Raw genomic sequence first — 72,089 nt, forward strand, 5'->3', positions numbered from 1 at the left:
ATCAAGTTCACATGATTACTTGCAACAAGATTTCTCCCGTGACCTCAAGAACGAAAGTAACTACTCACAAATGATAATCATGCTCAAGATCAGAAGGGTATTAAATAGCATAATGGATCTGAACATATAATCTTCCACCAAATAAACCATATAGTAATCAACTACAAGATGTAATCAACACTACTAGTCACCCACAAGCACCAATCTAAGGTTCCGACACAAAGATTGAACATAAGAGATGAACTAGGGTTTGAGAGGAGATGGTGTTGTTGAAGATGTTGATGGAGAATGCCCTCCCCAAGATGGGAGAGTTGTTGGTGATGATGATGACAATGATTTCCCCTCCGGGAGGGAAGTTCCCCTGGCGGAATCGCTCCGCCGGAGGGCAAAAGTGCTCCTGCCCAAGTTCCGCCTCGAGGCGTCGGCGCTTCGTCCCGAAAGTCCTCCCCTTATTTTTTTAGTTCAAAATGACTTATATACCAGAAGAGGGGTACCGGAGGTGGGCCGAGGAAGGCACAACCCACCAGGGTGCGCCTAGGGGCCCTGGCGCACCCAGGTGGGTTGTGCCCACCTGGTGGGCCCCCTCTGGTAGTTATTTGCTCCAATAATTCTTAAATATTCCATAAAAAATCTCCGCAAAGTTTTAGCTCATTTGGAGATGTGTAGAACAGGTAACTCCGGCGTAGCTTTTTTAGGTCCAGAATTCCAGCTGCCGGTATTCTCCCTCCTTGTGTGAACCTTGCATATTATGAGAGAAAAGGCATTAGAATTACTCCATAAAGCATTATTATGCATAAAAACATCATAAATAACAGTAAGAAAACAAGATGCAAAATGGACGTATCAACTCCCCCAAGCTTAGACCTCGCTTGTCCTCAAGCGAAAAATGAAATCGAAAAACATGCCCACATCCTTAGAGAGAGAGGTGTCGATAAAAACGAAATACGGACATAGAAGCATCATGTATATTATTATAACAGCAACAAACTTATTATAAAACTTTTATCACACAACTTTTATCATAAACTTCTCATGATGAAGTAACAATTCATCACAACATCAAAGTATAAAGCATAAACTCTATTGAAAACCAACAAACTATGCTCTCAGTCAACTTTGCAACTTCACTTTATCATCTTTTCAGGAAGGGTCTCGTATCGAAGCATTTTGGCAAGTCCACATACTCAACCATCATATAGTCTTCTATGATTGCTAACACTCACCGCATACCCATGAGCAAAAAGTTTCAACCAGTTAGGGGCTTATAGTTTCACCTCCAGTTATATTCACCTCAAGGGTGATGTCAACAATAATAACTCATGCCCACCCATATCCAACTGGATATATGTACCTAGATCTTTCCTCACCACATGGTGCTTGCCAAAAGAGAAAATAAAAAGGAATAGAGAGAGATACTTTGACTCTTGCATAAAAGTAAAAGATAGGCCCGTCGCAGAGGGAAGCAGAGGTTGCCATGTGCTTTTTGGTTGTATGCTCAATCTCTTAGTGCAAAAGAACGTCACGTTATATTGCCCCTTATGATAGCAACCTTTATTATGCAGTATGTCGCCTTTATTATTTTGCCATCACAAGTTCGTATACCGCTCAATTTTCTCTTCCACTAAATGATCTAACACATTTAGAAGCAATTTTTATTGCCTTATTGCACCGATGACAACTTACTTGAAGGATCTTACTCAATCCATAGGTAGGTATGGTGGACTCTCAAAACAATATTTGGGTGAAGGGTTTTGGATACCTCTACTTAGTGTGGAATTTTTGGCTGCAAAGATGGGGGGCAAGCACCACATGTTAAAGGATCAATGACAATATAACTTTTATGTGAATATGAACAAACATAAATCATTACGTTGTCTTCCTTGTCCAACGTCAACAATTTTTGCATATAATATTTTTATGGGGGCTCACAATCATAAAATATGTCCAAGATAGTGTATTTGCATGTGAATCTTCTCTTCCCTTATTAATTCTTTCATGAATTGCATCATTGACCAATGATATGTTTGTCAATCTCCAATAAATTCTACTACTTATACTCTTCCTTATGTGATGTCATTACTTACCATAAGATTAGCATATGATCTTTTCCATTTATTTCCTTTCTTTTTATTGGAACATGAAAGTAAAGAAAACAAACTCAAACTAAACTTTATTATATATCTCGCACATGGTTACATGGATAGATCACTTAGCGAGCACTTGAAAAAGAAAGGATTGAACTAAACTTTTATTCAACTAAATCAAAAGATAACTAAGGGTCGAACTAAAATAGATAAATGCAAAAGATAGTGGTGGTGATACGATACCGGGGCACCTCCCCCAAGCTAGGCACAAGCCAAGGGGAGTGCCCATACCCGATATTCAAGTCTCCTTTGGTGATGAAGGTGGTGGTGGTGGTGATGATGTAGTGGGTTTGTCCTTCTCTTTCTCCAGCTTACATCGGAGGGTAAAATTATCCATCCTTAACTCATCATTCTCCGTCTCAAGCTTTATTATCCTCTTGCATAATGCCTCCATGCTTTCTTGCTTGAAACAAGGAGGGACTGGTTCATCTTCATCTTCCTCATCGGGGAACCATATATAGGGATAGGTGTCCTTGAAGATATTTTTATCTAAAGGCCGATAAGAAACTGGGCTATCCTCCTCAGAATCTTGAGATGACATATTTTCAGATTTGTCAGGAAAATAATAAGAAAGAAGAACACAAGATTTCTCCGTGATACGGTGGTCAATGGGTTCGGGGGGTATATAAAGATTTTTTATCTTGGGGAACAAGCAAACGGGAGAAAAATGGAGTCCGGAAGGTACCCGAGATGGGTACAACCCACCTGGGCACGCCTGCCTTCCTGGTTGTTTCTTATTTTCCTAATTTTTAATATATTCCAAAACTAACAGAAAATATTTTTGCAGATTTTTTGGAGTCCGTTTACTTACCGTATCACGTACCTCCTCTTTTTCGGTTATTCTGGAGTGTTCCGGAAGGTTTCTTTTATGTGTTCTTCCGGTGTCATAGTTTGGATAATATTGCTTTCAACGTTAATGGCCGTACCTGAGATATAATATTTTATTCTTTGCCCATTGACAACCTTCGGGTTAGTACCTTCAGCATTATTTATTTTGATATCTCCAGATCGATAAACCTCCTCGATAACGTAAGGTCCTTCCCATTTAGAGAGAAGCTTTCCTGCAAAGAATCTGAAACGAGAGTTGTACAAAAGAACATATTCTCCAGCTTTGGATTCCCACTTTTGGGTTCTTTTGTCATGCCATCTCTTAACTTTTTCTTTAAATAATTTGGCATTTTCATAAGATTGGGTTTTCCATTCATCTAGTGAGCTAATATCACATAACCTCTTTTCACCGGCAAGTTTAAAATCATAGTTGAGTTCTTTAATTGCCCAATATGCTTTATGTTCTAACTCAAGAGGCAAATGACAAGCTTTTCCATAAACCATTTTATAAGGAGACATACCCATAGGATTTTTATATGCTGTCCGGTAAGCCCAAAGTGCATCATCTAATTTCTTAGACCAATTCTTTCGGGACCTATTGACAGTTTTTTGTAAAATTAATTTCATTTCTCTATTGCTAAGTCCAACTTGACCACTAGACCGAGGATGATAGGGTGATGCAATTCTATGGTTAACATCATACTTAGCAAGCATTTTACGGGAAGCACCATGAATAAAGTGTGAACCATGATCAGTCATTAAATATCTAGGGACTCCAAATCTTAAGAAAATAACTTCCTTAAGCATTTTAATAGAGGTGTTGTGATCAGCACTACTAGTTGGAATAGCTTCTACCCACTTAGTAACATAATCAACAGCAACCAAAATATGTGTATACCCATTAGAGGAAGGAAAAGGTCCCATGTAATCAAAACCCCAAACATCAAATGGTTCAACAGCAAGAGAATAATTCATAGGCATTTCCTGACGCTTACCAATATTACCAATTCTTTGACATTCATCACAAGATAAAACAAACTTATGGGCATCCTTGAAGAGAGTAGGCCAATAAAAACCAGATTGCAATACCTTGTGAGCAGTTCTGTCTCCCGCATGATGCCCTCCATAAGCTTCGGAGTGACATTTCCGTAGGATTTGTCCCTGTTCATGCTCAGGTACACAAAGTCTAATAATACCATCTACTCCTTCTTTATAAAGATGTGGGTCATCCCAAAAGTAATGTCTTAAATCATAGAAGAAATTTTTTCCTTTGTTGGTATGTGAAGCTAGGTGGTATATATTTAGCAACAATATAATTAGCATAGTCAGCATACCAAGGAGTGTTATGAGAAACATTTATTGCAGCTAATTGCTCATCGGGAAAACTATCATCAATAGGTAGTGGGTCATCAAGAATATTTTCTAACCTAGACAAGTTATCAGCCACGGGGTTCTCAGCTCCTTTTCTATCAGTGATATGTAAATCAAATTCTTGTAACAGGAGAACCCACCTAATGAGTCTAGGTTTAGCATCTTTATTTTCCATAAGATATTTAATAGCAGCATGATCGGTGTGAACAATAACTTTAGAATCAACAATGTAAGATCTGAATTTATCACAAGCGAACACGGCTGCTAAAAATTATTTTTCAGTAGTAGCATAATTTCTTTGGGCACCGTCTAGGGTTTTACTAGCATAATGAATAACATTTAATTTATTATGAACTCTTTGTCCTAGAACAGCACCAACAGCATAATCACTAGCATCACACATAATTTCAAAAGGCAAGTTCCAATTAGGTGGTTGAACAATAGGTGCAAAATTTAAGGATTTCTTAAGTGTTTCAAAGGCTTCTACACAATCATCTTAAAAAACAAACGGAACATCCTTTTGTAAAAGATTTGTAAGAGGCCTAGAAATTTTAGAGAAGGCTTTAATAAACCTCTTATAGAAACCAGCATGACTGGGGAAACTACGAATACCTTTAATATCTTTTGGACAAGGCATTTTCTCAATTGCATCAACTTTAGCTTTATCCACCTCAATACCTCGTTTAGAGATTTTATGCCCCAAGACAATACCTTCATTAACCATAAAGTGGCACATTTCCCTATTCAAGACAAGAATAGTTTGCTCGCATCTCTGTAAAACTCGATCAAGGTTGCTTAAGCAATCATCAAAAGAAGTTACGAAAATGGAAAAGCCATCCATGAAAACCTCAACAATCATTTCACAAAAATCAGAGAATATAATAGGCATACATCTTTGAAAGGTAGCGGGTGCATTGCATAAACCAAAAGGCATACGTCTATAAGCATAAGTTCCAGAAGGACAAGTAAAGGTGGTTTTCTCTTGATCAGGTTGTGGAACAGATATTTGAGAAAAACCAGAGTATCCATAGAGAAAATAAATGTGTGTGTGTGCTTACATAGTCTTTCTAACATTTGATCAATAAAAGGCAAAGGGTAATGATCTTTTCTAGTTGCTTTATTTAATTTTCTAAAATCAATTACCATTCTATAGCCAGTAACAATTCTTTGTGGAATGAGTTCATTTTTATCATTAGGAACAGCAGTAATACCTCCCTTCTTAGGGACACAATGAACGGGACTTACCCATCTACTATCAGCTATGGGATAGATTATACCTGCTTCCAGAAGCTTTAGTATTTCAGTTCTTACCACTTCCTTCATTTTAGGATTTAAACATTGTTGGTGATCAACAACGGGTTCAGCATCAGGTTCCATATTAATCTTGTGCTAGCATAGAGTGGGAGTAATGCCCTTAAGATCATCAAGAGTATATCCAATAGCAACTTGGTGCTTCTTCAGAATTTTCAGTAATCTTTCTTCTTCATATTCCGAAAGGTTAGCGCTAATGATAATAGGATATATCTTTTTCTCATCAAGAGAAGCATATTTCAAAGTGTCTGGCAATTGTTTTAATTCAAACACAGGATCACCCTTAGGTGGAGGAGGACCTCCTAGAGTTTCAATAGGCAAATTGTGTTTAAGCAGAGGTCGTTGTTCAAAGAAAATTTTATCTATATAATTTCTTTCATGCATATGCATATCATTTTCATGGTCTAGCAAATATTGTTCTAGTGGATCAGTAGGAGGCACGACAATAGAAGCAAGAGCAATTATTTCATCCTTACTAGGTAATTATTTCTTATGATGTTTTCTACTAAACTTAGAAAAATCAAACTCATGAGACTCATCACCAAAACTAACACCGATGATTTGTTTCTCACAACCTATTTTAGCATTAACGGTGTTCAAGAAAGGTCTACCAAAGATAATGGGAAAAAAGTCATGTTGTGGGAACCAAGAACTAGAAAATCAGTAGGATATTTTATTTTCCCACACAAGACTTCAACATCTCTAACAATCCCAAGTGTTGTGATGGTGTCTCTATTAGCAAGTTTAATAGTAACATCTATGTCTTCTATTTGAGCAGGTGTTATATCATTCATAATTTCTTGATATAAGGTAAAAGGAATAGCACTCACGCTAGCACCTAAGTCACATAAACCATGATAACAATGATCTCCTATTTTGACCGAGACAACATGCATGCCAACAACAGGTCTATGTTTATCTTTTTCGTCTGGTTTAGCAATTCTAGCAGCTTCATCACAGAAGTAAATAGCATGCCCATCAATATTTTCTACCAGGAGATCTTTAACCATAGCAATACTAGGTTCTACTTTGATTTGTTTAGTATGTCTAGGTGCTCTAATACTACTTTTATTAACCACAGTTAAAACCTTGGCATGTTCCTTTATCCTTACAAGAAAATGTGGTTTTTCAATGTAAGCAGTAGGTACAACTGGATCAATATTATAAATAATAGTTTCATCTTTTCCTATTACCGGTTCTTTAATTTCTTCTTTGATAGGTGGGTGATATTTAAACCACTTCTCCTTAAGTAGATCAACATGAGTAGCAAATGATTCACAAAAAGAGGCTACTATCTCAGAGTCAAGTCCATATTTAGTGCTAAACTTTTGAAAAGCATCGGTATTCATAACAGATTTAACACAATCAAACTCAATCTTAATACCTGACTCTTTACCTTCATCGAGTTCCCAATCTTCAGAGTTGCGTTTAATTCTCTCTAAAAGATCCCACCTGAATTCAATAGTCTTCTTCATAAAAGAACCAGTGCATGAAGTATCGAGCATAGATTGATCATCACGAGAAAGCCGAGCATAAATTTTTTGAATAAGAATTTCTCTTGAGATCTCATGATTGGGGCATGAACATAATATTGACTTAAGCCTACCCCAAGCTAGAATGATACTTTCTCCTTCACGAGGCCAAAAATTATATATAATTCCGATCACGATGAACTAGATGCATAGGATAAAAATTGGTGAAATTCCAATTTCAATCGATTCCAATTCCAAGATCCAATATCATCGCATAGCCTATACCATGCCAATGCTTTTACCTTCAAAGATAAAGGGAAAACCTTCTTCTTAGCTTCATCTCCGGGTAAGCCTTGCCAGATGAGCACTTTTTGTAAGATGAACACTTTGATGAAGACTTTGAAGAAGACTTTGAGGATTTCTTCTTCTTCTTGCCGTCGGAGTCATATTCCTTGCTCTTCTTCTTTTTCTTTGCTTCCTTATCCCATTGAGGACGTTCAGATATGTAGTGGCCTGGAATCTTGCATTTGTGACATGTTCTCTTCTTGTAGTCACGAGTGGAAGCCTCATCATTCTTGGAGCTGGATCTTGAAGACTTTCCGAAGCGATTATTCTTGGAGAACTTTTGGAACTTTCTCACAAGCATTGCTAGATCTTTGCCAATGTCTTCAGGATCATCATAACTACAGTCACATTCTTTAGATGAGGATGCAACCTTCGCCTTCAAAGCACGAGATCGGCCGTAGTTGGGTCCATAGATATCTCTCTTCTCAGATAGCTGGAATTCATGTGTGTTGAGCCTCTCAAGTATGTCAGATGGATCGAGATCTTTGAAATCAGGGTGCTCTTGGATCATCAAGGCCAGGGTGTGATGACCCACAAGTATAGGGGACCAATCGTAGTCCTTTCGATAAGTAAGAGTATCAAACCCAACGAGGAGCAGAAGGAAATGACAAGTGGTTTTCATCAAGGTATTCTCCGCAAGCACTGAAATTATAAGTAACGAGTAGTTTGATAGCAAGATAATTTGTAATGAGCAAGTAACAGTAACGACAAATAATATGCAGCAAGGTAGCCCAATCCTTTTGTGGCAAAGGACATGCCAAAACGGTCTCTTATGATAAGCAAAGTGTTCTTGAGGGTACACGGGAATTTCATCTAGTCACTTTCATCATGTTGGTTTGGTTCGTGTTCGCTACTTTGGTAATTTGATATGTGGGTGGACCGGTGCTTAGGTGTTGTTCTTACTTGAACAAACCTCCTACTTATGATTAACCCCCTCGCAAGCATCCGCAACTACGAGAAAAGTATTAAGATAAAATCTAACCATAGCATTAAACTTTTGTATCCAAATCAGTCCCTTACGAAATAGCGCATAAACTAGGGTTTAAGCTTCTCTCACTCTCGCAACACATCATCTAATAACTACTCCATAATGCATTCCCCTAGGCCCTAATAAGGTGAAGTTCCATGTAGTCGACGTTCACATGACACCACTAAGGGAATCACAACATACATATCATCAAAATATCGAACACATATCAAGTTCACATGATTACTTGCAACAAGATTTCTCCCGTGACCACAAGAACGAAAGCAACTACTCACAAAAGATAATCATGCTCAAGATCAAAGGGGTATTAAATAGCATAATGGATCTGAACATATAATCTTTCACCAAATAAACCATATAGTAATCAACTACAAGATGTAATCAACACTACTAGTCACCCACAAGCACCAATCTAAGGTTCCGGTACAAAGATTGAACACAAGAGATGAACTAGGATTTGAGAGGAGATGGTGTTGTTGAAGATGTTGATGGAGAATGCCTCCCCAAGATGGGAGAGTTGTTGGTGATGATGATGACGATGATTTCCCCTCCGGGAGGGAAGTTCCCCTGGCGGAATCGCTCCGCCGGAGGGCAAAAGTGCTCCTACCCAAGTTCCGCCTCGAGGCACCGGCGCTTCGTCCCGAAAGTCCTCCCCTTATTTTTTCTAGATCAAAATGACTTATATACCAGAAGAGGGGCACCGGAGGTGGGCCGAAGGGCACAACCCACCATGGTGTGCCTAGGGGACCTGGCGCGCCCAGGTGGGTTGTGCACACCTGGTGGGCCCCCTCTGTTAGTTATTTGCTCCAATGATTCTTAAATATTCCATAAAAAATCTCTGTGAAGTTTCAGCTCATTTGGAGATGTGTAGAACAGGTAACTTTGACGTAGCTTTTTTAGGTCCAGAATTCCAGCTGCCGGTATTCTCCCTCCTTGTGTGAACCTTGCATATTATGAGAGAAAAGGCATTAGAATTACTCCATAAAGCATTATTATGCATAAAAACATCATAAATAACAGTAGGAAAACATGATGCAAAATGGGATTATCATTGTGTCAAAGGAGCTGTCAAGTGATCTCAGTAGCTTCTGAACTATCTCATGCTTGGTGATCTTAGTGGCGCCAAGTGCGCGAAGCTCATTTGTGATATCAGTGAGGCGGTCGAAAGTGAGCTGGACATTCTCATTATCATTCCTCTTGAATCGGTTGAAGAGAGCGAAGCACATCAATTCTTGAGTCTCTTTGAGTTGAGACGCCTTCGTTGACCTTGGACAGCCAGTCCCAGACTAGCTTCGCAGATTCCAGAGCGCTCACACGGCCATACCGCCCTTTGGTCAGATGACCACAAATGATGTTCTTGGCGGTTGAGTCTAGTTGCGCGAACCTCTTGACATCAGCAACGGTGACACCTTCACCGACCTTGGGAACGCCAGCCCTGACGACATACCAGAGGTCGTTGTCAATGGCTTCAAGATGCATGCGCATCTTATTCTTCCAGTAGGGGTAATCAATGCGGTCGAAGACGGGGCACGCAGCGGAGACTTTGATTATCCTTGCAGTTGACATAGCTAAAACTCCAGGTGGTTAAATCAAATCACACAGAACAATGGAGCACCTTGCTCTGATACCAATTGAAAGTGCTAGTTATCGACTAGAGGGGGGTGAATGCGATTTTTATGAAAGTCTTCAAGACAGGCAATGTCTTCGAAGACAGGCAACTAAATACAACCTGTACTATATGCAGCGGAAGACAAACTATCCTAGCCAAGCGACAGTCTAGTATATAGTATGAAGTAAGCACAAAGACAAATAGCAGCTAGGTAGAGTGGATCAGAATAGGAAGACAGTATGAAGCCAATTATGTAAACAGAGAGAATGTCTTCACACAGTGAAGTCGAACAGGGCAAACAAGCAATGACTTCACGAAGATAAACAGTAAGTGAGGGTGAAGTGATAGAACCAGTCGCTTGGCGAAGACAAGGATTTGGTAGACCAGACCAGTTCCAGTTGTTGTGACAACTGTACGTCTGGTTAGGGAGGCTGAGATTGAACTCAGAAGACCGCGTCTTCACCTTATTCCCCTTGAGCTAAGGACACTTAGTCCTCGCCCAATCACTCTGGTAAGTCTTCAAGGTAGACTTCCAAACCTTCATAGACTTCGTTCACCGGAGATCCACAATGGCTCTTGGATCCTCAGAACGCGATGCCTAACCGACTGGAAGATACACAGTCTTCAAGTGTAATAAGTATTCAGATCACGCAGACAGAAAGACTTTAGTGATGCCTAACACTCTTTGGCTCTGGGTGTTTTGGGCTTTGTCCTCGCAAGGTTTCTCTCTCAAAGGCGTCGGAGGTGGGTTGCTCTCAAACGACAAAAGCCGTGCACTAACTCTGAGCAGGCACCAATTTATGGTGTAGGGGGCGGGCTATTTATAGCTAGGAGGCAACCCGACATAATATGTCTGAAATGACCCTGGGTCACTGAGGAACCAACACGTGTCTAGCGGTCAGATTTCAAACACACGCGGCAGCTTGACTTGGGCTACAAGCAAAGCTGACTCATCCAACTCTGGATAAGACTTTCTCTCATTGTCTTCACTCAAAGACATAGGATTTTGGTTGAGCATCATGTCAGTCTTCTGACTTTGTTCACCTGGACCCCACTTAACAGTTTGGTGGTACCTATGACTCAAGAAAGAAGGAAATGAAACTACGAAAGAAACTATGTCTTCGCACTCCATTGTCTTCACGTGAACGTCTTCACACGTCATCATGTTCAACGTGAATGTCTTCACGGACCATCATTGTCTTCAATGTCTTCATACATTTTTAGGGGTAATCTCTGGTAGGTAAATCGAGTCAATGAGGGACTTCTACCTGTGTTATCCTGCAATTCTCACAAACACATTAGTCCCTCAACCACGTTTATCGTCAATACTCCAAAACCAACTAGGGGTGGCACTAGATGCACGACTGGGCAAGCAGACCGCCCTAGAGAGGGATGGGCCTGACCCTTGCTGTAAGTCGAGACGGGGCAACATGATCACTGATCGTCTCCACGCACTCCCAAGACACTAACATGGTTGGATATGTGATCTAAGTAGGCCTCTGGCCTTTTCGCACTAACCATCATGCAGGAATAAGTATGGGCACTCAGCGGCATACGATTCTCTGAAAGCTCTTTGGGCGTCAGCGATTGAGCGGTGCGCACGCGGTTGGATGGTAACTGTCGAATTACGGGTTCCGACAAAACCCTTGAGGTTCGAACTCTGGGGTGTGCACGAAGATCTCTCTCCCCTAGCTCACACTCTCACCACGATCCCAAAGCCTAGCTCGCCGAACCCGAAGAACAAGGGACACAAGAGTTTATACTAGTTCGGGTCACCGATGTGGTGTAATACCCTACTCCAGTGTGGTGTGGTGGATTGCGTAGTAGGCTAGGGATGAACAAGTACAAGGGAAGAACTACCTCCTGAGGAGAGGTGTTCTTGAACTCGGTGAGCTTGTGTGTGTGTGTGGATGGAATGGATCTGATCCCGGATCCGTTGGGGCCAAATCAGTTGCCTCCTATGGTGGTGGCTAGTCCTATTTATAGAGGCCCGGGTCCTCTTCCCAAGTATTAGGCGGGAAGGGATCCCACAACGGCCAATTTGAAGGGGGACAACTAGTACAAGCTATCCTGACAAAAGGTGGTCTTCGCCTGCCAAAGGCTCTGGTGGTGACGCCGTCGTGGGCTCCGCGATGACCTCCATCCTGCCGTCCTGCTGGTCTTGGTCTCATTGCACCGATATGGAAACCTTTGCCTGAGGCCTCGGGACTCCTCGCCTGCGCCTGCTACTTTAGCACCGAAGAGGAAACCAGTACTATGCGCCCGCTGGCGCCCGCCTGGCCTTGGTCGTCATGGCTCACGCCACGGGAACCTCACGAGGTGCCCCTCGCCTTCATCTCTCTGCCCCTCGCGAGCCAACCTAGTGAGGCTGCCCCTGAGGAGGTCTTGTGTCGCCCGCCTCGCGAGGCTTTGATAGGTCTCCAACGTATCTATAATTTTTTATTGTTCCGTGCTATTATATTATCTGTTTTGGATGTTTAATGGGCTTTATTATGCACTTCTATATTATTTTTGGGACTAACCTATTAACCGAAGGCCCAATGCAAATTGCTGTTTTTTTGCCTATTTTAGTGTTTCGCAGAAAAGGAATATCAAACGGAATCCATACGGAATGAAACCTTCGGGAGAGTTATTTTTGGAACAAACGCAATCCAGGAGACTTGGAGTGGACGTCAAGGAAACAACGAGGAAGCCACGAGACAGGAGGGCACGCCCCCCACCCTCGTGGGCCCCTCGTGGCTCCACCGACCTACTTCTTTCGCCTATATATACTCATATACCCTGAAAACATCCAAGGGCACCACGAAACCCTATTTCCACCGCCGCAACCTTCTGTACACGTGAGATCCCATCTTGGGGCCTTTTCCGGCGCTCCGCCAGAGGGGGAATCGATCACAGAGGGCTTCTACATCAACACCATAGCCTCTTTGATGATGTGTGACTAGTTTACCACAGACCTTCGGGTCCATAGTTATTAGCTAGATGGCTTCTTCTCTCTCTTTGGATCTCAATACAAAGTTCTCCTCAATCTTCTTGGAGATCTATTCGATGTAATTCTTTTTGCGGTGTGTTTGTCGAGATCCGATGAATTGTGGGTTTATGATCAAGATTATGTATGAACAATATTTGATTCTTCTCTGAATTCTTATATGCATGATTTAAATATCTTTGCAAGTCTCTTCGAATTATCAGTTTGGTTTGGCCTACTAGATTGATCTTTCTTGCAATGGGAGAAGTGCTTAGCTTTGGGTTCAATCTTGCGGTGTCCTTTCCCAGTGACAGCAGGGGCAGCAAGGCACGTATTGTATTGTTGCCATCGAGGATAAAAGGATGGGGTTTATGTCATATTGCTTGAGTTTATCCCTCTACATCATGTCATCTTGCCTAATGCGTTACTCTGTTCTTATGAACTTAATACTCTAGATGCATGCTGGATAGCGGTCGATGTGTGGAGTAATAGCAGCAGATGCAGAATCGTTTCGGTCTACTTGTCACGGACGTGATGCCTATATACATGATCATGCCTAGATATTCTCATAACTATGCGCTTTTCTATCAATTGCTCGACAGTAATATGTTCACCCACCGTAAATTATGCTATCTTGAGAGAAGCCACTAGTGAAACCTATGGCCCCCGGGTCTATCTTCCATCATATTAATCTCCCGCCAACGTGCTATTTCTGTCGCCGTTTATTTTGCAATCTTTACTTTTCAATCTATACAACAAAAATACCAAAAATATTTATCTTATTATCTTTATCAGATCTCACTTTTGCAAGTGGCCGTGAAGGGATTGACAACCCCTTTATCGTGTTGGTTGCAAGGTTCTTGATTGTTTGTGCAGGTACTAGGGACTTGCGTGTAGTCTCCTACTGGATTGATACCTTGGTTCTCAAAACTGAGGGAAATACTTACGCTACTTTGCTGCATCACCCTTTCCTCTTCAAGGGAAAACCAACGCATGCTCAAGAGGTAGCAAGAATCTTGTGAAATTAATGCTGCTTTGTTGAATCTTGTCATGAAAGATCAATTTTCTGGCCTTCCTAGTGAAGATGCCGCTACCCATCTAAACAACTTTGTTGATTTGTGCGATATGCAAAAGAAGAAAGATGTGGATAATGATATTGTTAAATTGAAGCTATTTCCGTTTTCGCTTAGAGATCGTGCTAAAACTTGGTTTTCTTCTTTGCCTAAAAATAGTATTGATTCGTGGAATAAGTGCAAAGATGCTTTTATCTCTAAGTATTTTGCTCCCGCTAAGATCATCTCTCTTAGAAACAATATTATGAATTTTAAGCAACTTGATCATGAGCATGTTGCACAATCTTGGGAGAGGATGATATTAATGATACGTAATTGCCCTACACATGGTTTGAATTTATGGATGATTATACAAATTTTTTATGCTGGATTGAATTTTGCTTCTAGAAATCTTTTAGATTCGGCCGCGGGAGGCACTTTTATGGAAATCACTTTAGGAGAAGCTACTAAACTCCTAGGTAATATTATGGTTAATTATTCTCAATGGCACACCGAAAGATCTACTAGTAAAAAGGTTCATGCAATATAAGAGATTAATGTTTTAAGTGGAAAGATGGATGAACTTATGAAATTGTTTGCTAATAAGAGTGTTTCTTCTGATCCTAATGATATGCCTTTGTCTACTTTGATTGAGAATAATAATGAATCTATGGATGTGAATTTTGTTGGTAGGAATAATTTTGGTAACAACGCGTATAGAGGAAACTTTAATCCTAGGCCGTTTCCTAGTAATTCCTCTAATAATTATGGTAATTCCTACAACAACTCTTATGGAAATTTTAATAAGATGCCCTCTGATTTTGAGACTAGTGTTAAAGAGTTTATGATTTCACAAAAGAATTTCAATGCTTTGCTTGAAGAAAAATTGCCTAAGATTGATGAGTTGGCTAGGAACGTGGATAGAATTTCTCTTGATGTTGATTCTTTGAAACTTAGATCTATTCCTCCTAAGCATGATATCAATGAGTCTCTCAAATCTATGAGAATTTCCATTGATGAGTGCAAAGAAAGAACCGCTAGGATGCGTGCAAAAAAGGATTGCTTTGTGAAAGCGTGTTCTTCTAGTTTTCATGACAATAATGATGAAGATCTAAAAGTGATTGATGTGTCTCCTATTAAATCCTTGTTTTGCAATATTAATCTTGATAGCAATGGGACTGGAGATGAGTCAAATTTAGTTAAAAGGCGTCCCAATGATTCGGAGTTTGTAGATCTTGATGCAAAAATTGGAAAAAGTGGGATTGAAGAGGTCAAAACTTTACATAGCAATGAACCCACTATTTTGGATTTCAAGGAATTTAATTATGATAATTGTTCTTTAATAGATTGTATTTCCTTGTTGCAATCCGTGTTAAATTCTCCTCATGCTTATAGTCAAAATAAAGCTTTTACCAAACATATCGTTGATGCTTTAATGCAATCCTATGAAGAAAAGCTTGAATTGGAAGTTTCTATCCCTAGAAACTTTATGATGAGTGGGAACCTATTATTAAAATTAAGATTAAATATCATGAATGCTATGCTTTGTGTGATTTGGGTGCTAGTGTTTCCACAATTCCAAAAACTTTGTGTGATGTGTTAGGTTTCCGTGAATTTGATGATTGTTCTTTAAATTTGCACCTTGCAGATTCCACCATTAAGAAACCTATGGGAAGGATTAATGATGTTCTTATTGTTGCAAATAGGAATTATGTGCCCGTAGATTTCATTGTTCTTGATATAGATTGCAATCCCACATATCCTATTATTCTTGGTAGACCTTTCCTTAGAACGATTGGTGCAATTATTGATATGAAAGAAGGAATATTAGATTCCAATTTCCGTTAAGGAAAGGCATGGAACACTTTCATAGAAAGAAAATTAAATTACCTTATGAATCTATTATGAGAGCCACTTATGGATTGCATACCAAAGATGATAATACCTAGATCTATTCTTGCTTTTATGCCTAGCTAGGGGCGTTAAACGATAGCGCTTGTTGGGAGGCAACCCAATTTTATTTTTGTTTCTTGCTTTTTGTTTCTGTTTAGTAATAAATAATTCATCTAGCATCTGTTTAGATGTGGTTTTATGTTTTAATAAGAGTTTGTGCCAAGTAGAACCAATAGGATCTTCTTGGGTGATAGTTGTTTGATCTTGCTGAAAAAGACAGAAACTTTGCGCTCACGAAAATAATTGTTAAAAATCACTAGAACGTGATAAATTGCCAATTCTTTTTGTAGTAGATCAATATACACATTTTCCAGGTTGTCCTAGTTTTTCAGAATGTTTGGAGTTCCATAAGTATTCGAACAAATCTGATTTCTACAGACTGTTCTGTTTTTGACAGATTCTGTTTTTCGTGTGTTGTTTGCTTATTTTGATGAATCCATGGCTAGTATCGGGGGGTATGAACCATGGAGAAGTTGAAATACAATAGGTTTAGCACCAATATAAATAAATAATGAGTTCATTACAGTACCTTAAAGTGGTGATTTTTTTTCTTATACTAACGGAGCTCATGAGATTTTCTGTTGAGTTTTGTGTTGTGAAGTTTTCAAGTTTTGGGTAAAGATTTGATGGATTATGGAATAAGGAGTGGCAAGAGCCTAAGCTTGGGGATTCCCAAGGCACCCCAAGGTAAAATTCAAGGACAACCAAAAGCCTAAGCTTGGGGATGCCCCGGAAGGCATCCCCTCTTTCATCTTCGTCTATCAGTAACTTTACTTGAGGCTATATTTTTATTCACCACATGATATGTGTTTTGCTTGGAGCGTCTTGTATGATTTGGGTCTTTGCTTTCTAGTTTACCACAATCATCCTTGCTGTACACACCTTTTGGAGAGACACACATGAATCGGAATTTATTAGAATACTCTATGTGCTTCACTTGTATCTTTTAAGCTAGATAATTTTGATCTAGTGCTTCACTTATATCTTTTAGAGCACGGTGGTGGTTTTATTTTATAGAAATTATTGATCTCTCATGCTTCACTTATATTATTTTGAGAGTCCTTTAGAACAACATGGTAATTTGCTTTGGCTATAAAATTAGTCCTAATATGATAGGCATCCAAGATGGGTATAATAAAAACTTTCATAAAAAGTGCATTGAATACTATGAGAAGTTTGATACTTGATGATTGTTTTGAGATATGAAGATGGTAATATTAGAGTCGTGCTAGTTGAGTATTTGTGAATTTGAGAAATACTTGTGTTGAAGTTTGCAAGTCCCGTAGCATGCACGTATGTTAACCGTTGTGTGACAAATTTGAAACATGAGGTGTTCTTTGATTGTCATCCTTATGAGTGGCGGCCGGGACGAGCGATGGTCTTTTCCTACCAATCTATCCCCTAGGAGCATGCGCATAGTGCTTGGTTTTTGATGACTTGTAGATTTTTGCAATAAGTATGTGAGTTCTTTATGACTAATGTTGAGTCCATGGATTATACGCACTCTCACCTTTCCATCATTGCTAGCCTCTTCGGTACCATGCATTGCCCTTTCTCACCTTGAGAGTTGGTGCAAACTTCGCCGGTGCATCCAAACCCCGTGATACGATATGCTCTATCACACATAAACCTCCTTATATCTTCCTCAAAACAGCCACCATACCTAACTATTATGGCATTTCCATAGCCATTCCGAGATATATTGCCATGTAACTTTCCATCGTTTCATTTATTATGACACGCTTCATCATTGTCATATTGCCTTGCATGATCATGTAGTTGACATCGTATTTGTGGCAAAGCCACCATGCATAATCTATCATACATGTCACTCTTGATTCATTGCCCATCCCGGTACACCGCCGGAGGCACTCATATAGAGTCATATTTTGTTCTAGTATCGAGTTGTAAAAAAATAGAAGTGTGATGATCAACATTAATAGATCATTGTCCCAAAAAAAGAGAAAGGCCCAAAAAAGGAGAAAAGAAATAAAAGGGACAATGCTACTATCCTTTTTTCCATACTTGTGCTTCAAAGTAGCACCATGATCTTTATGATAGAGAGTCTCTTATTTTGTCACTTTCATATACTAGTGGGAATTTTTCATTATAGAACTTGGCTTGTATATTCCAACAATGGGCTTCCTCAAATGCCCTAGGTCTTCATGAGCAAGCAAGTTGGATGCACACCCACTTAGTTTCTTTTGTTGAGCTTTCATACATTTGTAGCTCTAGTGCATCTGTTGCATGGCAATCCCTACTCCTTGCATTGACATCAATTGATGGGCATCTCCCTAGCCCGTTGATTAGCCGCGTCGATGTGAGACTTTCTCCTTTTTTGTCTTCTCCACACAACCCCCATCATTATACTCTATTCTACCCATAGTGCTATGTCCATGGCTCACGCTCATGTATTGCGTGAAAGTTGAAAAAAGTTTGAGATTACTAAAGTATGAAACAATTGCTTGTCTTGTCATCGGGGTTGTGCATGATGAGAGCATTCTTGTGTGACGAAAATGAAGCATAGCCAAACTATATGATTTTGTAGGGATAAGCTTTCTTTGGCCATGTTATTTTGAGAAGACATGATTGCTTAGTTAGTATGCTTAAAGTATTATTATTTTTATGTCAATATTAAACTTTTGTCTTGAATCTTTCGGATCTGAACATTCATGCCACAATAAAAAGAATTACTTAGAAAATTATGTTAGGTAGCATTTCACATCAAAAATTCTGATTTTATCATATACCTACTCGAGGACGAGCAAGAATTAAGCTTGGGGATGCTTGATACATCTCCAACGTATCTATAATTTTTGATTGTTCCATGCTATTATATTATCTGTTTTGGACGTTTAATGGGCTTTATTATGCACTTTTATATTATTTTTGGGACTAACCTATTAACCGAAGGCCCAGTGCAAATTGCTGTTTTTTTGCCTATTTCAGTGTTTCGCAGAAAAGGAATATCAAACGGAATCCAAATGGAATGAAACCTCCGGGAGAGTTATTTTTGGAACAAACGCAATCCAGGAGACTTGAAGTGGACGTCAAGGAAACAACGAGGAAGCCACGAGGCAGGAGGGCGCGCCCAGGGGGTAGGCGCGCCCCCACCCTCGTGGGCCCCTCGTGGCTCCACCGACCTACTTCTTTCGCCTATATATACTCATATACCCTGAAAACATCCAAGAGCACCACGAAACCCTATTTCCACCGCCACAACCTTCTGTACCCGTGAGATCCCATCTTGGGGCCTTTTCCGGCGCTCCGCCGGAGGGGGAATCGATCACGGAGGGCTTCTACATCAACACCATAGCCTCTCTGATGATGTGTGAGTAGTTTACCACAGACCTTCGGGTCCATAGTTATTAGCTAGATGGCTTATTCTCTCTCTTTGGATCTCAATACAAAGTTCTCCTCGATCTTCTTGAAGATCTATTCGATGTAATTCTTTTTGCGGTGTGTTTGTCGAGATCCGATGAATTGTGGGTTTATGATCAAGATTATCTATGAACAATATTTGATTCTTCTCTGAATTCTTATATGCATGATTTAAATATCTTTGCAAGTCTCTTCGAATTATCAGTTTGGTTTGGCCTACTAGATTGATCTTTCTTGCAATGGGAGAAGTGCTTAGCTTTGGGTTCAATCTTGCGGTGTCCTTTCCCAGTGACAGTAGGGGCAGCAAGACACGTATTGTATTGTTGCCATCGAGGATAACAAGATGGGTTTTTTTTATCATATTGCATGAATTTATCCCTCTACATCATGTCATCTTGCTTAAGGCGTTACTCGGTTCTTATGAACTTAATACTCTAGATGCATGCTGGATAGCGGTCGATGTGTGGAGTAATAGTAGTAGATGCAGGCAGGAGTCGGTCTACTTGTCTCGGACGTGATGCCTATATACATGATCATACCTAGATATTCTCATAACTATGCTCAATTCTGTCAATTGCTCAACAGTAATTTGTTCACCCACCGTAAAATACTTATGCTCTTGAGAGAAGCCACTAGTGAAGCCTATGGCCCCCGGGTCTATTTTCCATCATATTAATCTCCCGCCAACGTGCTATTTCTGTCGCCGTTTATTTTGCAATCTTTACTCTTCAATCTATACAACAAAAATACCAAAAATATTTATCTTATTATCTTTATGAGATCTCACTTTTGCAAGTGGCCTGAAGGGACTAACAACCCCTTTATCGCGTTGGTTGCAAGGTTCTTGATTGTTTGTGCAGGTACTAGGGACTTGCGTGTAGTCTCCTACTGGATTGATACCTTGGTTCTCAAAACTGAGGGAAATACTTACGCTACTTTGCTGCATCACCCTTTCCTCTTCAAGGGAAAACCAACGCATGCTCAAGAGGTAGCAGGCTTGGCCCCTGGCGAGGGTCTTGAGTGTCTGCTGGTGAAGATGGGCCGTGCTAGGCCGCTAGTGGAGCCACGCCGTGGGCCGCAGACAGGCAAGTCTTGGGACCCCCATTCCCAGAACGCCGACAGTAACCACCTACACTTGTATAAGGAGGTGGGTCTGCTCCAGGCCGCGTACGCAACGCGCAGGAGTGCAAAGGGCGATGTGCCCAAGACCTCTGAGCGCTTAGGATGTAGACCGGCGTGTTGGCCTCTCTGTTCAGTCTAGGTAGGACTGCGGTGTGTCGATCAACCGAGGTCGGGCATGACCCGGAAAAGTGTGTCTGGCCAAAGTTAATCAAGCGTGTTGGGTAATTTGGTGCACCCCTGCAGGGAAGTATATCTATTCGAATAGTCGTGTCCATGATAACGGACGCTCGGAGTTGTATATGATACCAGAGACACTAAATGGATATGATGGCTCTTGGGTTGCTTTCTCGTAGGGAGTCGAGGAAGGATCTGTGGGCGATACTAAACTATACTTGTTACTTATAATATGCTAATATGCACTCTTCTAGTGCTGCAAGACGCTGCAAGATGCAAGTCTTCGATAGGCTAGGCCTTCCCTTCTATTCTAGCATTTGCGCAGTCTAGTCCAAACATATAGCCCCATTCCTTTGATACCGATGCATACTTAGTATAGATCTGATGTAATTCTTGCCAGTACTTTGGATGAGTACTCACGGTTGCTTTGCTACCTCTTTCCCCATCTACCCGATTGCTGCGATCAGGTCCAGGAGCCAGCTGATCCCGCCGCCGACTACTGCTACCCCGACGGAGCCTACTACTACACGGAGACAGCCGACGACCAGGAGTAGTTAGGAGGCTCCCAGGCAGGAGGCCTACGCCTTTTCGATCTCGTTATCGTTGTTTTGCTAGCCTTCTTAAGGCAGACTTGTTATGTCTGTACTCAGATGTTGTTTCTTCTGCTAACTTAGATACTCATGCCTTCATGGCCCTGGCTTGTAATATAAAGTTGTATGACTTTAATTTTGTGTCTAGAGTTGTGTTGTGATATCTTCCCGTGAGTCTTTGATCTTGATCGTGTGCATTTGCGTGTATGATTAGTGCACGATTAAGTCGGGGCATCACATAGAGGTACATGGGCCTCGGCCCAAGTCATGCACGCAGGCAGGGTCCGGATGATCCGGGCGTTAGAGGTCCGGATGATCCGGGTGTCAAGATCGTCCGGCTGTGTCGTAGCATTCGTCGCAGGTCTGGTTGTCCGGATCGACGTCCGGATGATCCAGGTGTTGGTATGGATGATCCAGCTTCACTCAATTGAGTGTTGTGGCTTCGGGCACGTTACTCGGATCGTCCGGGCCGGGGTTCTGATCGTCTGGATTTGGTCCGGATCATCCGGGTGACGGTCCGAATCATTTGGTCAAGCTCTGGCTTGCTCCTTTTCTTCTCCGTCTTTGCGTTCTTCTCCCTCCATCGTCCGGCCTTGCTCTTCAGCTTCTCCATGGCTGGTCCTTGGTACCTGACCATACAAAGTGTCTCCGTTTGAGGTAGTAGCCATGTCTCATGTGATTCGAAAGGGAGTCGCGAGAGGAGAGATGTCACCTCGGTCTCGAGAGCTCTTGCACATGCTTGTGTCATCAGTCCACTTGACACTTGGGGAGACAAAGGTAGGCCCATGGGAATGACCGTGGGATGTTCCGCATCACCTTCTTCCTTCACCGGCTTAATACCGAACTTGACCCTAACCTTCATGCATATGTTTGAGTAATTGTACTAGTTCTTGAGGATATGGTTGAACCCTATATGATTCTTTGTATGATCCAATATTACATGTTCTTGATTCAAGTTAGTATTCTCACGAGTGTTAAGAGGAGGCCTCGCTCGCACTATTGTCATGATTGACCGTAGAGGAGCTACTGTCGTTGTGAAGGATTGGGGCATTGAGGTAATTCAAGGTGACAGTAAAAGCCTTTGATTCCCCATCATCACAATTGATAGGGGAGTACAGAGAACCCTTAGAGAGGCCGCGTTCATGGGGTAACCCTTAATTATCATGAGTTGAAAGCCTATGGGGAAGACTATGATGGTGGCGTGCGTGGCACGAAGTCTACTTCAAGTAGAACGTGTTCTGTACCCGGCTCCGCTCACTTATGCATTTGACCAGTTACTAGAGGATACAATAGTTCATATCTGGTAGTGATTCTAGGCCCCCCAGAACGTTTATTACTCAAGCACCTTCACCACTAACTTTGCATCTTTTTATTTCCTGTTTTTACTCTCTTGTTAGTAGTTTAGTTAATTACCCTTTCTATTCCAGTTTCACTAGCAACTTATAGAGTAGACTTTTTCCAAACTCCGGTTTGAGTGCGTACGTGGCTACGTGAAAGTGACAACGTAGTTGCGGGGTTTGTGGTGCCTTCCTATAAGCTCCCTATGAGTTCAACACTCTACTTATCATAACGAAAGTACAACAGCCCTGTGCACTTACAGGACATGACCAACCCCTCTCCAAGTGCCATGGGGCGGCTTATATAGAGTGCGCCACCCCTTGAGCTAGCCCATTACAAGGACGGGTTGATGAATATGTTTATTGCATGCGTTACTACTAATAACTGAAGGTTTAATTGCTAGTAAAGCCATGTGTCGTGCTCCTTGGTCGCTTCAGATCCCGCGCGGTCCTTCGCCTCCCTTGTCCAAGTGTGGGTGGGTAGCCGAGTGATTGCGGAGCGGCCGAGTGGCCAGACAACATCCGATTGGATGGATGACATCCGAGTGGAATAATTATTGATGAACACCTGAGTGCGCTTGTGGCCCGGGGGCCTCGCTGCTGTTGATGTGGGTCCTAGATGAGTCCAAGATGTCTCCTTCTTGACCCTACCCGTAGTAGGTAGTAGGTGACCCATCACTACCCCTTGCATCATTCTCAGAACCGCATTAGTGACCTCATCTTTATAAATATATTAGTGTCTCTCATAAAAATGCGCTAGAAATCTGTTCAGTAAAGGGGGCTTGTTTCTTTAGGGATCCGGGGGCCTTTGGACCAACACGGCACGACCATTTTATAAAAGGGGTTACATGGGCCGCCGGTGCTAGGCTTTAAGGGCATGAACTAAGGTGGCATAGGGATAGGATGCCCTATGAGAAAAAGTAGTTTGAGACATTTACATTATTTTTTTCTCCCCAATGCAAGCTACCACTAGTGGGCATCATTAAGCAATACACATACATGTCATGCATTTTTACTCTTCACTCTAACTTTTTCACCTTTTTACACCGAAACATAATTTCTCTTTCTAAGCACCCGCATTTTATAGAGGATCTTACATCCGATCCGAACATATTTTCCTTACATCCGATGTTACATGGCATGCCAGAGGCCAGGCCGTGCCGCACCAGTTCCTCACCCTTGTAAAAAAAAAAACAGTTCCTCACCCATCCCGCGGCCCCACCACTGCTCCCATTTCCGCACGCATCTATCAACGCGACACCGCCGGCGATGAGCGCGAAGCAGCTCTGCGACGCCTTGGCCGCCGCGGGGTTCGACAGCGGAGATCCGCTCGACCCGGAGAGCCTCGATTGGGCGTTCCTCCAAGGAGACGACTCCAGCCGCGTGCTCGCGTGGATCGCCGCCCGCCTACGCCGCGCCAACGTCCTCTCCGCCTCCGACCTCGAACTGTACATACCGATCTGTCCCGCGAACCCTCTAGAAATTTCTCTAATCGTAGCGTGTCCAGGCGCTAGGTAGCGCAGGTGCAAGGATTGTAAAGGTCGTCTGCTCGGTGGGGTTGTTTCGAACGCGATGGGAGGGGCATGTGTCTGCACTGTGAGATGTGCAATGTGCATTTGCAATGCAAGGCGCTGTTCGGGCTTGCGGGTGGGGTTCTGGTTCGAGTTGGCCTGAAAAGTATGGGGTTTGGATTCAATATAGTAATGTGATGTGGAGTACAAAGTTGTCTGTGAATCTCGGGGAAGTGGAGGGCTTTGGAGAGAAAAGCGCACAACTGCAATATTCGTCGCCACATGCTTTTATTTTCTGAACAGACGCCACATGCTTTAGGAATGTGATTCATCATACCATAGCACTGTCTATTCTTTAATTAAGGATAACAAAAGTTTTGCTGCATGAAGAATAGCTGCAGATTGTGATTTTAAATCCCGTATTACATCATGATTTCCCCTACATGTACTGATTCTCTTTCATCTGAGGCTTAAACTGGTCTTATTGTTTCGTGGACTATGCAGCTATGATCAGCTTGAACTAGAAGGGAAGCTTTTGGAGGTATAGAGATTTTTAACTCCATTTGTTTAGTAAACTTAGTTGGACTATTAAGTTATTACAATTCCTCATATAATGTTAGTCGATTGTTGGAATATAGCTGTCTCGGGCTAGGGATATGATCCTAATATGAGTACCATTTTTAGGGGAAAGACTTGGATTCCGCTTTCGACAGTATTTCGGCGTTCTCAGAAACTGGAGAGAACCATGAATACACATTCCTGTCGGAAGAAAGTCTGGGAGACATCCGGTATGCCATGTTGCTCTAGTGTTATCCAACAAGTGATTCAATTGGTATTGTGTGACCCTCGTCTTTTGAACAGTATGTTTTAATCTCTCCATTGACCAAGGATTTTCTTTTGATTTTTTCTAGCGACTCAAAACTAGCACTTAGAGCTGAAGTTTCTGATTTGGAAAAAAAGCTCGCTTCTCTGGAATGGCAGCTTGATTTGCTTACAGCACAAGCTACCACCATCACGCAGGGAAAGAAATCCCGCACATCTGCTAAAACTAGCGCAACTGGAAAACTCGCGAGATTTGATGAGGAACTTGCCAAGAGAAGTTTAGAGGTAAAATGTTGGTTTCTCTTGTCAACCTGGAAACAGTATACCATATACCACTGTCCTTGTGTCATTCCCTGCTGTATCGTGTTAAGTAACTGTAGTCTGCACTGCTCATTGTCTAGTTTATAATCAGCGGGAGCATGGCAGTACTCTGGAATTAACCAAGTAACTAGCTATCATTTGTGGCCGATGACTGTGGTCGTGTTCACTAAAAAAGACACATGTTGGCAGCAAAAAGAGTTTACTGGACTTCAAGTTTACACAAATCTATACATATGTTTAAGTTCTTTTATATTATCTTCCTGTCTGACATTTGATAGGTGTGAAATACCAATTGTGGTTCTTTCTAATTGGCTTTATTATTTCTTATAGGAATTCGTTGCAGTACTATAATAGAAGAATTTGTTATGTGACGGTTTGTTTTTCCATTTCCCCTCCTTTGCTTCAGATGAATGCAGTACTTGGAAAACTTGTTGCTACGATCCAGGAGTTGTCTTACTATCATTCAGAAGCTGGTATTAGTGTTGCCCTTCACGTGTAAAATTGCACATCTTACCATTTGTTACTTAGATTGACATGCGTTGATAACTGGATACCTCCATTTTGATTCACGTGCATTTCATTTCATTTTATTCATTATAGATATTGGCGTCTACCTGTCATACTGTGATTTCCAATCATATGTAATCAGTAACCTGGCTTGTACCAAAGAACTTAACACATGGTTCACTAAGAAGTTTGAGAAGGTGTGTTAATCTATCATGATCTCGCTGTTCCTATATTAACTGATTTATGTTCAACAAAACATGCAAATATCAGCTCAAAATCATACATGGTCATACACATAGTGTACAGCGAATTGATGCATGGGGATTCTAATATTTTGCCAAGTCGCTAAGATCTAAGATATTCACGCGCTGGTGCCTTTTGTAAAAACCAAACCTGTCTTTGTTCATTTTCTTATTTGCACTAATTATCAAGTTTACGTTCTCAATAATATCTTGTTTGAATATTAATCTTAAACACTATACGAAAGGAGAAATTAGCTTAGTGCAATAATTTACTACACCATCATATATGTAGATAAGAAATAACGAAGAAACAATATGATAGATTAACACAAAATTTAAATAATGGGTCTACCCTTTTATGTAGAAAAAGGTAAATATTTTTATCGAGTTGCAAGAACCAGTTCATTCAAAAGTTCAAATTTATGGGGGGAAGTGTGGGCAATGTAATTATACTAAAATACTCTCCCTCACATCAATCTCATCACCAAAGCGGCGGACAAGAACAACGTGAACATCAATAGGCGCCTGATTGGGAATTTTCGTGGTGTTTTAAACCAACTGGAGTTGGAAGAATTACACCTTGTTGAAAGAAAATGCACACCTGGTCCAATGCCCAGGCAAACCCTGTGTTGACAAAGTTCGACCACTTCTAACACTCTGACGACTAGGACTTGCTATTCCCCAATGACCACCTCCAAGCCGTCACCACGGCTTGCTCAGAACATGCCCACCACGGCTTGCTTAGAACATGCCCCTCTGTTCCTACAGGGTGAAGCGGAGGAAAGAAGAAAGCGTTCTTTCAAGTTTGAGGAGTTCTGGCTTCGGCTCCCAGGTTCCATGAGACTATGGCCTCGGCATGGAATAAGCCTATCCTTGATCGGACACCATTCGTCGCATTCACATCAAGCTATGGCGCACGGCGAAGGCACTCAAGGCATGGCAGCGCCAGAGCGTGAGAGTTCTCAAGACTCAGATTGTGATTGTGAAGGAGGTGATTTGGCGCCTGGATCAGGTGGAGGAGAATAGACCCTTGTCTGCGGCAGAGCGTGATTTGAGGCGTAACTTGAAGACTATGTACTTGGAGCTTTCTTCCGTTAAGTCACCGGGCCTGGATGGCTTCATTGGAGCTTTCTTCTAGTCTTGCTGGATGATCATAAAGAATGGCGTGTTTGCGGCAGTCCGTTGCTTGGCTGCCCTTCGGGGGGGGGGGGGGACTGCGCTTCCCTCATCAACTCCGCCAACATCATCATGCTTCCGAAGAAGCTTGACGCGCTCGGAGTTGGGGACTACCGTCCGATCAGTCTGATCCATGGCCTCTCGAAGATCTTCTCCAAGCTCTTGGCTAACAGGCTTGCCCCCTCCTACCGACGATCGTCTCCAAGTGCCAAAGCGCCTTTGTTTAGAAACGGTGTATACTCGACCACTTCATGCATGTTTAGAACCTGATTAAAGATCTTCACAGAAGAAACATTCCGGGCCTTTTCCTCAAGCTTGGCATCTCAAAAGCCTTTGACTCCGTGAACTGGGCATACTTGCTTCAGGTGTTGCAGCGTCTAGGTTTCGGGCAGCGTTGGTGGAACTGGATCTGCCTATCCTTGGCCTCCTCCTTCTCTAGGTTCCTGCTCAATGGCAACCCCGTCGCATCTTTCAGTCACGTCCATGGTTTGCACCAGGGGGTCCACTTTCCCCTATGCTCTTCATCCTGGCCATTGATCCGCTGTAGAAGATCCTTCAGTTGGCACACAGAGGGGTATTCTCAAGCCCATCCGTGCATGCATGGTGCGTTACAGGATCCCCCTCTTCGCGAAAGATGCCAGTATTTTTGCAAACCCGGACAAGGACGAATTGCATTCTCTGTGACAAGAGAGTGCCACAAAAGCTAAAAGGCAAGTTCTACAGGACGACGGTTCGACCCGCAATGTTGTATGGCACTGAGTGTTGGCCGACTAAAAGGCGACATGTTCAACAGTTAGGTGTGGCGGAGATGCGTATGCTGAGATGGATGTGTGGCCACACGAGGAAGGATCGAGTCCGGAATGATGATATACGAGATAGAGTTGGGGTAGCACCAATTGAAGAGAAGCTTGTCCAACATCGTCTGAGATGGTTTGGGCATATTCAGCGCAGGCCTCCAGAAGCTCCAGTGCATAGTGGACGGCTAAAGCGTGCGGAGAATGTCAAGAGAGGGCGGGGTAGACCGAATTTGACATGGGAGGAGTCCGTTAAGAGAGACCTGAAGGATTGGAGTATCACCAAAGAGCTAGCTATGGACAGGGGTGCGTGGAAGCTTGCTATCCATGTGCCAGAGCCATGAGTTGGTTGCGAGATCTTATGGGTTTCACCTCTAGCCTACCCCAACTTGTTTGGGACTAAAGGCTTTGTTGTTGTTGTTGTTGGACAAGGACGAATTGCGCGTGATCTCTGCCATCCTCGCGGCATTTAGTGAGGCTAGGGGCCTTGTCACCAATCTGGCAAAATCTGAGGTCTTCCCCATCCGCTGCAACGACATTGACCTTGTGGACATCCTGTTGACCTTCCCGGCCAGGGTCGCGGCTTTCGCAGGACGCTATCTGGGGTTTCCTCTCTTCCTCTTCACTTCCGTTGACTTCGCAAGGCCGACCTTCAGCCACTCATTGACAAAATCTCTGGAAGACTTCCGGGATGGAAGGGGAAAAACCTTAAGAAGCCCGGAAGGGTGGCCCTGGCTCTGGCAAAATCGGTCCTCGCCGCCATTGCCACCTTCCACCTCACCGCTCTTCCCTTCCCGAAATGGCCGTGGAACAAGATCAACAAGATTACCAGGGGATTCATTTGGGCTAAAGATGACCAAGAGCAGGCATCTGGGGGCACTCGCTGGTTAACTGGAAACCGTGTGCCACTCAAAGGAGTTGGGAGGCCTGGGCATTGCTGATATTGACCGTTTTACCGAAAAAGGCTTTCGCCCCGCTTTATAAAGAAAGCAAACCACCACAACCACAAAGTACCACAGAGGTCCACACACACACACACAGTCGCACAACATAGAGTACAAGAGGGTTCTGTTGAGGGCACAGCTCAACAAGCCCTGAAGAAAGGAAAACAAAGGCGGTGACACCGCAACTAAGAAGCTAATCCGTCTCGGGTGGTGGAGGAGGAAGCGGCGGCGCCAAGTGAAGAGCCATCGCGCGAAGGTCAGCAATGATGATGTTGATGGCGTCCTGGTCCTGGTGACGGCTAAGCGGCCGCCAGAGCTGCAAATAACCACACATTTTGAATACTGCGTTAGTGGCACGTCGAAGAGGCACACGCTGGATGACAAGCTTATTGCGCACGGTCCAGAGCGTTCAAGCAAGGACCCCAATGAGCAGCCACCTAATGTGGCGGCCCGACGGGGTTGATGCCTGGATCTCGGTGAAGAGGTCCGGGAAGTTGGTGTTGCACCAACTAGCCCTGACCTATGTTACATGGTACGGGGATACGGATACGGCGATACGGGAAAACGGCATTCTCTGGAAATAGGCATACGGGGATACGGCGAGTATATGTATGAATGCATAAAAAAAAGCAACAAAACACAAATTTTTAGAGGATGCGAAAATTGATGTTTATGAAGTAACCTGATCTTTTTCATTCAGGGTGATCTGAATAACTCCCTGGGAAATTGTCATCACAAACCTACACGTCATTCCCTAACATTGGAAAAATAGATAAATAGATGTACTTCGTTCTCCCCTAAATCCTAATCCATACCATGCTTAAGAACAGAAAACTTGAAGCAATGGATTGAAGCTTAGTAGCTTACTTGCGTACAGACTAAGGATGGGGAAGACTTGCCGACTTGGAGTTGGAGGACGGAGGCAGGCAGCGAGCTGCGAGGTGCCGCCGGCGCCGGCGCCGGAAGGGAGTCTGGAGATGCGGCTCGAACCCTCACGATTTGGCAACTGCAGGTGACGGCAGGATGGACTCCAGCGATTAGGTTTATTTACCCATCGCAAGTAGGCCTTTTGATGGGCTGGAGATCGAGTGGTAACAGGCCTAACGTATCCGTGGTGTATCCCCGCGTGTCTCAGTCGTATCCCTATTTTTCTCTCTTTATTTTAATTCGCAAAAACGTGATACGTAGGGATATGGGTATCCCACGCGTATCCGGACGTATCCCCGTCCTAGTGCAGTATCCTGCACCGATACGGCACTTATGTGACGTATCCCTGCAACACAGCCCCTGACTACCTCATGGAGGCAGCTCCAGAGGAACTGGGCGGAGACGCATGAGAAGAAAATGAGATTCGAGTTTTCCTCAGTCCCACAAAGGGGACAAATCCCGTCGCCCGGGCCATTCCGTTTTAACACCTCCATGCCGGAGGGCAGCCGGCCACGGATCCATTGCCACATGAAGATCCTGATCTTGAGTGTCACACAGATAGCCCAGATCATCTCGAGGGCCGCCGGGCCTGGGTTGGGGGCGATGGCCTGGTACAAGGACTTCGTGGAGAATTTGCCCGAGGGCTCTAGGTGCCACGATAAGCGATCATGCGTCTGCGTCAGATCAGGCTCGTGAAGCGCGACGGCCTCCAGGAGCTCATGCCAGGCGGCGATATCCAGGGGCCCAAATGGCCGCCAGAACGCGAGACGCCCTAATTCAATAAGGGCCGTCTCAATGGAGATCCTAGGCTCCACCGCGATGGAGAAAAGATTCGGGAACCGCGCAACGGAAGGGGAGTCCCCAGCCCAACGGTCGAACCAAAACAGGGTGGCTGTCCCAGAGCCAACCGTGATGGAGGTCCCGATGCGGAGAACCGAGAGCAGCTGGATGGCGGACTGCTAGAACTGGGAGCCCCCTGTCCGAAGGCAGAAGGCAAGAGGTTGGCCGCGTAAGTATTTGTTCCGGATGATTTGCAGCCACAGACCTCCCTCGCCATTCGCAATGCGCCAAAGCCACCTCGTCAGGAGGGCCAGGTTCATGTGTTTGGAGGACATGATGCCGAGGCCACCTTGGTCCGTAGGTTTGCAGATGTCGGTCCAACGAACCATATGGTATTTCTGTTTATCTCCATCACCGGCCGAGTTGACGAGGATCGTCCGAGCCACCTTAGACAGCCATCTCCTGTCAAGGCTCGATACGGTGCTGAAGCTTGAGCACCGGGGGCCGTAGGTCTGCTACGGAAAGCCGAGTTGCTAATGGGGATCCCCAGGTAGGTAGGTGGTGGGGAAAGAACCAAGCCGACAGTTGAGTCGGTTAGCTATACTCTGACTCTCAGAGGGAGAGTAGCCTAATACCATCACCTCGCTCTTATCGAAGTTTATTTTGAGACTTGACAACTGTTGGAAGCACAACAGCAGAAATTTCAGGTTCGTGATATCGGCTGTCGAGCCTTCCACCATGATAATGGTGTCGTCGGCATATTGGAGGAGGGAAACACCACCTCCCTCCGCTAGGTGCGGGACTATGCCGTGGATGTGGCCCGCGGTCTTCGCCTTATCAAGGATAGTCGCTAGGGCATCAACCACCATGTTGAACAGAAATGGAGAGAAGGGGTCACCCTGCCTAACCCCACATAGGGTGGGGAAATAGGGACCGATCTCTCAATTAATGTTAACCGCGGTGTGCCCAGAGGTAACCATCTGCATAACCAGGGCGACCCAGCGATCGTCGAACCCTTTCCTGAGCAACACTTCCGAAGGAAGGTCCAGCTAACCGTGTCATAGGCTTTGTGGAAGTCAATTTTCAGGAAGACTGCTTTGAGGTTTTTGGACCGGACCTCGTGTAGAACTTCATGGAAGACAAGAACCCCATCTAGAATATACGGCCTTGGATGAAGGCGGACTGGTCAGGGTGGGTGATGCGGTCGGCCAAAGGGGCCACCCTATTGGCGTACCCCTTTGCCAGAATGCGAAAGATCACATTGATCACGGTGATCGGCCTGAACTGACGAATGTCTGAGGCTCCAGGCACCTTGGGGATCAATGTGATGATCCCGTAGTCAAGACGGTGGAGGTCAATGGTGCCCACATAGAAATCCTCAAAGAGGGCCATGACCTCCGGTTTGATGACAGTCCAGAAGGCCTGGAAGAACTTCACTGGTAGGCCGTCGGGGCCAGGGGCGGACGATGGATTCATGCTTCTAATCGCCGCCCAGACTTGCTCCTCACCGAACGGAGCCGCGAGGGTGGCATTTTCTGCGGTGGAGATGCACTGGGGCCAACCCAAAAGTCCGCAGCTAGGGCCAAGCTTCCCCTGGGGGGGGGGGGTGTGTGTGGAAAAGAGGGCTTTATAGAAGCCATCGACATGAGCGCGGATATCGGCCGGGCGCTGCAGTAGGGTCTCTCCGTCCCAAAGCAAGGGGATGGTATTCCGCCTCCTACGACCATTGTCGATGGCCTGGAAATAGGCCGTATTGGCGTCACCCTTGAAGACCCACTTTTGGGTCCCCCGAAGTCGCCAATATGCCTCCTCGTCGGTGTAGATGACCGTGAGCTGATCCTTAAGGTCGTAGCAAAGCAACCACGCATCGGGGGCTAGTCCCACCGAGTTAGCCTGGAGGTCAAGAGCTTGGATGGAGGTGAGGAGGGCATTCTTGCGATCCCGCAGGTCTCGGCCGAGGTTGGCGCCCCAACCCTTCATAAACTGTCGAGAGCGCTTGGCGCAGAAGTGCCAATCATCGACCGCCGAGAAGGACCGGTGCGGAGCAAGCCGGGCCTCCAGCCAGCGGTCACGAACGGCCTCGGCGAAACCTAGGCGTAGGGGGCGGGCAGTCGTCCTGAGAAGACATGAGCAGAGGGACATGGTCCGAGCCAATCCGGGTGATGGCTTGGAGGGAGGCGAGGGGGCAGCGAAGCTCCCACTCCGGCAAGACCAAGACGCGATCCAGAACGGAGCGGGTCGGGTCCGCCTGGCGGTTGGTCCAGGTGAATCTGGCACCAACCCTATCTAATTCCCGGAGACCGAGCTCAGCGATGCAATCATTGAACATTTGCATCCGAGGGTAGTTTACTAGATCGTTGCTCTTATCCTCCGCAAATCGGAGGAGGTTGAAGTCGCCACCCACTACTACGGGCAGACGCGCGGCCGACACCTTCGTCTTAAGTTCATCAAGGAAGGACTCAGATCGGCGGTGGTCAGCGGGGCCATAGGAAGGAGGAGGTTGAAGTCGCCACCCACTACTACGGGCAGACGCGCGGCCGACACCTTCGTCTTAAGTTCATCAAGGAAGGACTCAGATCGGCGGTGGTCAGCGGGGCCATAGACGATAATGATCTCCCACTTGAAGTTGAGAGCACGTTCGAACAGCTCCATACTGACGTAGAACTCACCCCTATCCATACCACCCACCTCAAAGGTGGCATCCTTAACACCTAGCAGGATGCCACCCGAGTGCCGGGCGATCCCACTTGAAGGGAGCCAATGCCAAGCAAATAGGTGGGTGCTCAATCGCTCAAGCTCAGACAAGGAGAACTCTGTGCGCATGGTTTCTTGGATTGCCACGATGTCTATCCGCTCATCTCGCATGTACTCGATGAGTTGGCGGCGACGGCCATCTTGGCCGAAGCCGCGGATGTTGCAGAAGAGGGTCTGCATTAAGCCGCCATCGGGGGGCTGCTTGACCCCAGGACACGGGAGGCGCTTTGGGCGCGAAGGGCGGCGGTGCGGGAGCGGGTGCAGCCACGGATCTCCAAGGCCGCTTGCGGGGCCTGGCTATCCGACTGCGTGGACGTGGGAGGTCCACTGGCTGCGGGGGCAGGGGGCGCAACCATGCGTGCGCGGGCCTCAGCCAACCTCCCATCAAGGATTTCCCGGGCACGGATTGCCTCGATCTGAACTAGGGGGAGCTACCTCCCCCCTGAAAACTATAGCGGAGTCGGCCGCGACCTTAGCTAGATGCCCTAGCGGTGCCGACTCCAGAGCAGAAAACGGGCATGTAGATGAACTAGCTGGGATGACTGGGGTACCTGGCTTGAGGTTGCTGGCCGCTGCTCGAAGCTCTGCCCGCTCCGGGATGGGCAGAGCAGGGCTACCAGCCGGCCGGGCAACATCGATCCGGCACTGCGACGGGAGGACGTCACCGGAGTCGAGGTCGAGCGCCCACGCCTGGAGTAGGCAGCGGTCCGTGGCGGGTGGGGAGGCACAACCACAGGTGTAGACAGGACGGAGGCCACCCCACTGCTAGTAGCTGATAGGGGGGAAGTTGGGGTGGCGGTCAGGCGAGGAGAGGCTGGAGGAGACGCGAGGATCGGAGCCAGAGACCGGAGCAGGCCCGAGTCGACCCTCTCCCCAGCCGGCAGAGCACACATCTACAGGTCTAGCCGAGGTAGTGAGGTGGCCGCGGCCAGAACAGCGAGGGAGCCCTCCGGGCCGGGAGCACCGATGGGACCAGCCGGGCTGGACGCTAGGTGCCTAGGGCCGTTGGCGGGGAGCAGGGGGAGGCCGCAGGGCCGTCGTCAAGGAGCAGTGGGGAGGCATTGGCATTTTGGGTTGACGCGTTTTGGGCGTGCTCTCCGACTGCGCTGGCATTGGCATCAGTGGAATGACCTGGACAGGCCATGGGTTGGCTCCCAGCTGCCGTGCGACCAAGCAAACACGGCATTTTTCCTAGCTTCCACCACCATCACCATCGACAATGGACGCACGACGCTTTTCTGGCATGACAATTGGAGCGGTAGGGGCCCCCTCAAGGAGCTTGCACCGAAGCTCTACAAGATTGCTACCCGCAAGCACAGGACAGTTCATACCAAGCTCAGTGGGGAGAGCTGGATCAAGGCGGTGTCCAGACAGCACTCGGTGGCCCAGCTAGGGGAATTTGTTGGTCTCTCGGAATGGATCAGTCAAACCCAACCCTTGCCAAACCAGGAGGACTCCATCTCCTGGAACTTGACGGCCAATGGGGTCTACTCTTCCGCGTCGGCGTATGCGGCTCAATTCCTTGGATCCCACCCTAGGTTTGACTCCCAAGATTTGGACCGCGCATTCGGAGCTCAAATGCAAATTCTTCGCATTGCTCATTCTCCATGGCAGAATTCTTACGGCTGATAGGCTGACAACTCGCGGATGGCCCCATGACTCCATGTGTCAAGTGCCTCCAGGCTCCGGAGACAGCCACTCACCTGTGCAAAGGCTACCCTTTTTCCGTTGCTGTTTGGAGCCATGTGAGCACCTGAGGTGAAAACCTACTTGTGTCCTCTTACCTGCCTGAACCTGGCGGAGTTTCCGAATGGTGGTATGACATCACCGCCTTGACGTCAAAGGAATGACACACCTTGAGGTGGCCATGTTGGCTCTGGAGGACATTAAGCAGCGCCATATGGCGTTTGGCGGCGCCATGCCCACCGTGGGGGTCGGCTGAGATGTTTTTCCGTTTGCCGGTTCCTCGAAAAAAAACTCTCCCTCGCATATTGCCTCCCGCAGGCCTAACCATTGACCTAGTGGGTATTTTTAAGTTTTGCCAGCCAGGTCTTGAACTCGATAACTGTTGTTGAGGCTAAATTTACTGTTAGAACATTGGATCATACTTTTACCATTATGTGCTGAGCAAGTTTCCTATTTGGGGTTTTGCAGGGAGCTCTCCGGTTTGTTGCCAAAGAAGACATGCCAAGGGGTGAGGATTCATTTACTTGCTCCTTGCCATAATTACGATTTTCTTATGTCTACTATCTCCATACTTTTAATATGTTCTTATTTTTCAGAGCCAATAAATGCAGATACTTTTTTTTATATTCTCTTTTGCTCTGAAGCACCGATACGGCCAGAAGTGCCATGTCCACGTGCAGGATGGCGCCGATACGGCGATACACACGATACAGCCGCAATACGCGTATTCCAGGAGTATCGTGATTTTTGATTAAAACAAAAGAAAGAAAAAGCAAAAGAAAAAAAAACGATACGGTGGAGGACACGGTGTTGACCCGGCAGGATACGGTGATGCCGATAGCACACCCCGAGCCAAATAAAAGCCCACGTGACTAACCCTAACATTGCTCTCTCACTTTCTGTTCGACCGCACGAGGACACACAGGTGGAATATCATTTTATTCTTACCTCTTAAAGCCCTGACTGAATCTGTCGTTCCCTCTATTTGATGTTATTTTTATGCATTCCACTGCTGAAGTTGGATACAGGTGATGGAAAGGCTATAAATCCTTTTTCATGTGTCAGCATAATGTGTTATTTTATTGCTGCGATGAGAAATGTTGAATGTTCCACTTTTATGTACCCAGCCAACATAGGACTGCACTATTGTAAGCTGACCATGCTATTCTATTTGACACCTCAAGTTTTCTGGTAAAATGTTATGCTTAGCTACCCGTACTTGTTTTGAGTTTTCCCACAATGAGTGCATCTTTAGGTCTGATTATGCTTAATTGACTTAAATCGAGTTTCAATTCTGAATGGAGCTATTTAATATCTGTCTCCCTGAGTTCATGTCGGGTTAGAGAATGGAGTCAACAGCTTGTCCAAAATCAAGAAGATAAGAGTGGCACCTTTTCAACCAAGTCTTCGGTATCTGCCATTTACTGGTCCCAGATGGGCTTGGCTGTTGTGTTCTCTATTATTGATATCTTAATGTATACTTTAATTTCACCAAGAAGTCGCACTCAGTAATTCCCATGCAGGTTTTCAACATCTAGGTTATGAACTTCCAGAGCGAATTACAATAAACAAAGTTTCTTCCTTTTCTTTGCAGGAGATTCCGAAAAGCCTCGTCATTTTGTGGTCGAACTAAAGCGAATTAATTCAGTGTAAGTATTTATCGATCTGTCAATTACGCTGATTTATTTATTTTTGGTTTACTACTCCAAATTGCTGCATCTTCAGTATGTTAAAATCCCCTTTATTTGTTACCATATGAAAACTTGGAACTATGGCATCCATCACCTGTCATGTCTCCACCTAAGGATAGATATGACGATTCTTGTTGCAAGACATTGTTGATATAATTAGGTTCTGTAAGTTAGTGCTTCATCTTCTATTGAGAAGCTGGCGTCGAGCTTGCTGGAAGGCATGGAAGGCAAGGACCTCTCGAGTAGAACTCTCGGTCGATTTCGGCGCTAGGGCTGGAATTCAAGCCGAGCCGACTCGTTAGAGCTCGTCAAGATAACAAGTTAGCTCGGCTTGATTCGTTAACATATTGAGCTCAGTTTGAAACTCGGCTTGACTCATGTAACTCGCGTGCTAGCTCGTTAAACTTGTTATAGATGTGGATAATAAAGTATATGTTTTACATACGCAATTAATCTACAGAAATATACTTGTAGGCCCATATATTTCTTCACAAATCACAACAATCAACAATTTACACTAAATGGAACTTAGTGCATTCCACACATGACAATAATCAACAACAATATTTTATCTTATTTCATTTCTGATGTGGAAGAACCTGGTGCTGGCATCCTCGTCCTGAATCCTGATCTGTCGAATCCTGATGTGAAATTCCGCCTTCTCCTAGAGCTTGCCTTAATGTGGAAGAACCTGGTGCTGGTATCCCTGTCCCAAATCCTGATCTGTCGCGAACGCTGACACATTCTCGTGCTTTCCACCGCCGCGATGCCCAGCAACCTGTGTTTGAGGGCTTTGCGGAAACCCAGCTCCTCCTGAGTCAGAACCCTCTCCTCTTGGGCTTGATCAAGCCTTGGAATTATTTCCGAGGCCACCGCAAATTGGAGCCTGAGATTCCCAACCGTCTCCGAGCTCCATCGTTGGATCGCGCTAGCTGTTCTGGATAACTTGATGTGGAGGGACCTAAGCGCAAATTGGCATACAAGTTCTTTGGACCGTTCGTCGTCACCGAGCGCATCAGCACCCTGGCGTACCGTCTCCAGCTTCCTCCGGACAGCCGCATCCATCCGGTATTCCACGTCTCACAATTGAAGCCCTTCGTCCCCGACTATACACCGGTCTTCTCCGAGCTCCCCAAGGTACCGGACCTCACTGCCAGCGAAGCACAACCAGCTGCCATCCTGGACCGACGCATGATGAAGAGGGGCAACGCTCCAGTCGTGCAGCTCCAAATCCAGTGGGACAACATGCCTTCCTCTGCAGCCACCTGGGAAGATTACGACGTACTACGGCAGCGGTTCCCTACCGCCAGCATATGGGAGGAAGACACATCTCAAGGAGGGGACAATGTCGCGCCTGCAGATGGCAGCAGTTCGTCATCTGCAGCGGACTGAAGCAGTGCAAGTTCATCTGAACTTAACTGAACTTGCAACACCCTGCGTGGTGATCTGGGCTTGGGCCTTGTAAGCAAGTCGTGCTGGGCGAGGGTTGGCCCATGTAGTCAGCTACTTATGTACCGAACGGAGAACGATCAAGGCATCGAGAAAGTAAATCAGTTGAACCATCTCCTCCTCCCACACGCTTCTCACCTACTCCCTTCTCTGCTTCTCCCCCAATTCTAGATCGAGATCTCTGGTTCATCACAAAAAGGGAGAGGCCCGGGTGGGCTGCGCGCAGGGAGGAGGCCCAAGCGGCAAGGCCCTCTTCTTTTCTTCTTAAATTCTGAACATACAAAATCACAGCTGTAGGAAAGGAAGACCAGGGAGTTATAGGAAGAATAAGAGGGAAGTAAAACTATTCCTGAGCTCCTGGATTTATGCACTATTTGTTAAAATTGTTTTGGACAATTTTAGAGATAGAAAAATAAACCAAGTTAATTCAAACTTGCTCCATTTTTGAACCCAACCAAACCAACTTCAAATGAGCTGCAGTTTGACAGAGAGGTTGTAGGCAAGGTGCAAGATTTATAAGGAAGGAATGAACATTTAATGGGGCAGGGAAGAATTCACTTGCAAAATAAAAGAAACAAGAAGGAAGGGAGAGGTGATGGTGCATGGGTCATATGCATAGAGCTAGCAACAACACAAGAAGAGTGCAATGCACATGATGAGCATGATGAAATGCAAAATGACAAGAGGCACAATGCAACATAACAATGGTGGGCATGGCATGCAACAAATAAAAGAAACAATGCAAAACAAGAAGCTGAAGCCATATATATCGATGCCCACATGGAAATAGATCATGACAAAGGTTGGATATATTACAAAGTGGGACTCATCACTTTTGGGCTGTTACAGTCCTGCAGAGATATACACGTACGGTTGAACAAACCGAAGGCACGACAGACAATGAGGCACCTGCGGCGCGTCCGCGTGGCCGGACGATGCAGAAGCTCGCACCAGACGGAGACAGCCACACGAGTAGCCACACCCATGCATGTTGCAGCGTGCGTGAACACTGGCACCGGCCACGTGAATACGTGATGGATCTATGAGCCAGCATGCACGCCTAAGCAGGCGAACACAACAGCGCGCGCACGAGAAATATCTCGCCTTCATGGGCACGTGTGAAGCCTTGGGCGCAGCGTAGCAACCGATCCAGTCGAAGATGCCGGTGGAGTCGCCACCAAGGTCGGAGTAGAGGCACGTAGATGACAAACGGTAGCGGGCAACGCAAGCTGATCTGAGATCGGAAAACCAAAAAAAAACCGCCGATCAAGACGACCGGCGAGAGAGAGAAACCCAGATCAAGGATCGGGAAAAAAGACTCTAGTGCTGCCGATCAACACGACCGGCGCACGAACCCTAGGTACGTGCGGCCCCGGGGGCGGCGCGGTGCAGAAGCGGCGGGGGGCGGCTAGAGTTTGGATCGGTTAGGTTGATACCATGTTAAAAGGGAATAGAGAAGGACTGGTGGAATTGTTGATGTATTGCTTGAGTCTCGTGGGCCTATATATAGGAGTACATGACCATCTTGGAGTACAAGACAAGCTAGAATAATTCCTAGTCTATCCTTTGTTTCCTAATAATCATAATACTCAACAGGCTCGAGCAGAGCTTTTCTCCGCCTGCGGTCATCCATAGTAGCCACGAGCGGTCCCTTCCTTTGTATATTGCTACAGGGACGGTACCCTAGCACTGACCGCACTCTACGAGGAAAGAAGCAGGAGAATATCTGCGGTGCAATGCGATGCTCTGGGAACCATCATCACAAGCATGTGCGCGCGTGGCGCAGGCGGCCATACTCCGCGGGTACAAGCTAGAGCCAGCCTACTCAATCAAATATTTAGCCAATGAGAAACTCCGCGAGGGGCCCCGTGAGGCACTATAAATAGGGGAAGGCTGCGGCCTCAACAGGGGCGACTGATTCATGGACAACACAAGTCACACATTGTAGCCAGTCACCATATGAAATAAAGGGCAAATGCAGGAGAGTATTACACCAACACGGTGGCCTGAACCTGGGTATTTCTTGCGTGTTCTTCCTCCCGTTCTTTCTCCTTCGATCGATCATGACCTAGGAAGCTAGACGTGTTCAGTCCCTGGCCGAATTCTCAAAGTGTTGTAGCTAACAGCACAATGTCCGATTCTTAGACACCGACAGTGCATGGCATGAGGTGCTCTCCTGGATCTGATCTACGCCCCCCCCCCCCCCCCCCCCCTGAGGGGGATGACTTCGTGGACTAGTGGCAACAAAATTGCTGATTCGTCCCCACCTTGGCCTGGAAAGGCCTTCATTGGTTTTAATGCTGATGGCCTGGTGCATTTGGAAGCACTGCAGTGCGATCATCTTCGACAACGCTTTGGCCAGCTTAGCTCGTCTCCTTGACACGGTAAAGGCGGAGGCGGGGCAATGGGTGATGGCAGGAGTGCATGATCTAGCGGGTTTGCTTCCGGTGGTGGCAGCACCTAGCGGCTAGGGGTGTTGCATTGTATACATCGGGTGTTGCCCTTCCGAGGGCTTGTGCAAACTCTTCTCTCTATCAATGCATCTAAACGCGAGGCTTTTGCGTTTTCTCGAAAAAGTTCTGCTCTCCCCATTTTTTTCCTAAGGCATATTCTGGTCATGCGCAGGGATTAAGGATCCGTTAAGGAAAATGACCATGGCAGCGATCATGTAGGAGATAATAGTTAGTATACTCTCTATTTCAAAATGATAGGTGTATTTTGACTATTCAAATTTGAATTTTGACCTTAAATTTCGTATACAATTTTCCTTAATACAAATCATAATCTCAAGAAAGTGCATTGGAATATCCATCGGTATCAATTTATGCCCTATTAATTCATGTTCACCACCGAATATTCATTTCTGAACCCGGCTCATCTACTCTCGGTGAATAGTAAAATAAGGACGACGATAACTGCCACATGTGTGGATGTTAAGGGGTCTGCCCACACGTTTTGTGTGGTGTCTAAGAGAACCAGCCCACACGCCTACGTGTGGGCAAAACAACTAGCGCCCACACGCCTCTTTTTTTCCCTTGCGGTCCCTCTCACATGCCTACGTGTGGGCAAAATGCATAACGCCCACACGACCTCTCTCAGCCACCTACCTCACGGTCCCACACGCCCCGCGTGACAGTCACCACGCGTCCCCGCAGTTGCCATGGTCCGGACCCTCTTCAATGTCCGTTTAACTGCAGTTGCCATGTCGCTAAACTACAGTTGCCATGTCGGACAACTACAGTTGCCATGGTTGCTCAACTACAGTTGCCATCTCAGGTCAAGTGCCAGATGCCATTTTGGACAACTGCAGCTGTTGCCATGATGGTCTGGTTTACTATAGTTGCCATGATTTGAAAACTTTAGAGGTTGCCACCTACTAACACTAAGCAGTTGCCATGTATGGTCTGGTTTACTACAGTTGCCATGATTTGAAAACCTTTGGAGTTGCCACCTACTAACACTAGGCAGTTACCGTGTAGCGCTACAAAGAGACATGGCAAAACAACATGTTCGGGTAAAAGGGAGAGTTGCCATCTGCTTACAAGCACACTAGGGCAGTTGCCGTGTACCCTGCAACGAACATGGCAACTGACATGTTCGGGTAAAAAAAAAGAGAGTTGCCATCTGCTTACTAGCACGCTAGGGCAGTTGCCATGTACACTGCAAAACGCATGGCAACTGGCAGCTTGGGTGTGGAGAGAGGAGACGGGCGTGTGGGCGAGATGGCAAATGCCCACACACTAGCCCTTGTGCGTGAGTGAAAACTGGCGTGTGGGCGAACTGCTAAACGCCCACACACCGTCCCCTCCGTGTGGTGAAACGGACGTGTGGGCGACCGAGTGAATGCCCACACACCAGCCCAGTTCTACGTGGCACCACAAACATGCCAAGATTCGTGCAACCACAAATGGACGCGGATCCACGCGTGTGGGCGAGATGCAAACGCCCACACGTGTGGGCGTTAGTGTTTCCGTAAAATAAAACAATACTAGAAAAATAAAAAAAAAGTCTGATTTTTTTGTCAACCAAGACACTCGAATGCGTGTTGTTCGGGAAAAAATTCATCGTGTTCGGACGGACATTTGAGGAGCTCGTGGCAAAAAAGACAAAATCGGTCCAAACAGTGAGTGAACAGTAAACTTTCTCACAGACCCCAATTTTTTTTCTGGGAGTTACTCAGATGTCCAAACACCACCAAATTTGGCACGGACATCACGCACTTGAACATCTTCCATTAAAAAAAATCAGATTTTTTTTAATTTTTCTAGTATTCTTTTACTGTTCACTCAAGGGAGCAGATGAGCTCAGAAGCCGAATTGCTGCGTCCACTGTTCACCCCTTTCTTTAAAAATAAATGTATGTCAGGAAAATTCAACATCCATGACAGATATAAGTACTTGAGTGTTCCTTCAGATACCACATGACATGGACTCAGATTTATATCTCTTCTTTGACGTTTTGATGTCCGTTGTATATTATCTTTTAACAGTCTACCTTATAGTCACCATCAAATTGAAGAGCCATTCTACTTGTTGTACTAAGGCCTCTCTCCTATTGAAAGATTTGCTAAAAGTAAAAAACAGTACATCGAAGCACAAATGGAACATGCTAATGAGGAGGCTACACTTTCAAAGCTGAGAGCTCAGTTGGCATCTCAACACTCATATATTCATGAAGACATCCATTCTCTAAGGTATGTATGACAATAGTAAACTGGAGTTAGCATAATATAATTATTTGAGAATGGAAGTTTTGAGAATATGGTATATTCCTTCTTGGCCATCTCTAATAGGGGAACTGCTTGGTTCTTGCTGTCATCACTAATTTTACTTCCGTAGCTTGGGCACAATAAGTAGAGATTGAATAAAGTCTTGTAGAGAACACTTCTTTTTTTTGTATGAAAATGGTTAGGCTGTGTGTATTTTATCCTTATTATATGGTACTGCAGTGGAGCTTTTGTTTATGTGCTGTTCTGAATTTGTATAATTCCATAACTTATGTATCTGCTGTATTGTGGATTTTCTTATTTCGTTCTCAGGAGGAGAAATTCTGAACTTACAGAAGAGCTGAAGGATCTCTCCCTTCAAGTGCAGGAATGCCTATCCGAGGTATATTCTAAAACAAGAATTTAGTTCCTAATATATCATGAACTACCTAAAAGTTTTTTCCTCCATGGATGCTTCAGAATTGTTAAGCTGACTGTTTGATGCCTTGGGTGAATAATGTTCTATTCCTATGAGCATTATGTGCTTTATCGATGATATGTTACAGGCCCCTGCCGGATAAGGGAAATATAGTAGGCAGTGGGAATAGTTTTTCCTAGACACCTTGGTCATATCACGAGCTCATGGCTGTTTCAGTGGAGTTACTACATGAATGAACAATGAAGCTAAATTTTGTGAAGAGTGTACCTACAGACCATGAGCGTGATAGCTTATTTGTCTATTAAGGAGCTTGTATCCTCAATCCATAGTCCCAATACACTCTTTTCCCACTGTCTCAAGTAAAAATTATATGTTTGCCCCTAATTTAGCTAACCCATACTTTATCTGCCATGTTTCTATTTTGTTTGCTAGATTGTGTAATAATTAATGGTCTCTTTTCATTGTTCTTTTCTCTAGACTGTCGCAAGCTTGTGTTCTGACCTGGCTCGACTTGAGGGTGCAAATATTCTGCAAGGTGTGATCTTGTCATGACTCAGTAAGCATTTGAAAGTGTTTTGCGGTATTGAGCTTGGCGCTTCATGTTGCTACCTATGACCTTCTAGGGGATCATAACTTGATTGTTCATCGCCAGGAATGCTACATAAGCCAGCAAAAAAGGGTACTTGCTACTACCCTGTTCCGGTGGAGACCGACGTCCTACCAAACTAAGTGATAATGTAGACATTTCTTCTTTGTCGCAGTTCATCAATCATTTGGTGAATCAGCTTGCTGCTCATCGGTTTCTGGCGATAGCCTGCCAGCTTGAAAGACGGACAAAAATTTCGAGTGCCTATTCATTGTTGAAAGCTACAGAAATGGAGCTGCAGAGCTACGTATTAGCTGTCAATAGTCGCCTGGTATTGGTACTGCTTGCTGTTTTATCACTGTGTGTACACTCTTATATTTCAGGCTGCAGGTGGGAGTGGGCTGCGGTGGGACTCATCCACCCATCCCACTTAAAAGTGTTTAGTGGGCACCCGTGGAACACTGCAAAAAATTGATGGGCTATCCCACTTAACCCATCGGGAACCCACTAGACCCACTTTTTCTAGCCCTCGGTTAGTTTCCTGAGCAACGGCTTGCGGACGATAGCTCCCATATCACCCACGTCGCACATGAGCTCGTCAACGCAGGGGTATGGTGGCACCAGCGGCTTGGCGAACTCCTCCAGCCGCACGTGGCGTCCGCCTCCATGAACACCACTACCTCCGCCGTGCAGTCCACCACTAGCTTCTTGCCGTGTGGGAGCTCCCGCAGGCGACCAGCCATGGGGTAGTAGTGCACCAGGGCATCCTCCAGGCCGGCCTTGAGGAAACCCACCGGTTGAGCCGGCGCCCCTCCGGGGACGAGGCACCGGAAGAATTCGATGACTATCACGTATAAATGCACCTCCGGCTGGTTGTCGACGTTGGAGAGCGGCCTCACCTCGCGTTGGCGCGGCACCACCAGCTCAGGCTTGACGAAGAACAACAAAGAGGACGGTCGCGCAGGTGCACAATCCCTATCAATTGCACTAGATCGATGGAAAGTTGAGTTTTTCGACATCTCCCATGTCCCACCACCATGTATTCCTGTTTGTTCGGAGCTAAAACCGATCACGTGTGGTGGTACTGGGTCCCGGGCAGTCGAGCACGCCGACGTGGGCGAGCAGCACCCATAGCTGCGTCATGAACTCGCCGCCGGTGCCGAGCACCTCGGCGTGGATGTCCACGACGTCCGTCGGCGCGAGGAACAGCAGTAGCTCCTCCAAGAACTCGCCCAGCACCGCCCAGCGCCGCCTGTAATCCTGGCCTAGTGCTGCCCCTAGCTGCCCGCCCAGCAGTGCTGCCTTCTCCGCGATGGTGCTGCTCCACGCCCTCCGTGTACTTCTGCTCGTCGGCCTCGATCTTGTGGAGCCTCGCCAGGATCTCGTCCTTGTTCCTGCAGCTGGTGAGGTGGCACCGCGTCTGCCGCACCACCGTGTCGAAGATCTTCTCCGCGTTGTAGCTCGGGCCCGGCAGCATCTCCGGCACGAACGCGGCTAGTCACGCGCAGTAGTTGGGCAGCTTCGTCGCCACCAGCCGGGCGCAGAACAGAACATGGGTACCTCGGCGCGAGGATGACAAGGGCAAGCTCCATGGCATTCTCTTACCCTATTGCTTATTGTTACGTTCATCCATTTTCTTGATGATTGGTTCATTTGGCGGGACTCCCACTTCTACCCACTTAACTCTGCTAAGTTTTCGTGGCTTGTCCCCCTGTACCCACCAATTTCTAATGGGACGGAGTGGGTCGAGGTGGGACGCCCACGGGGAGTCCCACCTGCAGCCTGACTTATATTCACTTGAAAGTTAATGATGTAGTTTAGCTTGTTAATATTCACTTCATGTGTACACTCTTATAAAATAGAGTATATACTACACAATACATAGGACCAATATCATCTAATTGGCGAAGCCGCGTCTAGCATGATCGAAGAAGGGTCTATTGATGACCGGGATACTTTTCTCCATGCTGTGAGGGATATTCTTAGCAGTTACTCAGGTAAGCAGGGTTTTTGCACAAATCATATGGTGCAACCTACTGGAAGTAGGAATAATTCATTCTTCCCATTTTTTGTAGGTTCTCAAACAATGACACCAACATATGTTTCAGCATGTGCTTTGGTTGAGCAGATATCTGAGCTGGAGGATGAGCTCCACTGTTATCAGCATGAGCTTGAAAATGTTCTTCCACGTGAACGGGGAAGATTTATCGATGAACAGTGAGTTGACCTCTCAATTGTGCACAAAACATTTCTTCCCTAAATGAATTTCACCTTTCTTCAATATATTGGGTGGTTGAATCTTGCTTACTGCACATCAGCAAGAGGAGGTTCACACTAATACTCATTGAGACATTGACAAAAGTTGTGTTGATAGAGTTATATGTTAGATGCAATCACTCCCATGATTTGTCATAATTTTGCAGATGCAGGATGGTCCAAACACTCGAGCAGATTTTATCTGTACCCGTTACACATATGCTACCAAAATTTACACCATGGGTACATTCTCATCGCATCTGTCTACCCTTTCCTACTCTGTTCCGTTGCTAGTAGCTCACCATGTTTTACTTAGCCACTGGCGCAAGCACTTGAAGAATTGGAAATGATCAGCTATGAAGTCTATGCTTCTGTTAATGAAGTAACGATGGCTCGAGAGGAAAAGACCAAGGTCTGTTGCTTCCTCGTGTTGGTAGCACTAAGCTGTTTTAGCATTTTTGGTGTAGTTCTGTATGTGGATTCAGTCATCACTTCAATATTTACAAATGTTGTGCAGATGTTACAGCAGCCTTCACGCAATGCGCAGCAGGAAAGACGAGTATTCGCCGATTTCTTCTGCCATCCAGGACGGCTTGAGAATCAAGTCAGAGAGCTGACTTCTCGTGTTAGAGGAATCCCGGAGTAATGTTGGGTAGGGTGGTCAATAAGGCAAGTGCAGAGTCTTGTTTGCATTCTTGTCTTGCTCAGCTCGAAGGCTTTCCTCCGGAGGTTTTTTACTTTTTTTGAAAACACAAGATTTATTCATTCAAAATAACAAGTACATCGTTTACGAGGAGGGTACAATTTCACCCGAAGCCTCCTAAAACCAGTCACTAGTCAAAGAAAATCTAGCTAGCTTAGCAAGTTCATGAGCAACCTTATTCGCTTTCTTAAAACAGTGTTCAAAACTAGTAAGAGAAAATACACATGCCCCAAATAATAACAATCATAAAAAATTGCCGTAACGTTCCTGTAGACCGTCCTTCATTCTTCATGGTTTCAATGATCTTCAAATTATCTAAGTTAATGACCGAGGCAATTGTAACCCGCCTTTTGCGTAAGTATATCCCATATCTTAGTGCCAAAGCTTCAGCCTTGAGGACGACAAATGTATACCAATTAATTCTCTAATTACCTTCTATAATGAATTTGCCTTTATCATCTCTTAAGACAGAGCTAGCCGTGCGTCCAAGCAGGTCATGATCAAAAGAAGCATCCGCATTAAGTTTTATGAAACCGGTAGATGCTGGACCCAACCCCCTCTTTTCATTGTAGACTTTGGAGAGAACACAATGACATAGTTTGTCTTTAGAGCACGTATCCCCATAGAACTCCGGTTAGCATATTGAGTTTTCTTCTCATGCACCAGTTTACGCCTTAAGTACTAGGCGGTAATGGCGATCAACTCACGAGCATTCTAAAGACCCAAGATAGCATGCTTCGGCTGAAAGAATAAAAACTCAAGAACGATCATCTAGTGAGCATTCTAAAGACCCAAAATAGCATGCTTATGCAGAAAGAGTAAAACTCAAGAACACCTTCACCAGCATGATCAACTTCACAAGCTCTTTTTAATTACTTCATCCATCCCATTTTTTTTCAAACCTCCTTTGCTCTGGACATTGAAGCCACAGGTGCTCTGTATCTTCTGATCCAGAGGAACAAAATGAGCACTGGGGTGGAACCTTTAGGTGTCTATTAGCCAGTGTAATGCGACATGGGAGAGTGCCATGCAATGTGCGCCAAATTTTAAACCAAATAGAATTAACTATGATTTGTCCCGTTTCATTAGTACGTCGAAGTTTCCTTGTGTGTTGGTGCTCGTTTCCTTCTCTCCCATTCCACAACATAAGCTGACCGTACGAAAAATTTACCATTTTTTGAATAGATCCAAGCAAAAAAAAAAAATCCAACATGTCATGTTGAGGAAGAGGTATTGTGAGGACTTGTTGTGCATCAATTGGCCACAACATTTGTCTAACCAGATTTTCATCCTAATTATTAGTAACATGATGAATTAAATCAAAAACCTTAGATATCATATATCCCCTTTTACAAGTGATAAATTTTCTATTAGCACAATTCGAGATCCAAACATCTTCCCAAATATCAATACTCTGACCATTCCCAACATGCCATGATACTTTGCCAGGTAAATGAGGCTCCCTTTTAAATTAGTATTCAATAAATCACCATCAGAAAAATATTTTGCTCGCAAAATGGTAGCACACAAGGACTCTGGGTTCTCAAGAAGATGCCATGCTTATTTTGTCAACATCGCCAGATTGAAACAATGAATATCACAAAAACCTATGCCCCCTTGATTTTTGGAAATGTACATTTTCCATCAGCCATCCAATGCATCCGCTTCTGATTGTCCTTGTCACTTAGCAAAAATGTGACATCGCGTCAACGAATCCTTTGCAAGTTTTTTTTAGGAATTGTAAAGGCGAATATAGCGTAGGTGGGAATGTACAGCAGAATTGAGAAGGATTTCCTTCCCCGTGGATAATAATTTTTCTTTCCATCCACTAATTTTCACGATAATATATACAATCAATCAGGTACTGAAAACAATCAGACTTGTCCATACCCACATTAGCGGCAAACCTAAATATTTGCCATTGAGAGCCTCAGTCATAATATTCAGAGTGGTACAAATTTGCTCCCTAATCTCCACTTTCCTATTGGGACTAAAGAAGATGCTAGATTTATCAAGGCCCACCATTTTCCTTGAAGCGGCGGAAATAGGAATCCATAATAGATCTCAAAGCTCGACATTGCGAGGGTTAGCTTTCATAATGATCAAGGAGTCATCAGCAAACAGAAGATTTATATGGAAGTGGCCTCTCTGCATACCTTCACTCTAGATTTTTCCATTCTCCTCTGCATGCGACAAGCGAGTAGTCGGACCCTCAGCACATAAAACAATAGATAAGGAGATTACATGTCTCTGATAGCCTACAAGTGCACAAGGTTTAGTTGTAGATTTTTAAAGTAAGAGTATCGATCCTGTAGTGAGCACACAAAAATGGTCTTTGTTCCTCGTAGTGAATTATTACGGAGTATCTGCAAGTTAATGGAAGTCCGAAGCAATGCGAATACGAAGGTTGAAATATTGCATGTGAAAGGTGACAACAATTAAATAAAAGTGCGAGAATAAAATAAATGTGATAGAGAGTAATGAAGGGTTTTGGAAGCAATAGGGTGAAGGCGTTCTCACGGAGTCTGGATTCCCCACTAGTATGTACCTAACGTAACTATGCTAATATGTAATTCTAGGTTGGATCTCTACACGTCGTATGCTTCTACAAGTGGCCAGAGCCAAGTATAGATATGTGCATACTTGCACCGGTCGCATATCACATACGCCACCGCCATTCCACCTTGAAAGTGCTAGTTATCTGTAACACCCACGATGCGGCTATATCTCCCACGTGTTGAGGCATGACTTAGAGGCATAACCGCATTGTGGTTTTGTCGCAAGAAGGGTCATCTTCACACAATCCCATGTAATGAACAAGAATTGGATAAAGAGTTGGCTTACAATCGCCACTTCACACAATATATAAATAAATCATACATTAATCAGAGTACACACATAGGTCCGACTACGGAACCAAAAGAAAAGAAGACAACCCCAAATGCTAGATCTCCGATCGTCCCAACTGGGCTCCACTACTGATCAACAGAAAACGAAACATAGTAACGACCAAGGTCCTCGTCGAACTCCCACTTGAGCTCGGTTGCGTCATCTGCACTGGTATCATCGGCACCTGCAACTGTTTTGGAAGTATCTGTGAGTCACGAGGACTCAACAATCTCACACCCGCGAGATCAAGACTATTTAAGCTTATAGGAAAGGATGGGGTAATGAGGTGGAGCTGCAACAAGCACTAAGCATATATGGTGGCTAACATACGCAAATAAGAGCGAGAAGAGGAGCAACGGAACGGTCGTCAACTAGTAATGATCAAGAAGTGATCCTGAACTCCTACTTATGTCAAACATAACCCAAAAGCCGTGTTCTCTTCCCGGACTCCACCGAAAAGAGACCATCACGGCTACACACGCGGTTGATGCGTTTTAATTAAGTCGAGTGTCAAGTTCTCTACAACCGGACATTAACAAATTCCCATCTGCCACATAACCGCGGGCACGGCTTTCGAAAGATAATACCCTGCAGGGGTGTCCCAACTTAGCCCATTATAAGCTCTCACGGTCAACGAAGGATATTCCTTCTCCCAGGAAGACCCGATCAGTCTCGGAATCCCGGTTACAAGACATTTCGACAACGGTAAAACAAGACCAGCAAAGCCGCCCGATGTGCCGACAATCCCGATAGGAGCTGCACATATCTCGTTCTCAGGGCAACACCGGATGAGACATCCTACGAGTAAAACCATACCTCGAGTTTCCACAAGGGGGCCTCGCAGTCTACTCAGTCCGGACCAGCACTTAGAGAAGCACTGGCCCGGGGGGGGGGGGTTAAAATAAAGATGACCCTTGAGTCTGCAGAACCCTTGGGAAAAGGGGATAGGTGGTAGCAAATGGTAAAACCAAGGTTGGGCCTTGCTGGAGGAGTTTTATTCAAAGCGAACTGTCAAGGGGTCCCATAAATCACCCAACCGCGTAAGGAACGCAAAATCAAGGAACATAACACCGGTATGACGGAAACTAGGGCGGCAAGAGTGGAACAAAACACCAGGCATAAGGCCGAGCCTTCCACCCTTTACCAAGTATATAGATGCATTAATTTAAATAAGAGATATTGTGATATCCCAACATATCCATGTTCCAACATGGAACCAGCTTCAACTTCACCTGCAACTAGCAACACTATAAGAAGGGCTGAGCAAAAGCGGTAACATAGCCAAACAACGGTTTGCTAGGAAGGATGGTTAGAGGCTTGACATGGCAATATGGGAGGCATGATATAGCAAGTGGTAGGTAGCGCAACATAGCGATAGAGCGAACAACTAGCAACCAAAGATAGAAGTGATTTCGAGGGTATGGTCATCTTGCCTGAGATCCCGCAAGGAAGAAGAACGAGTCCATGAAGAAGACAAACAGACGGAGTCGAACGAATCCTCACAACTTCGGAATGAAACCGAAGCTAACGAGAGAAGCAACCCGGAAAGAAACAAACAACATAGTAAACACACAATCATAAACATGACATGATGCATAATCAAGTATGATGCATGTCCGGTTTAATGAGGCATGGCATGTCAAAGTGCAACAAACAATACTACAAATTAAGTGGAGCTCAATTTGTAACGAGTTGCATATTGACGAAACACCACATTCGAGTTATTTAGTTCTCTCTCGGTTATGTACCCAACAAATTTAAATGTTATTAAACATGTCAAGGGGTGAAGCATATGAAAACTACCTATCTAGGCAAGTTTAAATGAGGCCGGAAATAACAAACAACAATTCCAAAAAATCCCCATATGCATAAATAGCAATTTAAAGAAAACAACAATAATAAACATTTTTAAATGTTGTTATCATGATGCGGATGACAATGCAAGTTTTATGCCATTTTATGAAAATGTTGACATGAGCATGTTATGAAGCATTTGTCACCGTGGTGAAAGAAAGGGGTGCCACGGCAACGAATCCGAAAATGATGCCACGGCAACATATCGGTTCCGGTAGCTCATGGAGATACCGGTGCAAAAGAAGCAAGTGTGTGGATGTGCGGAACATGCTAGAGATGGTGGGGTGCTCCCGACTACCGGGTTCCCACAGGTTAGAGGCATGGAAACGAGTGACAAATCGGACACGGTGCAAACATGAGCAACTCATACAACACATGCATTCGTTCACGTCTCGTCATTATACCTTAGAAGCGTGCGTTTCGAGGCGGTTCAAAAATGTCGAGGGAAGTAGTCGTTCACGGGTCGTAGTGGAAGTAGTCGTTCTCAAAGTAGTGGTACACATTTAGTAGTCGTACACATTCCGTAGATGTTCGGGGTCACGACAAGGAACTTGACGTCCACGGGGTCTTCGCGGGTCGACGGTAGTGGTACACGTTTCGTAGTCGTTTGTGTCATCGGTAGAGGAACTTGGTGGTCCATGTAGTCGAACTTGGCGCATCCGAGGGGTACTTGGTGAAATCACGTAGTCGTACACAGGCTGTAGAGGTACTTGGCGTCCCTGAGTCGAGGGTAGTGGTTCCCTTGGCATTGTAGTCGCGCATGGTGATGAGCGTCGGGGTACTTGATGGTCTCGAACTCCAAAGTGGTACAAGGAGAGATGCGCGGCCGTGGTCATCTTCGGACCTGGGGCTCCATGATGGCGCCGTGGTGGTCTTGCAGCAACAGCAGCAGCAAGCCGTCGGGAAGGAGATTCGATGACGACCGGTGCTGGGGGCTCCGGCGAACTCCGACCAAAACAGAGGGGACGAGAGGCGCGGGGCTCCTGCTGCTGGTCGAGACGGCGAGGGGTGGTGAGGGAGTGGCTTGGGGCGGCGACGATGGGTGCAGGCGCGACACTGAAGGAGGAAGGCCATGGTAGAGGAGGAGCGGCGCGGAGCAGAGGCGAGCTAGGGCAGCGGCGAAGATGGAAGGGCGAGGAGAGGTGGCCGCGGCAGGGTCAGGGCAGAGGCGAGGCGAGGACGACGACGAACTGGAGAAGGAGCTGCAGCGCCGGCGAGCGTCGAGGGCCACGGGCGCGGGGAACAGGGGCGCCATGGGGATCGGGCGCGTGCGCTCCTCTCCTGTGCGATGCATGTGTGTGGCGGCGGTGTGGGAGGACGAGAGGGAGAGATCGAGAGGAGGGGTCTGGGCTAGGGTTAAGAGTTGGAGCACGGCTGGGCCTCCAGGAGCAAATGGGCCGGCCTGAGTTCTTGGCTGGGCTTCTCTCCCTCTTTCTCCCTCCTTTAAATCTCTGCCATATATATAAAAGCAACGAAAGAAGAGGAGAGAAAAGAAATGGGTGGACAAGAATTTGGGCATGGGGATTATTTTCCCGGACTCACAAAAATACGAGGAACTTGACAAAATGGCTTGAGGATTTTTAGAGGAAGTAAAATCCACACGCGTTGGATTTAACTCGGCAGGTTTGAATTTCGAAACCCATTCAAATGAACTCCAAACGGGTTGAAAACTATAGAAGGTGACCCTACACACCAGATGTGATTTATGGGCAGATTTGGAACATTTCTGGATAAAGTAAAATTGCAACTCAATTTTACTAAAAGGCCCCAAAGGAAGAATTGAAGTTGAGTTGGATAAAAGGAAATTTGAAGAACAGAGCAATGTGTTATGGATGATTCCAAGCCAATGGAATGGTTTAGTATAGCTCCCTAAGTATTGGGAGGATATGTTATAAAGAGAAATCACCATGTGAATTCCCTCGATTTAAATAGATCAAAAATCTATGCAATTTATTTAGTTGAGTTTTAAAAATTAAATGACATGATGGCGTGATGACATGATGCAATGAAAAATAAAAGAGCAAGCACAAAAGAAACACACGGTGATCACGAAAATATGGAAGTCTTCTGAAGCGTCGGTCTTGGGGCGTTACATTATCGGCTAGAGGGGAGGAGGGTGAATAGGCGGTTTTTATGAAAGTCTTCGAGACAGGCAGTTAAAACAACAACTAAACAGAACACAACAGAAGATAAGCTACCCTAGCCAGAGAGTCAGAGTACAATACAGGGAAAGCACAAAGACACGTAGCAGCTAGGTAGATGGATCAGAATAAGAAGACAGTGTGAAGCCAAATATGCAATCAGAGTGAATGTCTTCACACACAGTATTCAACCAGAGCAGGCAAGCAATGACTTCACGAAGCTAAACGCTAAGTAAAGGAGTGAAGTGATAGAACCAGTTGCTTAACAAAGACAAGGATTTGGTAGACTAGTACCAGTTGCTGTGACAACTATACATCTGGTTAGGGAGGCTGAGATTGAACTCAGAAGGCCACGTCTTCACCTTATTCCACTTGAGCTAAGGTCACTTAGTGAAGGAAATATGCCCTAGAGGCAATAATAAAGTTATTATTTATTTCCTCATATCATGATAAATGTTTATTATTCATGCTAGAATCGGAAACATAATACATGTGTGAATACATAGACAAACATAGTGTCACTAGTATGCCTCTACTTGACTAGCTCGTTAATCGAAGATGGTTGAGTTTCCTAGCCATGGACATGAGTTGTCATTTGATTAACAGGATCACATCATTAGGAGAATGATGTGATTGACTTGACCCATTCCGTTAGCTTAGCACTTGATCGTTTAGTATGTTGCTATTGCTTTCTTCATGACTTATACATGTTCCTATGACTATGAGATTATGCAACTCCCGTTTACCAGAGGAACACTTTGTGTGCTACCAAACGTCACAACGTAACTGGGTGATTATAAAGGTGCTCTACAGGTGTCTCCGAAGGTACTTGTTGAGTTGGCGTATATCGAGATTAGGATTTGTCACTCCGATTATCGGAGAGGTATCTCTGGGCCCACTCGGTAATACACATCACTATAAGCCTTGCAAGCAATTGTAACTAATGAGTTAGTTGCGGGATGATGTATTACGAAACGAGTAAAGAGACTTGCCGGTAACGAGATTGAACTAGGTATTGAGATACCGACGATCGAATCTCGGGCAAGTAACATACCGATGACAAAGGGAACAACGTATGTTGTTATGCGGTTTGACCGATAAAGATCTTCGTAGAATATGTGGGAGCCAATATGAGCATCCAGGTTCCGCTATTGGTTATTGACCGGAGACGTGTCTCGGTCATGTCTACATAGTTCTCGAACCCGTAGGGTCCGCACGCTTAAAGTTTGGTGACGATCGGTATTATGAGTTTTTGTGTTTTGATGTACCGAAGGTAGTTCGGAGTCCCGGATATGATCACAGACATGACGAGGAGTCTCGAAATGGTCGAGACGTAAAGATCGATATATTGGATGACTATGTTCGGACACCGGAAGTGTTTCGGGAGGTTTCGGACATTTACCGGAGTACCGGGGGGTTACCGGAACCCCCCGGGGAGTATATTGGGCCTAATGGGCCTTAGTGGGAGAAGAGGAGGGGCGGCCAGGGCAGCCGCGCGCCCCCTCCCCCTCTAGTCCGAATTGGACAAGGAGGGGGGGCGGCGCCCCCTTTTTCCTTCTCCTCCTCTCTCCCTTCCTTCCCTTCTCCTACTCCAACAAGGAAAGGAGGAGTCCTACTCCCGGTGGGAGTAGGACTCCCCCCTTGGCGCGCCCTCCTTGGCCGGCCGCCTCTCCCCCCTTGCTCCTTTATATACGGGGGCAGGGGGCACCTCTAGACACACAAGTTGATCTGTTGATCTCTCCCAGCCGTGTGCGGTGCCCCCCTCCACCATATTCCACCTCGGTCATATCGTAGCGGTGCTTAGGCGAAGCCCTGCGTCGGTAGCAACATCATCACCGTCATCACGCCGTCGTGCTGACGGAACTCTCCGTGAAGCTCTGCTGGATCGGAGTTCGCGGGACGTCATCGAGCTGAACGTGTGCTGAACTCGGAGGTGCCGTACGTTCGGTACTTGGATCGGTCGGATCGTGAAGACGTACGACTACATCAACCGCGTTGTGCTAACGCTTCCGCTTTCGGTCTACGAGGGTACGTGGACAACACTCTCCCCTCTCGTTGCTATGCATCACCATGATCTTGCGTGTGCGTAGGAAATTTTGAAATTACTACGTTCCCCAACAGTGGCATCCGAGCCAGGTTTATGCGTAGATGTTATATGCACGAGTAGAACACAAGTGAGTTGTGGGCGATACAAGTCATACTGCTTACCAGCATGTCATACTTTGGTTCGGCGGTATTGTTGGATGAAGCGGCCCGGACCGACATTACGCGTACGCTTACGCGAGACTGGTTCTACCGACGTGCTTTGCACACAGGTGGCTGGCGGGTGTCTGTTTCTCCAACTTTAGTTGAACCGAGTGTGGCTACGCCCGGTCCTTGTGAAGGTTAAAACAACACTAACTTGACGAACTATCGTTGTGGTTTTGATGCGTAGGTAAGAACGGTTCTTGCTCAGCCCGTAGCAGCCACGTAAAACTTGCAACAACAAAGTAGAGGACGTCTAACTTGTTTTTGCAGGGCATGTTGTGATGTGATATGGTCAAGGCATGATGCTATATTTTATTGTATGAGATGATCATGTTTTGTAACCGAGTTATCGGCAACTGGCAGGAGCCATATGGTTGTCGCTTTATTGTATGCAATGCAATCGCCCTGTAATTGCTTTACTTTATCACTAAGCGGTAGCGATAGTCGTAGAAGCAATAGTTGGCGAGACGACAACGATGCTACGATGGAGATCAAGGTGTCGCGCCGGTGACGATGGTGATCATGACGGTGCTTCGGAGATGGAGATCACAAGCACAAGATGATGATGGCCATATCATATCACTTATATTGATTGCATGTGATGTTTATCTTTTATGCATCTTATTTTGCTTTGATTGACGGTAGCATTATAAGATGATCTCTCACTAAATTTCAAGATAAAAGTGTTCTCCCTGAGTATGCACCGTTGCCAAAGTTCGTCGTGCCGAGACACCACGTGATGATCGGGTGTGATAAGCTCTACGTTCATCTACAACGGGTGCAAGCCAGTTTTGCACACGCAGAATACTCGGGTTAAACTTGACGAGCCTAGCATATGCAGATATGGCCTCGGAACACTGAGACCGAAAGGTCGAGCGTGAATCATATAGTAGATATGATCAACATAGTGATGTTCACCATTGAAAACTACTCCATCTCACGTGATGATCGGACATGGTTTAGTTGATTTGGATCACGTGATCACTTAGATGATTAGAGGGATGTCTATCTAAGTGGGAGTTCTTAAGTAATATGATTAATTGAACTTAAATTTATCATGAACTTAGTACCTGATAGTATTTTGCTTGTCTATGTTGTTGTAGATAGATGGCCCGTGCTGTTGTTCCGTTGAATTTTAATGCGTTCCTTGAGAAAGCAAAGTTGAAAGATGATGGTAGCAATTACACGGACTGGGTCCGTAACTTGAGGATTATCCTCATTGCTGCACAGAAGAATTACGTCCTGGAAGCACCGCTGGGTGCCAGGCCTGCTGCAGATGCAACTGACGACGTTAAGAACGTCTGGCAGAGCAAAGCTGATGACTACTCGATAGTTCAGTGTGCCATGCTTTACGGCTTAGAACCGGGACTTCAATGACGTTTTGAACGTCATGGAGCATATGAGATGTTCCAGGAGTTGAAGTTAATATTTCAAGCAAATGCCCGGATTGAGAGATATGAAGTCTCCAATAAGTTCTACAGCTGCAAGATGGAGGAGAATAGTTCTGTCAGTGAACATATACTCAAAATGTCTGGGTATAACAATCACTTGATTCAACTGGGAGTTAATCTTCCGGATGATAGTGTCATTGACAGAATTCTTCAATCACTGCCACCAAGCTACAAGAGCTTCGTGATGAACTATAATATGCAAGGGATGGATAAGACAATTCCCGAGCTCTTCGCAATGCTAAAGGCTGCGGAGGTAGAAATCAAGAAGGAGCATCAAGTGTTGATGGTCAACAAGACCACCAGTTTCAAGAAAAAGGGTAAAGGGAAGAAGAAGGGGAACTTCAAGAAGAACGGCAAACAAGTTGCTGCTCAAGAGAAGAAACCCAAGTCTGGACCTAAGCCTAAGACTGAGTGCTTCTACTGCAAGCAGACTGGTCACTGGAAGCGGAACTGCCCCAAGTATTTGGCGGATAAGAAGGATGGCAAGGTGAACAAAGGTATATGTGATATACATGTTATTGATGTGTACCTTACTAGAGCTCGCAGTAGCACCTGGGTATTTGATACTGGTTCTTTTGCTAATATTTGCAACTCGAAACAGGGACTACGGATTAAGCGAAGACTGGCTAAGGACGAGGTGACAATGCGCGTGGGAAATGGTTCCAAAGTCGATGTGATCGCCGTCGGCACGCTACCTCTACATCTACCTTCGGGATTAGTTTTAGACCTGAATAATTGTTATTTGGTGCCAGCGTTAAGCATGAACATTATATCTGGATCTTGTTTGATGCGAGACGGTTATTCATTTAAATCTGAGAATAATGGTTGTTCTATTTATATGAGTAATATCTTTTATGGCCATGCACCCTTGAAGAGTGGTCTATTTTTGTTGAATCTCGATAGTAGTGATACACATATTCATAATGTTGAAGCCAAAAGATGCAGAGTTGATAATGATAGTGCAACTTATTTGTGGCACTGCCGTTTGGGTCATATTGGTGTAAAGCCCATGAAGAACCTCCATACTGATGGACTTTTGGAATCACTTGATTATGAATCACTTGGTACTTGCGAACCATGCCTTATGGGCAAGATGACTAAAACGCCGTTCTCCGGAACAATGGAGCGAGCAACAGATTTGTTGGAGATCATACATACTGATGTATGTGGTCCGATGAATATTGAGGCTCGCGGCGGGTATCGTTATTTTCTCACCTTCACAGATGATTTGAGCAGATATGGGTATATCTACTTAATGAAACATAAGTCTGAAACATTTGAAAAGTTCAAAGAATTTCAGAGTGAAGTGGAAAATCATCGTAACAAGAAAATAAAGTTTCTACGATCTGATCGTGGAGGAGAATATTTGAGTTACGAGTTTGGTCTACATTTGAAACAATGCGGAATAGTTTCGCAACTCACGCCACCCGGAACACCACAGCGTAATGGTGTGTCCGAACGTCGTAATCGTACTTTACTAGATATGGTGCGATCTATGATGTCTCTTACTGATTTACCGCTATCGTTTTGGGGTTATGCTTTAGAGACGGCTGCATTCACGTTAAATAGGGCACCATCGAAATCCGTTGAGACGACGCCTTATGAACTGTGGTTTGGCAAGAAACCAAAGTTGTCGTTTCTTAAAGTTTGGGGCTGCGATGCTTATGTGAAAAAGCTTCAACCTGATAAGCTCGAACCCAAATCGGAGAAATGTGTCTTCATAGGATACCCAAAGGAAACTGTTGGGTACACCTTCTATCACAGATCCGAAGGCAAGACATTCGTTGCTAAGAATGGATCCTTTCTAGAGAAGGAGTTTCTCTCGAAAGAAGTGAGTGGGAGGAAAGTAGAACTTGATGAGGTAACTGTACCTGCTCCCTTATTGGAAAGTAGTTCATCACAGAAATCTGTTTCTGTGACTCCTACACCAATTAGTGAGGAAGCTAATGATGATGATCATATAACTTCAGATCAAGTTACTACCGAACCTCGTAGGTCAACCAGAGTAAGATCCGCACCAGAGTGGTACGGTAATCCTATTCTGGAGGTCATGTTACTTGACCAAGGCGAACCTACGAACTATGAAGAAGCGATGGTGAGCCCAGATTCCGCAAAATGGCTTGAGGCCATGAAATCTGAGATGGGATCCATGTATGAGAACAAAGTGTGGACTTTGGTTGACTTGCCCAATGATCGGCAAGCCATAGAGAATAAATGGATCTTCAAGAAGAAGACTGACGCTGACGGTAATGTTACTGTCTACAAAGCTCGACTTGTTGCAAAAGGTTTTCGACAAGTTCAAGGAGTTGACTACGATGAGACTTCTCACCCGTAGCGATGCTTAAGTCTGTCCGAATCATGTTAGCAATTGCCGCATTTTATGATTATGAAATTTGGCAAATGGATGTCAAAACTGCATTCCTGAATGGATTTCTGGAAGAAGAGTTGTATATGATGCAACCGGAAGGTTTTGTCGATCCAAAGGGAGCTAACAAAGTGTGCAAGCTCCAGCGATCCATTTATGGACTGGTGCAAGCCTCTCGGAGTTGGAATAAACGTTTTGATAGTGTGATCAAAGCATATGGTTTTATACAGACTTTTGGAGAAGCCTGTATTTACAAGAAAGTGAGTGGGAGCTCTGTAGCATTTCTAATATTATATGTGGATGACATATTACTGATTGGAAATGATATAGAATTTCTGGATAGCATAAAAGGATACTTGAATAAGAGTTTTTCAATGAAAGACCTCGGTGAAGCTGCTTACATATTGGGCATCAAGATCTATAGAGATAGATCAAGACGCTTGATAGGACTTTCACAAAGCACATACCTTGACAAAGTTTTGAAAAAGTTCAAAATGGATCAAGCAAAGAAAGGGTTCTTGCCTGTGTTACAAGGTGTGAAGTTGAGTCAGACTCAATGCCCGACCACTGCAGAAGATAGAGAGAAAATGAAAGATGTTCCCTATGCTTCAGCCATAGGCTCTATCATGTATGCAATGCTGTGTACCAGACCTGATGTGTGCCTTGCTATTAGCTTAGCAGGGAGGTACCAAAGTAATCCAGGAGTGGATCACTGGACAGCGGTCAAGAACATCCTGAAATACCTGAAAAGGACTAAGGATATGTTTCTCGTTTATGGAGGTGACAAAGAGCTAGTCGTAAATGGTTACGTCGATGCAAGCTTTGACACTGATCCGGACGATTCTAAATCGCAAACCGGATACGTGTTTACATTGAACGGTGGAGCTGTCAGTTGGTGCAGTTCTAAACAAAGCGTCGTGGCGGGATCTACGTGTGAAGCGGAGTACATAGCTGCTTCGGAAGCAGCAAATGAAGGAGTCTGGATGAAGGAGTTCATATCCGATCTAGGTGTCATACCTAGTGCATCGGGTCCAATGAAAATCTTTTGTGACAATACTGGTGCAATTGCCTTGGCAAAGGAATCCAGATTTCACAAGAGAACCAAGCACATCAAGAGACGCTTCAATTCCATCCGGGACCAAGTCCAGGTGGGAGACATAGAGATTTGCAAGATACATACGGATCTGAATGTTGCAGACCCGTTGACTAAGCCTCTTCCACGAGCAAAACATGATCAGCACCAAAACTCCATGGGTGTTAGAATCATTACTGTGTAATCTAGATTATTGACTCTAGTGCAAGTGGGAGACTGAAGGAAATATGCCCTAGAGGCAATAATAAAGTTATTATTTATTTCCTCATATCATGATAAATGTTTATTATTCATGCTAGAATTGTATTAACCGGAAACATAATACATGTGTGAATACATAGACAAACATAGTGTCACTAGTATGCCTCTACTTGACTAGCTCGTTAATCGAAGATGGTTGAGTTTCCTAGCCATGGACATGAGTTGTCATTTGATTAACGGGATCACATCATTAGGAGAATGATGTGATTGACTTGACCCATTCCGTTAGCTTAGCACTTGATCGTTTAGTATGTTGCTATTGCTTTCTTCATGACTTATACATGTTCCTACGACTATGAGATTATGCAACTCCCGTTTACCAGAGGAACACTTTGTGTGCTACCAAATGTCACAACGTAACTGGGTGATTATAAAGGTGCTCTACAGGTATCTCCGAAGGTACTTGTTGAGTTGGCGTATATCGAGATTAGGATTTGTCACTCCGATTATCAGAGAGGTATCTCTGGGCCCACTCGGTAATACACATCACTATAAGACTTGCAAGCATTGTAACTAATGAGTTAGTTGCGGGATGATGTATTACGGAACGAGTAAAGAGACTTGCCAGTAACGAGATTGAACTAGGTATTGAGATACCGACGATCGAATCTCGGGCAAGTAACATACCGATGACAAAGGGAACAACGTATGTTGTTATGCGGTTTGACCGATAAAGATCTTCGTAGAATATGTGGGAGCCAATATGAGCATCCAGGTTCCGCTATTGGTTATTGACTAGAGACGTGTCTCGGTCATGTCTACATAGTTCTTGAACCCGTAGGGTCCGCACGCTTAAAGTTTGGTGACAATCGGTATTATGAGTTTTTGTGTTTTGATGTACCGAAGGTAGTTCGGAGTCTTGGATATGATCACGGACATGACGAGGAGCCTCGAAATGGTCGAGACGTAAAGATCAATATATTGTATGACTATGTTCGGACACCGGAAGTGTTTCGGGAGGTTTCAGACATTTACCGGAGTACCGGAACCCCCCGGGGAGTATATTGGGCCTAATGGGACTTAGTGGGAGAAGAGGAGGGGCGGCCAGGGCAGCCGCGCCCCCCTCCCCCTTTAGTACGAATTGGACAAGGAGGGGGGGTGGCGCCCCCTTTTTCCTTCTCCTCCTCTCTCCCTTCCTGCCCTTCTCCTACTCCAACAAGGAAAGGAGGAGTCCTACTCCCGATGGGAGTAGGACTCCCCCCTTGGCGCGCCCTCCTTGGCCGGCCGCCTCTCCCCCCTTGCTCCTTTTTATACGGGGGCAGGGGGGCACCTCTAGACACACAAGTTGATCTGTTGATCTCTCCCAGCCGTGTGCGGTGCCCCCCTCCACCATATTCCACCTCGGTCATATCGTAGCGGTGCTTAGGCGAAGCCCTGCGTCGGTAGCAACATCATCACCGTCAGCATGCCGTAGTGCTGACGGAACTCTCCCGTGAAGCTCTGCTGGATCGGAGTTCGCGGGATGTCATCGAGCTGAATGTGTGCTGAACTCAGAGGTGCCGTACAATCGGTACTTGGATCGGTCGGATCGTGAAGATGTACGACTAGATCAACCGCGTTGTGCTAACGCTTCCGCTTTCGGTCTACGAGGGTACGTGGACAACACTCTCCCCTCTCGTTGCTATGCATCACCATGATCTTGCGTGTGCGTAGGAAAATTTTGAAATTACTATGTTCCCCAACACTTAGTCCTCGCCCGATCACTCAGGTAAGTCTTCATGGTAGACTTCCAAACCTTCACAGACTCCGTTCACCGGCGATCCACAATGACTCTTGGATCCTCAGAACGCGATGCCTAACCGACTGGAAGATCACAGTCTTCAAGTGTAATTAGTCTTCAGATCATGCAGATAGAAAAACTTCAGTGATGCCAAATACTCTTTGGGCTCTGGGTGTTTTGGGTTTTTTTTCTCGCAAGGATTCTCTCTCAAAAGCTTCGGAGGTGGGTTGCTCTCAAATGACAAAAGTTGTATACTAACTCAGAGCAGTCACTAATTTATGGTGGAAGGGGGTGGCTATTTATAGCCAGGGGGCAAACCGGCATGATTTGTCCAAAATGACCCTTGGTCATTGGGGAACCGACACGTGTCCAACGGTCAGATTTCAAACACACGCAACGGCTTGACTTGGGCTACAAGCAAAGCCGACTTATCCACTCGGGATAAGATTTTCTCTCATTGGCTTCACACGAAGAAATAGGATTTGGGTTGAGCATCACGTTAGTTTTCTGACTTTGTTCACTTGGAACCCCACTTGACAGTTCGGTGGTTCCTATGACTAAAGAAAGAAGAATATGAAACTTGAAAGAAACTATGTCTTCGCACTTCATTGTCTTCAAGCGAATGTCTTCACACGTCAATCTTCGACGTGAATGTCTTTGCAAACCACCAATGTCTTCAATGTCCATACATTTTAGGGGTCATCTTCGATGGGTAAACCGAATCAATAGGGACTTCTACATGTGTTCTCCTGTGAATCTCACAAACACATTAGTCCCTCAAACATGTTTGTCGTCAATACTCCAAAACCAACTAGGGGTGGCACTAGATGCACTTACAATCTCCCCCTTTTTGGTGATTGATGACAAACTAGTTGAAGTTTTCAACAGGGATAAAAATACGTGAAAGTTAAGGAGCGTGGTCATTGGCTTCATGGAGTTGAAGGGCTCCCCTTGAAGATGTGCATATAAGTAGTTTGCTTTTAAATGCAAACACACATTTTGCTTTGTGGAGATCTCCCTCTTTCCATGAAGTCAAATCATAGTGCATACATATATGTATTGAAGATAATGACATGCACAACGATAAATGGGGTCTGCAGAATGACTTCATGCGCACAAGATAGGAATTCAACCGCGCATAACAAAACAACAGCAAATCTAGCAAACGTCCCATCTGGACTTAAGTGTTACGACTCAAAAAACAAATGTTCACGAACGAGAGTTGCAAACTTAAGAAAAATATAGCACCCGACCCAATAAACCCGCGACTATCAACCCACATGCTTCTCTCCCTTTTGTCATCGAATGACCAAAAAGGAATGAAGACATAGGGTGTCTAAGCGTTCCCGGAAGGCGATGGTGAAGATGTTGTTGTAGCCAGGTCAACATTGGAGTTGGGTAGTGCAGTAGGGCCTGATGCAGCATCTTGGTGTAGTGAAGCTATTGCTAGTGAAGTGGCGTCGTCCTCCCCAGCAATAATGCGTGCAACAACTATTGGGGCGGATGATGAGTAGTCTGAATCTTCAATAGACGGTGTAGAATGCCACTTAGCTGATTTTGGGGTCTTGGAGTCAAACCGGAAGCGCTATGTGAAGCCATCTGCAATGAGATCATCTTAAGAACATATGTGAGGCTCTTCAAAACACGTCGGCATGCTTCATGAGCAACAAAGGAGTTCTTGGTGGAGAGGTTGCGGATGCGATTGACATCAACAAGAAGACTTTGCATCTAGCGTTTCATCCACTCGTGATGCTTATCATGCTTTTGATGAAGGGAAACAAGGAGTTCCCTATCACTCAATGTACGAGCATGCTTCTGAGGCCTCTGTGGTACTGTGTTAATGGTCGTATCAGTGTTAGCACGATGAGGCAGATGGAGTTGACCTACAAGTGGACTAGGAGCAATAGTATTTGGAACATGAGTGGCTTCAAGAGGAGCAGAGAAGTTTTTATAAGCGACATTGTCTTCACGGAGTGGTTCTTTGGCTGGCTGAGGATAAATGGTTTCATGTGACATATCAACATTAGGCAAGAAGACAACATGATTGCGAGCTGAAGCTTGATAGTTGATGGTGGAGCGAAGCTTAATCAGCCGCATTATCCATGGAGCATAAAACTTCTAACCAAATAGATCAATGCCTGAAGCCTCCAGCTGTCTAATGAAGAAATCATGCGTGTTGAAGCGTATGCCATTGAGTATGTAGAAGACGTCTTCATGGTGCCTTCAAGCTTTGCAGAAGATGAGTGCCCTTTGATTGGCCATAGAGTATGCCTCACAATGTGATAGATGGTGCGGGGCAAGTACTCGAGGTCAGTTACAAAGAAATGAGTGGGGTACTCAGCATCAGCAGGCAATGGCTTCATCAATGGAGAGCATCTGGCTCATGTTGGGCTCTAGCTTTTGAAAGATACTTTCTAACTCCTTTTCATAGGCTTGACAACCTGGCTCATAGAGATCACCAGGAGTGGGCAGGGATGTGAGCTCAAGGATATCTTGAGCTTTGGCTTCATGACGGATATCGCCTGCGACCAGCCATGGCATCACAACATAGGCGCTTGTGAGGAAAAATCTTGTCCTGATTGTAGAGGATGCACATGTAGTAGTTTCACTGCAGATGGCTCCAGAATTTGTCCGAAGACATCCGTGGCTTCTTGTAAGGATTCTTGGATCTATCAAAGAAGGTGTTGTGCTGCCTGAAGTTTAGCACGTTGAAAGAGCTCTCAGTTGTGGCAGCACTGGAAAGCCTTGACATTCTTGGCATTGCTTCTGTGTCTGGGGCCTATGATCGACATGGTACTCATACTGAGGTACATGCACTTTTGGCGGTGTAAGAATGAGCCATCTGAGACTGACCAGATCTCCTTCATGATTGAAAGCCCTCGCCATGGTATGCGGGATACGTGCAGTCAGAGGTGGATGGTTGGCTGTCTTCAATGGTGGTATTATCTTCAAGGTGCAGATTGGCTTCAACCATGATGATATCACTGGCTTGAGTCGTAGTGGCAGCAGCAGCAGTGGCTTCAGCAGCTGGAGGTTCAGACACATTGACTTCAGGTGGGACATTATCTGTAGCAGGAATCACAACATGTTCTTCAGCAGTTTCATTGGCTGATGCAACCGAAATATCTTCAACCTGTTTGGCCTTAGATTCTTCAGCAGTATGTGAAGAGGCGGCTTCAGGAAACACTTCACGTGCCAGAGAGCTGGTGTTTTGCACACCCTCTTAAGGGATACTAGACATGGAGACAGAGGGCCTTGGGCCTTTGCGAAGCCTGCGGAATGCGGGCGACGCTTGAGGAGACGACGTTGTCTTCTCCATGTCTTCTGGTGTTGCTTGGGGGGGGGGGGTTCAAGCACTGGTGTAGTAACTTGAGTTGGTGGTGTGCACGGAATCACTTCATGTACGGGGGAGTTGGGGTGTTGCTCTTCCCAGAATTCATCTTGGACAATCGGCGTCATAGGACCACCAATGCTGATAGTTTCACTGTTCGATTGAACAGGCGATGATACCGACTTCTGGGTGAGCTAAGGAAGGACTACATCATCTTCTCATTGAACATTGTCTTCTTGACCAATGTCTTCAGCTGCGATGGTGTCAACAGCTGGAATCTCTTCAGTGACATGAGCCTCTGTGGGAGCAGGTTCATGCACAACCATACGTCTTTCTTGGTGGGAGGAGGCAGGGAAAGCAACTGAGATGGGCTCCACAAGCAGTGGCTCCTGAGGAGCAGATGAAGAGGTTGGTGCTTGTGCCCTTCGCGAAGCCTTTGACGACTTCGTCTTCTGCCGCTTCTGTGAAGAAGGGACATCAGAAGCTTCTTGGTGTTTATTCTTCTTGGCTTCGGCTTCAGCTTGCTTTGTCTTCTTCCTTTCGGAAGCAACAGATGGAGCGGATGGCTTCGAAGCAGCAAAACTGGGAGGGAAGATAATCTTCGGCACTTCTTGTCGTCAAGCCTCAGCTTCGGGTACGACGGGCTTCTTCTTCTTCTTCTTCTTGACAAGCTTGGGGCCGATGCCAGGGCGGCCAATGTTGGAAATATGCCCTAGAGGCAATAATAAAATGGTTATTATTGTATTTCCTTGTTCATGATAATTGTCTGTTGTTCATGCTATAATTGTATTAACTGGAAACCGTAATACATGTGTGAATACATAGACCACAACATGTCCCTAGTAAGCCTCTAGTTGACTAGCTCGTTGATCAATAGATGGTTATGGTTTCCTGACCATGGACATTGGATGTCATTGATAACGGGATCACATCATTAGGAGAATGATGTGATGGACAAGACCCAATCCTAAGCATAGCACAAGATCGTGTAGTTCGTTTGCTAGAGCTTTTCTAATGTCAAGTATCATTTCCTTAGACCATGAGATTGTGCAACTCCCGGATACCGTAGGAATGCTTTGGGTGTACCAAACGTCACAACGTAACTGGGTGGCTATAAAGGTGCACTACAGGTATCTCCGAAAGTGTCTGTTGGGTTGGCACGAATCGAGACTGGGATTTGTCACTCCGTATGACGGAGAGGCATCTCTGGGCCCACTCGGTAATGCGTCATCATAATGAGCTCAATGTGACTAAGGAGTAGCCACGGGATCATGCGTTACGGTACGAGTAAAGTGACTTGCCGGTAACGAGATTGAACAAGGTATTGGGATACCGACGATCGAATCTCGGGCAAGTAACGTACCGATTGACAAAGGGAATTGTATATGGGATTGATTGAATCCTCGACATCGTGGTTCATCCGATGAGATCATTGTGGAACATGTGGGAGCCAACATGGTATCCAGATCCCGCTGTTGGTTATTGACCGGAGAGACGTCTCGGTCATGTCTGCATGTCTCCCGAACCCGTAGGGTCTACACACTTAAGGTTCGGTGACGCTAGAGTTGTAGAGATATTAGTATGCGGTTAACCGAAAGTTGTTCGGAGTCCCGGACGTCACGAGGAGTTCCGGAATGGTCCGGAGGTAAAGATTTATATATGGGAAGTCCTATTTTGGCCACCGGAAAATGTTCGGGATTTTTCGGTATTGTACCGGGAAGGTTCTAGAAGGTTCCGAAGTGGGGCCCACCTGCATGGGGGGACCCACATGAACGTGGGTAGTGGAGGCAAGGCCCCACACCCCTGGTCAAGGCGCACCAAGATCCCACCTTAGAAGGAATAAGATCATATCCCGAAGGGATAAGATCAAGATCCCTAAAAAGGGGGGATAACAATCGGTGGGGAAGGGAAATGATGGGATTTATTTCCCCCCACCTTTGCCAACGCCCCAATGGACTTGGAGGGCAAGAAACCAGCCCCCTCCACCCCTATATATAGTGGGGAGGCGCATGGCAGCAGCACCCCAAGCCCTGGCGCCTCCCTCCCTCCCGTGACACCTCTTCCTCCGCGCTTGCGCTTGGCGAAGCCCTGTCGGGATCCCGCTACTTCCACCACCACGCCGTCGTGCTGCTGGATCTCCATCAACTTCTCCTCCCCCCTTGCTGGATCAAGAAGGAGGAGATGTCCCCGCTCCGTACATGTGTTGAACGCGGAGGTGCCGTCCGTTCGGCGCTAGGATCATCGGTGATTTGGATCACAACGAGTACGACTCCATCAACCCCGTTCTATTGAACGCTTCCGCGCGCGATCTACAAGGGTATGTAGATGCACTCCCCTCTCTCTCGTTGCTAGATGACTCCATAGATTGATCTTGGTGATACGTAGAAAATTTTAAATTTCTGCTATGTTCCCCAACAGTGGCATCATGAGCCAGGTTTATGCGTATATTCTATGCACGAGTAGAACACAAAGTAGTTGTGGGCGATGATTTGTTCAATTTGCTTACCGTTACTAGTCTTATCTTGATTCGGCGGCATTGTGGGTTGAAGCGGCCCAGACCGACCTTACACGTACTCTTACGTGAGACAGGTTCCACCGACTGACATGCACTTGATGCATAAGGTGGCTAGCGGGTGTCTGTCTCTCCCACTTTAGTTGGATCGGATTCGATGAAAAGGGTCCTTATGAAGGGTAAATAGCAATTGGCATATCACCGTTGTGGCTTTTGCGTAGGTAAGAAACGTTCTTGCTAGAAACCCATAGCAGCCACGTAAAACATGCAACAACAATTAGAGGACGTCTAACTTGTTTTTGCAGGGTATGCTATGTGATGTGATATGGCCAAAAGGATGTGATGAATGATATATGCGATGTATGAGATTGATCATGTTCTTGTAATAGGAATCATGACTTGCATGTCGATGAGTATGACAACCGGCAGGAGCCATAGGAGTTGTCTTAATTTATTGTATGACCTGCGTGTCAATGAAAAACGCCATGTAATTACTTTACTTTATTGCTAACCGTTAGCCATAGTAGTAGAAGTAATAGTTGGCGAGACAACTTCATGAAGACACGATGATGGAGATCATGGTGTCATGCCGGTGACGAAGGTGATCATGCCGCGCCTCGAAGATGGAGATCAAAAGGCGCAAGATGATATTGGCCATATCATGTCACTTTATGATTTGCATGTGATGTTTGTCATGTTTACATCTTATTTGCTTAGAATGACGGTAGCATAAATAAGATGATCCCTCACTAAAATTTCAAGAGATGTGTTCCCCCTAACTGTGCACCGTTGCGAAGGTTCGTTGTTTCGAAGCACCACATGATGATCGGGTGTGATAGATTCTAACGTTCGCATACAACGGGTGTTGACGAGCCTAGCATGTACAGACATGGCCTTGGAACACAAGCAAAACACTTAGGTTGACTTGACGAGCCTAGCATGTCCAGACATGGCCTCGGAACACAAGAGACCGAAAGGTCGAACATGAGTCGTATAGTAGATACGATCAACATGGAGATGTTCACCGATGATGACTAGTCCATCTCACGTGATGATCGGACACGGCCTAGTCGATTCGGATCATGTATCACTTAGATGACTAGAGGGATGTCTATCTAAGTGGGAGTTCATTAAATAATCAGATGAACTTAATTATCATGAACATAGTCAAAAGGTCTTTGCAAATAATGTCGTAGCTTACGCTTTAGTTCTACTAAGATATGTTCCTAGAGAAAATTTAGTTGAAAGTTGATAGTAGCAATTATGCGGACTGGGTCCGTAAACTGAGGATTGTCCTCATTGCTGCACAGAAGGCTTATGTCCTTAATGCACCGCTTGGTGTGCTGAACCTCGAGCGTCGTCTGTAGATGTTACGAAACATCTGACATACACGTTTTGATGACTACGTGATAGTTCAGTGTGTGATGCTAACGGTTTAAAATTGTGGCACCAAAGACAGTTTTGAAACGTCGCAGAACATATGAGATGTTCCAAAGACTGAAATTGGGATTTCAGACTAATGCCCACGTCAAGAGGTATGAGACCTCTGACAAGTTTCTTAAGCCTGCAAACTAAGGGAGAAAAGCTCAATCGTTGAGCATGTGCTCAGATTGTCTGAGTACTACAATCACTTGAATCGAGTGGGAGTTAATCTTCCAGATGAGATAGTGATGGTTCTCCATAGTCACTGCCACCAAGCTATTAGAGCTTCGTGATGAACTATAACATATCAGGGATAGACATGATGATCCTTGAGCAACTCGCGATGTTTGACACCGCGAAAGTAGAAATCAAGGAGCATCAATTGTTGATGGTTAGTAAAACCACTAGTTTCTAGAAGGGCAAGGGCAAGAAGGGATACTTCATGAAACGGCAAATCAGTTGCTACTCTAGTGAAGAAACCCAAGGTTGAACCCAAAACCGAGACTAAGTGCTTCTGAAATGAGGGGAACGGTCACTGAAGCAGAACTGCCCTAGATAGTTCGTAGATGAGAAGGCTGGCAAGTTCGACAGAAGTATATTGGATATACATTATATTAATGTGTACTTTACTAGTACTCCTAGTAGCACCAGGGTATTAGATACCGGTTCGGTTGCTAAGTGTTAGTAACTCGAAATAAAAGCTGCGGAATAAACGGAGACTAGCTAAAGGTGAGATGACGATATGTGTTGGAAGTGTTTCCAAGGTTGATGTGATCAAGCATCGCATGCTCCCTGTACCATCGAGATTGGGGTTAAACCTGAATAATTATTATTTGGTGTTTGCGTTGAGCATAGATATGATTGGATTATGTTCATCGCAATACGGTTATTCATTAAAGGAGAATAATGGTTACTCTGTCTATTTGAATAATACCTTCAATGGTCTTGCACCTAAAATGAATGGTTTATTGAATCTCGATCGTAGTGATACACATGTTCATGCCAAAAGATATAAGATAGTAATGATAGTACCACATACTTGTGGCACTGCCACTTGAGTCATATTGGTATAAAACGCATGAAGAAGCTCCATGTTGATGGATCTTTGGACTCACTCGTTTTTGAAAAGATTGAGACATGCGAACCATGTCTATTAGTATATATGCATGAAGAAAGTCCATACAGATGGATCATTTGGACTCACTTGATTTTGAATCACTTGAGACATGCAAATCATACCACATGGGCAAGATGACTGAAAGGCCTCGTTTTCAGTAAGATAGAACAAGAGAGCAACTTGTTGGAAGTAATACATTTGATGTGTGCAGTCCAATGAGTGCTGAGGCACGCAGTGGATATCGTTATGTTCTTACTTCACAGATGATTTGAGTAGATGCTGAGAATATTTACTTGATGAAACACAAGTCTGAATTATTGAAAGGTTCAAGTAATTTCAGAGTGAAGTTGAAGATCGTCGTGACAAGAGGATAAAATGTCTGTGATATGATCATAGAGATGAATATCTGAGTTACGAGTTTGGCACACAATTAAGAAATTGTGGAAAAAATTTCACGACTAATACCGCCTGGAACACCATATTGTGATGGTGTGTCCGAACATCATAACTGCACCCTATTGGATATGGTGCATACCATGATGTCTCTTATCGAATTACAACTATCGTTTATGGGTTAGGCATTAGAGACAACCGCATTCACTTTAAATAGGGCACCGCGCAATTCCGTTGAGACGACACCGTATGAACTATGGTTTAGAGAAACCTAAGCTGTCGTTTCTTAAAAGCTTGGGGCTGCGACGCTTATGTGAAAAAGTTTCAGGCTGATAAGCTCGAACCCAAAGCAGAT

General features: G+C 45.2%; 1 protein-coding gene across 5 annotated transcripts; it reads left to right on the top strand.

Moving 5' to 3' along the window:
• The first annotated feature begins 23,789 nt into the window (after nt 1-23,789).
• On the top strand, nt 23,790-47,064 carry LOC123052785 (AUGMIN subunit 3). Of its 5 annotated transcripts, none has more exons than XM_044476123.1 (18): nt 23,790-24,093; nt 24,661-24,697; nt 24,841-24,944; nt 25,068-25,263; nt 25,706-25,772; nt 25,900-26,003; nt 35,578-35,617; nt 36,704-36,758; nt 42,823-42,942; nt 43,288-43,357; nt 43,871-43,928; nt 44,017-44,072; nt 44,155-44,316; nt 45,865-45,976; nt 46,055-46,196; nt 46,403-46,478; nt 46,552-46,647; nt 46,753-47,064. In XM_044476123.1, exons 1-18 carry the CDS (start codon nt 23,915-23,917, stop codon nt 46,879-46,881), a joined length of 1,803 nt encoding a protein of 600 aa, XP_044332058.1. In that variant the 5' UTR covers nt 23,790-23,914; the 3' UTR covers nt 46,882-47,064. The 5 variants fall into 5 exon arrangements, with proteins under 5 accessions (XP_044332058.1, XP_044332059.1, XP_044332060.1 ...); XM_044476120.1 differs by having other exon boundaries at nt 23,791-24,093; nt 42,811-42,942; XM_044476122.1 differs by having other exon boundaries at nt 23,792-24,093; nt 42,811-42,942; nt 44,155-44,310.
• Nucleotides 47,065-72,089: the final 25,025 nt, after the last annotated feature.

Source organism: Triticum aestivum, chromosome 2D, assembly GCF_018294505.1.
Source record: "Triticum aestivum cultivar Chinese Spring chromosome 2D, IWGSC CS RefSeq v2.1, whole genome shotgun sequence".
NCBI classification, from domain to species: Eukaryota; Viridiplantae; Streptophyta; class Magnoliopsida; order Poales; family Poaceae; genus Triticum; species Triticum aestivum.

Bases quoted from the DNA above. Each gene is read 5' to 3' on its own strand.
- LOC123052785 (XM_044476120.1), top strand. From the start codon at position 23,915: ATGAGCGCGAAGCAGCTCTGCGACGCCTTGGCCGCCGCGGGGTTCGAC. The intron at 35,618-36,703 runs GTGAGGATTCAT...TTTTCTTTGCAG, and splicing joins CAAAGAAGACATGCCAAGGG to GAGATTCCGAAAAGCCTCGT. The intron at 46,648-46,752 runs GTCTGTTGCTTC...AATGTTGTGCAG, and splicing joins CTCGAGAGGAAAAGACCAAG to ATGTTACAGCAGCCTTCACG.